General features: G+C 39.5%; 1 long non-coding RNA gene across 1 annotated transcript; it reads left to right on the plus strand.

Moving 5' to 3' along the window:
- Positions 1-29,355: 29,355 nt before the first annotated feature.
- LOC119733743 lies at positions 29,356-33,008 on the plus strand. Its single transcript, XR_005271960.1, has 4 exons — positions 29,356-29,474; positions 30,832-31,022; positions 31,470-31,561; positions 32,594-33,008. It is a non-coding gene; the product is annotated as an uncharacterized LOC119733743 (long non-coding RNA).
- Positions 33,009-72,089: the final 39,081 nt, after the last annotated feature.

Consider the following 72,089-nt stretch of genomic DNA (forward strand, 5'->3'; position numbering starts at 1 on the left):
GACGTAACGAGCTGTGATGAGCTTCTCTGTAGCCTTGGCACCAGGGTGGGATAAACCATGAATGGCATTGAAAACAGGCCGTCTGTGTCCTGCAGGCACGACTGGGCGTGGGTTCCCAGTGGAAACATCGCAAAGTATAGTGCCATTGGCAGTTGGAAGGAAGGTCCTTGAGGACGAGGCTGGAAGTGGAGTTTTGCAAGCCTGCAATCTCTTTATCCTCCTTCTGGTCTGCTGCAATCTGGCTGAAATCGATTGTTGTGTCCTGGAAGATCGCAGCGACATCGGGTCGGGACAGTGCATCAGCGACTACATTATCGGTGCCCTTGATGTGGCGGATGTCTGAGGTGTACTGCGATATGTAGTCCAGATGACGGATCTCACGAGGAGAGTGTCGGTCAGGCCTGGAATGCAGAGCATGAGTGAGTGGTTTGTGGTCAGTGAAGACACAGAACCGACGACCCTCAAGCATGTGTCTGAAGTGTCGTATGGTCAGGTACATTGCGAGGAGCTCTCGACGGAAAGCACTATACCGCGACTCAGTTGCTGTCAGCTTCTGGGAGAAGAAAGCAATGGGTTGGGACTCTCTTGGATTACCTTGCTGAAGGACCCCGCCAACTGCAGTCGGATGCATCGACTGTGACGCTTAACGGCAGGGTGGTGTCGGGGTGAACGAGCAGCGTAGCACTGGATAGGGCTGCCTTTATGTCTTGGAAAGCCTGTTGGTGACGATGATCCCAAGTAAGTGGCTTGCGAGGCTGGTTGTTGTGAGTTGCGAGGAGGTCATTCAGTGGGGCAAGGGTGCGGGCACAGTGGAGGATGAACATCCTGTAGAAGTTGACGAGACCGAGGAAACCTCTCAATTTCTTCAGTGAAGTGGGTTGTGGGAAATCCTGGATCGCTGAGATACTGAGACTGGGCAATGGTGGGGGGGGGGGGTGCAAGGAAATAATTGGGGGGGGGGTCCAAAAAGTCTCAAGCCTTTGTGCTCGCGCATACCACTGTCAATGGTTCGGCAAATAAGCCACTAGAGCAACTTAGAGCTTAGAGGAGTGGTCGTTCATGAATGAGAAATATATCAAACCACAGAATGGTGTGCAAATGTAATATGTTTGCTGCAACTATGCCTTTTCGCGCCGCCACTGAGTGAGACACATGGCTGATGATTCTTGGTCTGATGGTTATACTTATTTCCTTAAGATACGGAGTTTTTTATTACGATACCGTCCAAAAACAAATAGTAACGTTGAACACCAAAGTACATGGTTTACTACATAGTAAATCTTTATCCGTACATTAACCGTGCAATTTAAAGTACCACTTTATTGACACAATGTAAATGTTAACACATACCAAAAAAGGGGGTTTGTCTGATGTTGCTATTTATATAATTTCATCGGATATCGGCTATGGGATGTTCTTCTATACATTTAACAGTTGTTGACTGCTGTGGTGTGGGATATGACGTTTTTGAACACCCGAGAGGCGCATAGCACCCGAGGCGCTATGCACCAGAAACATATACCTATGTCTTGGATTCTTTGCTAGTTTCTGTCTCCTTAGTTTTGCTGTCTGTACACGCTACATATTTCTCCTAGTGCATAAACCTACTCTACTGTACTGTCAATAATAGTACATGACATCATGTACATGTATTAATATTATTAAACCTTTTCCTTTATTCTTTAAATATGTAGTTCACAGTAATATGCCCCATCTTGTTCACGGGGCAAAAAGAACACCGGTTGCTGAGCACGCACGTCAATCGAAAACTTTTGCGCTTCGAAGTCATCATGCATTTATGCGGTCGCGTCTAGCAAGTGTGTTCTTTTTGCCCCGTGAACAAGATGGCGCATATTACCGTGAAACTGCTTATTGTCACATGCACTACAAACTGATGTTTATTTATTAATGTTATTTTTTTACAACTTTTGCATTTACATTCATCATACATTGTGAACGGACTACGGTATTTGTGCCTGAAATGATGGAATTGAACTTGAAGTGGCTAGATCAAATTGGTTTTTCAAGCACTCATTCCCCCGTAAAAAAAATTGCATGACTTACAAATCGGTAACTCGGTGTCTTTAATCTGACAACCACTTACATTGTATATTCATTTGGTAGTTACATTCTTTCTATATTAAGTCAGCATGAATATATAGCACATTTTAATTTCCACGGAGATTCTAGTTGAATTATAATGCCCCTCTGTTGGCTATAGTACAGAAATTGGAAATTACTGGAACCCCCCCCCCCCCCCCGACCAAATAAAAGTCAAAGTGATTGTATTTCGGAAGTCGGTAGTATCTTGTTTTACTCCTTCCTTTGTGTACTTTCAGGTTTTGACAGGTGCCTGCTGATTTCAGGAGTCGTGGTGATATGGTGCCTTCGCATGATGGACAACAGCTTCTGGAGTTCTCCTCGCATGCCCTGAACGATTCTCCCAGTTTGATTGAATTCGGTATGAATGAGTTCCCCACCTTGCTCGTTGAGTAAACCGAAACCAACTTGAAAGCGTTCCAGTTGTTCCACTGCATGGTCTTCCAGTAGGTGTAGTTTAGGAGTGATGCTCTGCGTGGGAAGTAGTCTGCGATATGTGCTCATGAGATCACGGATACTCACATCTGTTAGTCGGAAAACATGGTTGTTATTAGCCATTTGAAATTTTAAAGGAAGTGCTATGGAGGGCTCATTAGATCCAGTCTTAAGTAAAGTGGAGAACAATAATTTCCAAGAAACCCTCAAAACATTTTTAGTATTTTTACATGCCAATGCGATGAATTTGATCTGGTGTTACTGCATAGGTGTGATTTATCTTTGTGCACATCAGCAAACTTCAAGAAAAGCTCCCTGAAGTTCACCCCGATTTGAGCGGCATCACGTCGGAGTCTCTCACCTACTGCTAGGGGGATGTCATCGGTCAGGCTTTTGTCCACCACCTCTGAGGGAGCTGAGGTAAGTGCTTTTATTATAGAGGGCTGTCAAACAAACAGAAAGAAATTGTAAATGCAGATGCAGTTTCATTTCAGTACAATGCATAAAGGTCTCATATTACAAGACAAGTATAACAGACCTAGCACTGTCATGTATGTTACTTTCTTTAATCATAGAATGTACAAAATGTATTTGTTTTTACCTCACAGCACTTGTGGACATGATTGCCAACAAACGCCTTCCCGTGGTATGCCTGTCTCTGTACTTGATGTTGCTGAAGGACTTTGTCCAGACTGCTTGCAACAGGTCCAGTGGCGAATGGAAGCTGAAGTGTTTCAGACTGTCTCTCCTGTTGAAAAGAAGAGAAAGGTGTGTTAAGCCTGCATTTCCTGTTTATTGGGTAAGGGATTTATTAGATGCCCGTTTCTATTTTCAAGTGAAGAAGTACATGTATTACCAGGTTCAGAATTTCATCACGGAGCTTGAAGGCTGTGTTTGCAATTTGAAGAAAATCGGCGTCCATATCTTCTTTGGCATTTCGCAATACATGTAGAGGTAGTTCCTCTTCAACATCATCCAGCTCAGAGCGTTTCTCTTCCAGTGTTGTCATGATTTGCTGTTGTCGTTCGATTTCGCATTGTATACGACCTTCAAAGTTGTTCACCTGCTCTGTGTCATCTGCAGCAACACGAAGCTGGAACAACTCCACATCAATTCCATGGCAAGCAGATTCGAATGCATCGAACAATTTCTTAAAGACACCCAGCGAAATATGTAATGTTTGAAGGACGACCTGGAGACCTGTTTGCATTGGTTGTCAAACGATAAATCTACATGTATTTAGTGCTTCTAGAACTTACGTGATCTATCTCAATAGGCATACGAGGGCGATGTACAACGCTGAATGAAACATCTTTGGATCTCTTCTGCAGTCCTCCATCTTGTTCAAAGCGGCAATAGTTCGCTTCGATAGTCTGTAGTGTGCGAGGTGAACATCGACCCCTGTCTGTGATTGGTTCCGGCATTGCTGTTTTGCTGGCTCTACAATATATACAGCAATAGCGAGCTGCGAAGTGAAAATAAATAAAATACGAATTCAAACCCTTAATATTTTCCGATGGTTTTATTTCCACATGCTATCTGCTATCCAAGCCATTCATGTGCCCAACCAACTCATCACACTGGACTCAAGGTCTTAGAAGTTGAGCGACTGCTACTGATACACCGTCATTCGGTTAGTATAGCATACATGTATCCCTTGTACTTAAACAAAATATTGTATTTGCTTTTTGAGAATACATGTTGCCATAACTTACCATTGCATCCACATATGCCATATATCTTGTTCAGCAACTCATAGTCCTTGAAGCAAAATAGACGGATAGACCTGTGCCTAATAAATAACAAATGGGAAAGGTGGAAATTATAGTTTTTTAATTATCCATTTGTATTGAGTTTATGCATAGGCAGATCTGGGGGGGGGGGGTCCAGGGGGTCTGGACCCACCTTTCGGCTCGCCATTTTTTTTTTTACAAAACAAAATAGAATAAAATAAAAAACAATTAAAAATGTCGGCAGCCATTGTAAAAATGCCAGCCAAAGGGGGGTTCGGGGAGGGGGAAGTACCCCTACCCCCCCCCCTTTAAAAAAATCCTGGATCCGCCCCTGTGTATGTGTCCAAGATACAACTTTATTTCTGTGGTGATGAATAAAGATGCAATGTAAATGTAATAAGCTGATTGCTTATTTCTTTTCAGAATAAAACAGTTAACAGCAACATATAGAACCTGAAAACCCAGCTTACTGCCACTTGATGGATCCCAGCTTTGCAATCTGTTGAAAGGTAGGTGGAAGTGCCCTTTCGATGTTCACTAGGGAATCTTTGGCCTCAAAGCATGCAAAGACAACAGTGTTGGGCAGGGCATTGGGATGCGCAACATTCACAATTTGGAATGCCATCTTGAAAGATGTTCCTCCTTTATCCCCTCCAATCTTTATCCAGACCTCATCGTCGGGTATCACTCCTTGATGCCATGTCAACGTGCCATTCCTTTGAAAGGGGGAGTTGAATGAGGCATTATTTTTTATCATTGTGACAGTGAATTCCATGTTATGGACATGTACATGTTCAGTCATTACATGTATAGACTCTTACCGGTCATGCCGATCCAAGTAATCTATCACCATCTCACCGAGGTTGCTCACATCATATGCAAATGGTACAGCTCGAGTTTCAAGCCCATTCATACCATCAGCTTTCTCACTGTTGAACACAAGTTCAGTCATTTTCCCTTGGAGATAGTCTTTCAGGAGAAGTTTCTGTTGTTTTCTTAGAGTCCTTTCAGAGGGGATGGTGTTTTGAATGTTGTCATTCAGGTACCTGAAAAAAACGTTTAGGAGAATTTAAAAAAAATGAAATTGATGTCATTACGATACTTTCTTTTTATTCAACCCCTATAATACATGAAATGTTTTGAATCACTACAAATAATGCTGCTCATTTAAATAACTAATACCCACCAACCTTCTTCATTTCCTCAGCTGATTCCACGCAAGATGACAGTCTCGCATCATGACAATTGATGTTTCTGTTGTCAAGGGCTTCTGCTTAGCTGCTTCTGGAGATGTGCTAGCCTTCTTGGACATAACTTGTTGATGTATATAGGCAGGCTGTTTAGATACAAAAGGAAACCATAAATAGTATAAATAGATAGTACATGTAGTTGCGCTAAAAAAGAGCGTTTTTTCATAATGTTCATTTTCACAAATTCTTCATCTATCTGAAGTTTGTGCCTAATTGAAAAGAGCTAATATTTGTATGCTTTCTATTTTGTTGTATTTTGAAAATCATCTTTTTTTACTCATTGCCTATTGTTTATGTTATTTAATTTATTTATGACAATATAAAACTATAGTGAGTGTCCGTTTAAATTTTGAAATGAACAATATTTGGTCCAAGTGGATTAAGAAACTCAATCAGTACTGTTGTACTAAGATTATTTGTATATAATTTAAAAAAACTTACCCGACCACCAGTTTTAATGGTTGTTAGGTGCTTGTCTCGTTTCAGCTTAAGCCAAATCCATTTATCCGCGACATCTTCCACAATTGGCGGTACAGGGGAGCCGGGTTTATGGCAGTTGGCTAAATCCTTCAGAATTCTTGCTGCCGAAGTCACTTTGGCTGATGCTGAGTGCTCTTTGGATGGGGTTGGGCATTGTGGGGCTTTTACGACAGTGACTTTGGAAATGGGGCTCGTGATTGGGGTACATGTATGATGATGCAACAGTTGCTCCAATTTTCCAATTTTTTGGCACTGGCTACAAACAACTAGTAGATTGTCCAGCTGAACAGTCAACACTCGAGGACTTTTGTTTTTTGACCATATTTAGTTGGATTATTGCATAGTGGACATTTGACACTATCACTCTTAGAATGTTTATAATATGCACTGAGACATATGGCACAAAAGTTGTGTTCACAAGGAGTTTGGACTGCTGGTCTGCTTAGGATGCACTGACAAAATGCTTCCTTCCCCTCTGTCACTGATTAGGTCCAAACCTATGGGTACTTGAACTTGACTTGATGTATCTAGATGTTCAAAGATGTTGGCATCAGTAAGATTAAATGAACATGGTGCATTATTCTCACTAACAGAAGTTGAACAGATGGTATATACTGAATATTTCTTTTTCTTTTGTGAACAACGCCGGCCCCATTTCCCCTGTCTAGTTACAAGCTCACATACAAAACAATCACCTGTTCTTTTGTGCTTGGGCCAGTCCGATTGGATTGTTTGATTTAGGCGTAGTTTGTTGACATCAATGTCTCTTGTACCAGCAGTAAAATGTCGAAACTGTCTCGAACACTTCTCGCAAAGATGAGGTGGATGCTGATCTATTGTGTCTTTCCACGTACCGACTCGATAAACACTATAAATCTCCTTTTGAATACTACTACACAAGACAGGTTTACAAGCAGGTTTTTTTAATCCAGGATGAAGCCTATCTGTACATATTCTGCAGATTTTTCACAGTGATGCTTGATGAAACTTAAAACTCATGTTGTGACAAACAAACAATGTAGAACTGACCCATATGTAATCCCCGGAAACGAATATCACTTTGTAAACAAAGTTTGTATTCCGCGCGAACAAACCTGTTACCCGTGCATCGATTAACACACAAGAATCGTAGCATGCCGTGGACCAGTGCAGCGGCAGCTCGAATTCTTCGCGTTCCGCGGGAAATAAAGCATACAGTTTAACGTCCGAATTTTAATTATAACCAAGTGTCCTAACGATAAAATACATCGTTTTACCCCTTTCATCAACTGATCTTTCTGATATATATTTTGATTTGTTTGAGAAAACCGGATTTTATTTTTTTTGACGATTGTTTCTATCTCAGCGTCCTGCGTGTAAATTTACCGCGGACTTGAAAAAAGTCGATGAAAATTCACCGTGACAAATAATTAAAGACAAATGATCCTCATTATTGATTCATTTCTTAAAGAAAACACAACGCTTCATCATCCTTCATCATTAATTTATATGTTTTTATTTAAGAAACAGTATAATTTCGACAATTTTGTCGGCGCTTTATACACGTTTTTTTTCCGTGCACGGGGGCCGCCATGTTGTACACCTCATATACATCATCGGAGTTAGAAAACGAGGAAATAACGCACATCGATACTTTATTTGCGTGCGCGCTAAAGTGGAACTACCGTGTGAAATATTGGGGAGGAAGATGATGTGAATATACAAATTAATTTTGAATGGCCTTAGAATGACGTTTTAGTTTCAGAGCTCCCTGATTCGGATCCCACAGACAGATCGCCAAGTACATGTATGCCTAAGTGATTAATAAAGGGACGAGAAGAAGGGGAAAATGGGGGGAGGGAGTAGAGAAAATAGCGACATTAAGGGTACATGTAACTTGTTTGCACTCCAAAATTATGTTGAGAAAAGAGTTGTTCATATATGGAATTCTTTCCATCAACTACGTTAAAGTGTTCATGTATCCTCGATCCTCCTATTTCTGCACACCTAAGGCTTGCCGACTGGGATTCCTTGAAAAGAAGAAAGCCAGTTTTTTTGCGCTGAACCATACTTATGCACAAACTTGAGGTCATCCAGCATAGCGATTTGCAAAGCGAAATGTCTTTATTAGTGACAGCAAGCAGCGTTGTGCCGGGCATGCATTTTTGCGTGTGCTTTTGGAAAAATCCTGCCTAAATCTACAGTATGCAGAGGGCCCTGCGTCTTTGAAAATCAAAGGTCGTCGGGTGCCCGGAAGAAGGTCGTTAGGGTGAAAAATGGGTCGAAAGGTCATATTTGTATTTTTCGGGTAAATAATGGAGCGTGAAAATATCTTTTATCTGATATACATTTTGTAAGGTCGTTATGATTTAACATGTCGCTTTAGCGCATGTTTAAGGCAGCGGGAGTTCCGGGAAAGGTCGTTAGTATAAAAATTGAAATATCTTCAAAAATTAAGTAATATTTTGAAATAAAAATGAACAATGTTATTCTAATTAGGCGAAGTAAATAAAAAACATGTTTCTGGTCCGGGGTTTTTGGAACAAGGGAGGAAGCTGGGCCTTATATTTCCTGCAACCGTTGGTGTTCCACTGTTCAAAGACACTTTTAAAAATGAAAGACAAGTTGGACAAGAGAACTGAACATATTTACAGTGTCATTTAGAGTTGTATTGGTAATGGTATTTTTTTTTCCGATGAATTTGTGGACTTTTTCGGTGTTTTTTCACTACATTTTTCTAAAATAAAAAATAATTAAAAAATCCAGACGGACTCCAAAAAGGAAGCGGGCGGGGACGAGAAACATGTTGGTTTTTTTTACTTCGCCTTATCACAGAGTTTTATGAGTCAAAATTTCAGCCTTATGTGATTTTTAATTAAGAAATAAGAGCACAAAACCTTTTAACTCGATTATCTCCAAAAGTACTTTTTGCGTGCTGGGGCTGCTAACGACCTTTTGGCACACGATGAGGTGTCCTGGTCATGCAACTCAAGGAATACATTCTGCAAAATTTAGTCTTTTGCCTTTGGAAACAACTTTTCTCACACATTTCCATATATTATGTTGTTCAATTCCAACACACTTTTGATCATTGTAAAATGAATTTAAAAAAAACGTTAAGGAGGGAATTGTAAATTGAACCTATTTACCTATTGTAAATAAATTAAACGTAGATATTTACATAATTTTTATATAAGTTCAAAATGATGTAGGCCTATTTACATCAGAATTAATTTATACCATCTTTTAGTAGGTTTCATTAAAAAAAACTATCAGAGCATCTTTTTTTTAATAATTTATCATCCAAGTTGGGAAGTATCGTCAAGATGTCACTGAGCGTAAAAAATATGGCAAAATAATTGTAAACGTGTCATTTTTTCTGCACCGTAACTCTTGAACCACTGTTTAAACTACACACAAAATATTCGGCGGATTTACAACACAAGGGGACCAACAAAAATCAGCATTTGGTCATTTTTTTCGACTTCTGAGGACGTGAGAGCACACATCTTTGTATTTGTAGTTAGTAGTTTTGTTGACAAAAAAAACAAGTGAGGCTTGTTAATAACGACGGTAGGCTCTGCCATGGCATTTGTTTAACAATTAATTATTTTGTGCTAGGCCTACGCCTAGCCTAAGACATCCCTACATGCATGACATGCATGACATGATATAGGACCCATAGCCTACCTTTTAGATATGTGTTTCGGATACTATACTCTGGTCGATCCTTGGAGGACTTGACATACCTCAGAGCTTCCTCTGTCTGCGTCGCTTTTTTTCCTAATAATAGGCCTACGTTTTGGTCTGTCCATTGTGCCCGAAGATTTTGGCCTAAAACTCCTCAGATAAGAAACAGCTGCTGCGATCGCTCCGAACTCCTCAGATGTAGACCCACCGCACGCGCCGCGACGCGCCAAAACCGACCCACAACCTGAGGAGTTTCTTGGAGGGCGCTATTCAACAAGAGCCCATCAGAAAAACACACACTGCGCCCGCGATTACAGGCAATTTGAGATGTATTGTGCTGCCACCAGGAAATTTGAGGTTTTCAACGTAACGAAAAAAAAGATAAACAGCGCCCTCTAGGGTTGTTTTAATGCATATGAAAATTTGAGGGAGCTCCTCAAATTACTGGTCACACAATTATAACTCCTCGAAACGTTGGTGTGTGTGCGGACACAACTCCTCAATTGGTACGTTAAACAAACACCACCCCCCCCCCCCCACACACACACACCCATCTTTGTAAACACCTGCAATCGTGGACCTCCTATTACTCCTTTGTTCTGAAACTTTTTGGCTACAGTTCTCATTGGTTTTGTACACGAATTTCAATCGTGGACTATCGGTTAATTGTGAACATATTGTTTGTGCCCTAACCCTTTTGTCCTTTTTCCACGATTGCTGGTGTTTATATACTCGCAAAAAATGATGTTTCCAAAATATATGGCAATATAATGTGCTGGTTTTTACGAGAGATCATCTACACAGAATACATCCCACGGATGTGCATTAACTGTCGAAATAATGTTTCATTGTTTGGTTATTGGTACAAGATTGCCTATATAACAAGTTGTGCATTTGTTCTGTATATGAATGTATAGTCTGAATTACAAGGAAGTGGCCACAACCTTGAGTGTCGAGCCATGGGAAGATTATTGTCACGCTACAGCATCAACATTCCGAGGTAGGCCTGAAGCAATAATACACTAAGCAAGTACTGACTCGTGAGTTGGTTCTTGTCTGAACATTTCTCAACAAGTTTAAACTTTTATTTGACTGAATCATGCTTACCGTTGCACTCGTGTTTGATGAAGGATGGACTGAAACTTAAGAAGTAATACTCAAAAGCAAATTGTGTTTGTGATTTTGTGGGTGCTTACAGGCATATCATCTTAGAAACGAATGTTAGACCCTCTTGGTGTTGAACTAAGGCAAATACATAGGCTGAGGAGACGATCGTATGTAAATAAAGGCCCAAATTATGCAATTCACGTTGATCAGCACGACAAGTTAAAGGTTTATGGTTTTGCTGTGCATGGAGCTATAGATGGGTAAGATGCAATACCTGAACTAATATTAACGGTAGACAGTATAAACATTTATTTTAATTCTATTTGTATCCTTGTTGTCAAGCCGGCAAAACTTCCTTGATGTGTGTGGCTGACCCACTTTACACCTGCGCTTTTGCGTTTCGTTCAAGACATCTTAAGGCTGATATAATAATTATGCTTTTGGATACAAAAGTACACATAATTTTAAAAAGAGAAAAAAATACAAATACTTCCATCTCGAATTATATTATCTTGGATACAAACTGATTGAATAAGAGTTTATTTATTGAAAAGTTGAACAAAGAAAAATGTCCGGAACGGGGCTTGAATCTGCGAATAACCATTTTGGTGCTTTTATACAAATAGATTATTCCGCCCTTTGTTGCTAGTGCTCAAAATAGTCAACATCTTTTTTCAAGGGGCGCTAGTCATATGCCATAGACCATTATGCCATACGGCCATGAATCACACACAAAGTCACGATGGGGATCAGTTATTAGAAAGGAAAAATTTGATTGTACGTGTTCAGAAAACATTATAAAGGTGTATCATAGAATCACCAATTGTTTTTATTTTATTTAATTCATTCTGCTAATAAAACAAAGGTGCACTCCAAATCTCCTATCACACTGAAAAAAAGAAAGACTGAAGGAAGACAACGAAAACAATATTCAGTTTTAGAGGCGGGAGGAAAACCCATAAATGATATATCAGTGACTGAAAAACAAATCCACACGCCGGCTCTTTTGAGATTCGAACACGGGACAGCAATTAAAAGGCGTGGAATGTACAACTAGGCAAGCCTAACGTGGGGAGTCTCTCCCATTTTTGCATGCCTATGCATGTTTTTTTCCGAAAGATGACATGTTCTCTTTACGTCTTAATCTTGAAAGGAAATGATTATAGCTTCTTATCTTTTTAGTTGCTAAAGTATCCTACTAGAAGAAGTAACTGAACCTTTTTTATTTCAAAGATATTGTTTTTTTGCTGGCAGCTTTTCGAGAAGACTATTATGGCTGAAAGTAGCATACACCAACAATGACCCACGAGTTGTAGCTTCGTACTTTGTAGACTTTCTACGAGAACTAGAAGGTAAGCATAAGATGTCTGTAAGGCGAGGTAAAAAAGGAAAGGATCGTTTTTAGCATACCAGCCCACTGTCTTTTTGAGGGCCCCCTTGGTTTTACCTTAATTTGTACCAGTAGAAAATGAGGTGGAAAAAGCACAAATCGTCAACCGATCCATATAAAAATAAACTATGAGCTAACTAAAATTCATAAAACATTGTAAACATGTTCAATTCGCTTGTCCAACATGTGTCTCATTATTCTTGTGTCTCTGAAAAGTTGAAAATGTACCGTTGTCGGAAATCTAAAATAGAATGGCCCACACCTAAATGAATCAATTAAAATGCCCCTTCTCTTCCCTTCAGAAAAGCCGGACGCTTAACATTGTTTTTTTAATACTTTACCTTATACGAATCGAATCAGAGTTTATCCAATTCCATATTCACCTTGAAGTGATAGTCATGCATTTAAGTTTCCTCTGTGTGAAGACTTATAATACAGAAAACTGCCAAATTTTGCAGGGGTCCCACGCTGCATCCAGATGGACAGGGGAACTGAAAACGTCCTGATTGAAGACATTCAAGTCGCATTTCATTCCGAGTATAATGATGCCAATGACTACTGTGTTATTAAGAGTACGTCCCCACATAACCAGGTAGGCCTGCTTTGGCAACCTTTTTAATTTAATGTTTGTTTTCTTCGAACTCTATCAGGTACGCAGTTACTGTAAATGTTCGTATGATTCATTTTGTTATAAAATCCCAAAGCAAAATACCACGTAAAGGGTATATCCTGGAGTTTGAAAGGTACAGGAGGCCCGTACGCCTTTCTTGAAGGCCAGAACCCCAAAAAGAAGACCCTCCCCCCTTCCCCCTGACCTCACCCAAAAATGAAACGTTATTCCCTATATGTTTAATCTTGTCCATCTTCATTTAAACGTATATACGTGTAAAGGAGACATTTTCATATCTCCCTAATGTCACGGCCCCCTTTAGAGGCACAATTTTTAATGTCGCAATTAGGTTATATTTGTTGCTCGTGGTCGAATTAGTAAACATACCGAAATTCGTGGAAAAGGGACAAGGGAATAGTCGGTTAGGGCATGCACATTGAAGTTTTAAAAAAGTATATGGGGATGTCTCCCAAATGTCCAATCCAGGGTTATGATATGCAAATCATTACATGTGATTATAATGTGTTTGTTTTAACAGCGGATCGAACGCTTCTGGAGAACGTTGTTTGCTATGATGGAGAACTATTGGGTTGATACGTTTCGTTTGTTTTCTGCATGAGGTTACACTGGATTGTACTTCACCGTTACACGTGTGAGACTTATTGGTATTTGTACTATTATAAGGCCGCTATTAAGAAATACAATACAAGCATGGCTCACTTAATATTATGCGTTTTCTTATACGCACGACCCTATGCTGGGGTTGAACATGTAATACGTTTTTGAGTTAATATCCGATTTACAAACTTCAACAAACTGCAGGGAATGTCTGAGGTTTTGCTTCAACCAGATAATTCAGTGCGAGTTGGATGATGTAAGAATAGAATGGAATCAGCACCGGACTAGAGCATCTCCAAACCCGGAAAACCAGACGCCGGATACCAGTGATTGGTGTATAAAAGTCAAAAATGAGGGGTTTTGAAAACCCGCAAGGGGGGACCCTGTCTGCTGCTGTCCAGAATTCCAACAAGTCACTCAGAGAAACGTCCATATATTTCTCAACAAAATTGAAGAACAAAAACAAAGATTTGTCATTGATGAGCATCATTTATACAAATGGCTTCGAAATATCTTCCGCTTTTTTTTTTAATGTTTTGTCGACGTGAAAGCAGTTAACTTGTTAAACTTTTAAAGTTCAGAAATTCAGAGTTGATAACTTTCTGAAAAGGGTCACGTGCTGCCCAGGATGATATCCCTATTGGCCTTTAGAGGTAATGTTGCTACAAGTTGAAGGTAAATAGTCTGGAGTAGGGCCTTTCAATTAGGAGGGGTTTTATGTTAGTGTGGTAGCATTCAGTAAATTTGAAGATACTTATCGTCACTGACACCACGAAGTTACACCCATCTACATACCAGTAAAAACTAGCAATCGGAGAAAACGGCAAGTCAATTTGAGCAGTGACTCAAGTGAGAAAATACAAGCATTTTCTTAAAAAAAATCTCATCATAGGGTTTGTACACAGGGTGTTGAGTGAACTTCGTATATGGAAATCTTTCCGAGCGATTTCGGTGTCATTAAATTTCATCCGACGTGTCCGAAATTCAACAATGGTGGCGTTCGGAAATTGGGCACACAATTGTCCGAGTCACTGAGTGGTCCCTCATTTAACGTGGGGCACTTGAGTCGGAAAGAATTCCATACTGGGCCACCACTCACATTCCTTAATATGACCTGAAAAGAACCGAAAGTTGCAAATCTCATGAAGAAACACTATTTAAGGAGTGCAAGAATCATACTAACTTTTTCTGCCTTGGCCCATCCATAGACTTTGTGCAGGAGGTCTGAGTTGTTTGATGGCCAAGTATATGGAATTCTTTTCGGGCTGACTTTGCACTTCAAAATAAAATCAGAAAATCACACCATAATTGTTTTTGGAGTGAACAGTAGTGAGAAATGTTTCTGTTGAAAATGCACCACCAGTTAAGGGCTTCGTAATATTAGGAAAAATAGAATGTCAAACAACTTGACTCATTGACTGTTGACTTTAGACAATTGGACCGTTTTCTTCCCTCATTTAAAAAAAAAAATTATTCCTGCACAAATCCTAGGTGCCCATCTCGGACGAGATAAAACATACAACAACGTTGCGAAGAGATATTTTTGGCCTGGCATCCAAGCAGATGTGAAGGAGTTCATGAAGTGTTGCGATGCTTGCCAGCGTGCCGTACCCACCCTCACCAAGTCAACATCAGCCCTCCATCCGATACCTGTGTCTAGAGTATGGGATCAGGTAAGTTGTAATGTATAGTGTCATTCATAGCTTTCCAAACAACAAAATAATGTGTGACCAGCAGTTATTGTTTTTAGAATGCACACATGGAGTGTACAGTACTGTCATTTCTTCTTCTTTTTTGCACAGGTTGGATTGGATATGATTGGGCCTCTCACAGAAACCCCAAGAGGAAACAAATATTTAATCACACTTAGTGATTATTTCTCCAAGTGGCCGGTAGCTGAGGCAGTGCCCAACAAATCAAGTCGGACAGTGGCTCTGTTTCTGTACAAGACAATTACAATGTAGGTGAACATTCATCTCATGTCCTACTTTGCAACGTGGGCTGGTTTTCTTTAACCCTACCTCACCTACTACAGAATACTACATGTTTTGTGCACACTTGTGTGGAATGAAAAAAAGGGAAAGTACCATGTACATCATTGGCTTTCACTATGATTTTCAGAAATGAAGTATTTGAAGGGTTAGTTTAATAGATCAAAATATTGTTACACTGACATGTTTCAAATTTTGTGTTCGAAAATGCTGGAAAAAGTAGTCTGGTTCCCTTACTCCACTAAAGATGAAACGGATCAATTTATAGATGCCAGGACAATTGTAAGGTAAAGGAACCTGTTTAGCTGGCCTACACCCATTCAGGAATATGTAACCAATAGCAAACAAAATTTGGACTGAAAAAAATGGTAACTTTGGAGCAGTAGTTGAAAATATAGTTAGGCTTTTCCAACAGTGGTCGGCCGACCACCGTTGGAAATGTATACAAAAATTCCATTTTCTTGAAAATAACTTCACACCAGGTGCCATAATTTTACAAGATGCTTTAGACTGTCATTTCCCAACATCCTAGTAAGGTATTTCGTAAAAACTTTGTATTTACATTTTTCAATGTTTGCAAATGTTGTATATTCCCTTCAAGTAATCAACACTGCAGTATGTAAGAGTAAGTTAACGCTTCACATTAGCCTTGTTAGATTAGTTGCCAGGAAAACCAAACATATAAGCATCTTTTGCATGTACTTTGCAGCTTGAACACTGTATAGTGTATTTTAGTGACGTTTCTTGACTGTTTTACCTGTTGTCAAAAGTTTGTCCTCTTTTTTGTTGTTGAAGGTTTGGGTGCATCAAGATCATCATAACCGACCAGGGGAGGGAATTTGTGAACAAAGTAAATGCGGAGCTATTTCAGCTAACTGGGGCAGAGCATAGAATGACATCTGCATACCATCCCCAGACAAATGGACTGGATGAGAGGTTCAACCAAACGTTACAACGGTGTTTGGCAAAAGTTGTCAATGACAAGTAGGACAACTGGGATGAGAACCAAGATGCCGTCCTATTTGGATATCGAACTTCGGTTCATGCTTCTACCGGGTTTTTAACCCTTTTATATCATGTATGGAAGGTAAATATAAAATTGGTAAAAATCGTACAACACCAAACAAAACCCAGTGATATCACTAAGTCATTCCACTCCAACGCTCAAACCTTTCACACAGGCTAGTCACCAACAATCAGATCACATATCAAGCAAACTATAGCCAAATTCAAACAGACACAGCTGACAATTTGTGGGCACTGGTGGCATCAATCACCCACATTCCAAGCAAAGCCCAAGCTAGTTACATAAACAGTCACAGCCAGTCAATCTTGCTTGTTTCTAGGCTAGGGAATTCTTAAACGTTAAAAACAGTCACCTGATCGATTTTAGCTGAAAGGACAAGTTAGGACATTATGTATGTTTGCAATGTTACATTTTATTGTTTTAGCACACATTCATTATCAGCAGCCTTTAAAAATAGTTACATAATGACAATAATTTTGAAAATATCTGGGCTCCACAGGTCTTCATATTAAATTTGTGTTTTACATATGTGACAAGTGTACATATGTTCCTTTAAATGTAATCGAGTTTAAGATACCCCCTTTAATTCTTTTGTGTTGACATGTTACGCAAAGTAGCTTTTGTGTAGCGCCCTCGGCGGTTCCGCCTTGTTAAATTATTTTCGCGGGCTTCGTCATTACCTTGTCATGCGAAGAACTGACAACATGTACATTTTTGTCTTCGTGCTACAGGTAATGACTGTTTGATTATTTTCATTTCTTATTTAACTGTACTTTATACACAAGTTTAGATATATCCTATATCAAGTCTAAGCTTATCATGTTTGTAAAGATTTCGTCATGTACAATGATAACTTAGAGAGTAGATATTTTGCTCAGAAAACAATGATCTCCGATGAGTCAATTCCAAAACATTAGGTCCGAAGCCGATAAATGTTGTAGTTTCAGATTATACTTTATTCCCATTTTCCTTTTAGCGTCTTAATTAATTAACTGTAAGTTTGATGTTCCTTGATTTGTTACCGTGACATTTCCGTTACTTTGTTTGATTTAATTACTCGGGGCAAATGCAAGATGGCGGTCCCAAGAACAGTTTGGGCGGGATTTTCAAGTCTTCATTTACATTTATATTATTTCGACCTGCTTGTAAATTGTGTAAATAGCCTAATTCGCATTACCAGATTATTAACTTAATGTCAAACGTTAACTTGTCGATTTAAAGTCTAAACATTGTTTCATTTATTGATTTTACCTTGTCATGCGAGGAACTGACAACATGTACATTTTTGTCTTCGTGCTACAGGTATCAAATAAATCACCATTTGAATAAGAAGTCCATCCAGTTGTCGTTCCCTCAATAGTCTCAATAAAACGATCCGTCACACATACAACCACAGTCCACTACAAAGATGATATGGATATTCTGCTATCTTGTGTACAGGGAGCCCATGCTGCCTGTTGACCTTATTGATCCACCTGCTGGCCTTCGTGATTGTGATCAGCCTGATGGCAGTGGTGACAATGTTGGCCAAGCCGATCCTGTCGTGAAGTCTATGATGGCAGTACGACAGGCAGTGGCACCCCAGGTAAAGAAGAACATCCTCAAGGCGCAGGCCAAGCAGAAACAGGACTATGATAAACGTCACCAATCCAAGAAGGTATCTCTAATCAGTCATACAGTTTTACGACCACTGAGTCAGTTACAGATGAGATGCAATGTGTTAGCTATTAATAACTATTTGGTCATACTTGTTTTTGGAAATCTACTTTGTAATTCAATAGCCTAAGACATTTGTGTAACCTACGCACCACATTGTTTTTTTTATCCATCTTTGTTTTATAACTCTCCTGCAATATAATTCAACTCATAAAGTGTAACAATTTTGAAATTAAGGATTGAGTGACAGAAACACAACTAGAAGTGTATGTCTGTTGAAAACAAAACATACAGCTTTTCCGTTATTTTATATTGGACTGTTAAAGGCTTAAGTTAGATAGTTGTTGTGACAGAAAACAAGTCTAAGCAGATTTTGAAGTAATAAAAATAAACGGAAAGTACTTGACATTTTTTTAAATTGTGTGCCTCACCTAACCAACCTAATAGAAAAGAATCTTGAATTTAGCATGTTGCGTTCATCAGGTAAATCTAGCACCAACCTTTGATTGTTATCATTTTAACTTTAAAAAGACTGTTTACTATTCTTGTATCCTACTGCAGAGATTTCCAATTGGGACCTTTGTGCTTCTGAAGAATGCACGAAAGGCTACTCGGAAAGGGGGCAAACTGCAACCAAATTGGACTGGCCCCTATATTGTCACGGAGGTGCACGAAAAAGGATTGCAGCCTGACCAATGCACAGACAAAACAGCCACGGTCAGGTCGTGTCAAAAGCTGCCTCTTAAAGCAGTATTTCAGAAGTCAACCTGATAGTTGTCCTGAGAGAGGTAAGGCTGAATCCTTTTCCGGTTTTTAGGTTTTTTGTGTGTGTGTATTGTTCATTTTTCTGTTTATTTGTTTTTGACATTTCAGTGCAACATGCTGCATGTTCCTGGGTCATGCCGTGTAAAATCACCCCAAAAATGAAGGTTTAAGCCCCATCCATTCAAATTGGATTGTATTTGAAATAATTGGATCTTATATCTTGTTGGATTTTACATGGAGTAATTTCGACTAAAAATGCTGAAATTTTCAGTTTAAGCTCCATGGCAGAAACAAATTTGGCACTACTGCCTGCCATTGTTCGGCAAGTGTGGTCAAAATGGGTGACCACACTCCATTACCTGTAAGCCAAATTTGTTCATATTGATTTCTTTGAAAAGGTTACATCACAAGAAATCAAACTGTATCCTCATTTTTTTCATGTATGAGTAATTGGAAGTATGATGACTTTTTACTTTGACCTTGAATTTGACGTTGCATCCTTTGAAATGGGTTGATGTATATTAAAATCAAACAAGTCACATCATTAAGATGTGCATTAATAAAAAATATCCATCAGAATATTTCTGTGCAATGTTTGTGTTCGTTTACTGCCTAGTATCAACATGTTCATCATCTCAGTAGACAACAATTCAGTTTTTCATCGACAGCAAAATAGGAAAGTTTGTTTTGGAAAATAGGTTTTCATAGAAAAAAAATCCTCTGTTGCCTTTGAATCAGATATCAGGTCCCAGCATTCAAAGGACTCAGTGAGTACACAGGAATACCATATTTGTTCTTGTGTATCCATCGTTAAAGAACAAAACCTGATTTCTGAGGTCTGAGTCTGATCCCTTAAATACAGTTATTTCAATATAGTCTACTAAGTATTAACACGTTCGTTAATTTCTTCAGTTGGCTCTAACATCATGATTGTAAAAGGACCCTGTGAAAACTAGCCTGTCAACCCAAGTATTCCAAATCATTTCTTTTACTTGAGCATCTCATTACATTTTAAAGAAGACGAGCAAACAAGCAAGTTCAACCAACGATGTGCCCCCACAAGATGTCAGAACTACATCCCGTCCAAAGAAGAGGAAGGTAACTATGCTTCTGGATACTGAACACAGTTAACCAAAACCCTAGATTCCCTTTTTGCCATGAACCACCCTCAATCCTCCAAAATCTTCCACTTATGTTCCGAAGAAGGATGTTTTGTATTTTTTGTGTGCTGAGAAGTAATGTTGATTAATTCCTTTCCTTTTAGCGCTTCGTAAAGGAAAATGTTCTAAATATTGCCTGCCAAATGTTGCCTACCAAATATCGCTTTATGATTTGAAAGTTTGTGACTGTGTTTACATTGGCCCATTCACTTTATATGTTTTGTCTCATTGCTACACAGATCACCCCACACAGTGTCAATTCTTGTTATATGAGTTCTGTAGCGAGGGTCATTGCAAACAGTGGAATCATTGCAGCATACTTTTTGAGCGACCATTATATACCTGTATCGGAGGTCCTGAAGGACATTGTCGGACATGACGTCCAAAGTGGTGCAGTGGAGGGAGTTGTAGTTACCATGCTGTTTCCCAAGTTTAACAACAACCTTCAGCAGGATGCTTTTGAATTGATTGAGGCGATTGCGAGTGCAACTTGCACTCGCTGTGTTGGAGAATGCAGTTTGCTCAAGAGGTAATTGAAAACGTAATGATGATGGTCTTATAAAATAACAACTAGTTTATTAATTAAATCTATATCATTTTATATCATTGACAAGATTTTTTTTTTATGTTTTGTGACTTATTTTTCAATTAGTGAGTGTTGTTTAATAGACCACCAGAAGAATAATGATGTGTCCTCTGTTTCCAGAAATGGAAAAGCATCTGTGTTATCACCAGAAATAACAGTGTCGCTATCCACTGAAGATTGTAGGGACTAGCAAAGAGTATGCATGTTGTACCTCCCCTTCACTGGGAAATAGAATGACATTTGACTTTTTCCCCCACAGCTTTTTCACCATTGGGCTAAGGAATGAACTGACATGTACAGAGTGTGAGAATAACTGGAGAAGTGGAGACAGCAAGCTGCCAAGCATTCCTCTTGAAGCACAGTCAGATGTGTCAACTGATGTTGCAGAACTTTTCAATGAATTCTGGAACTGGAGCCCGGTACCCTTCAGAGGAATTTGCGACAAGTGGTCAATTCAGTTTGCATTTGACTATGAACGTTGTGCAAGAGAAAGTTTATTTTTTGACTTTCACCAGTATTCATAAATACCCACAACAGGTTCATTTTAAATTGTCAAATTTCATTTTTGCTTATTTTGAAAAATTGAAGCTAACTAATTGCGGTTTCAACAAAAAATACGTTGCAAAATTGGAATAATAAGCTGTAAAATGTCATTTCCATGAACGCCTCCAAATTATTGCAAACTCGAGCCATCTTTTCATCGTTTCAAATATTTTTTATTGATGCTCCATTTCTCAAAATCGTACAATTGTATATACATTTTCAAACTTTAATGCATAATATGCATATAAATGATCCCATGGATAAATCAACAAATACAACAGTACAAACGGACGCTTCCAATTACAATAGCCTGCCTGGTGGTGTGTTTTTCGGGCGACTTTAAGCAACTTTTTTTTAGCTTTCTTAAAGAAATGACTATATCCATTCTATTAATTCATTTCGTTGCTACAAACTTCAACATCTGAGGCTAAATAGTCATATTTTAAAAGAAAGAGCATCTCTGATAAGATTTAGGTTGCGTTCCGTGCAAAAATCCTATAACAACGCATAACATTATTACCTTCAATGAATTTTCTATAGTTGGTGCTTACTATGGACGTTTTGCTGCTTTCAGTTCCCATTGTCGAATTTCGGAGCACAGATTATAACATTTGCGACGATTTGTTCATATTCCACCATTATTTATTTTTTTTATCCCTATACATCAAACCACCAAACGTCAAGGGATAGATTTATTTACCCCCTTACATCAAACCGCCAAACGTCAAGGGATAGATTATTTTACCCCCTCACATCAAACCGCCATACGTCAAGGGATAGATTTTTGTACCCCCTCACATCAAACCGCCATACGTCAAGGGATAGATTTTTGTATCCCTTCATATCAAACCACCAAACGTCAAGGGATAGATTATTTTACCCCTTCACATCAAACCGCCAAACGTCAAGGGATAGATTTTTTTATCCCTTCGCGTGATCTTGTTTGTGGACACTGCCCTCTCTTGGTCATAGCTTACAACCGTAAAGACCGTTTTAGCCAATTTTTCGGCTAACTTTGACAGATTTTTGTCAAAAAACTGTGTTTGACATAATTTTTGACAGAATGAATTTTTGGGGGCAGCTTTCTGGCAAAATATTCCGCATAGATGTGGTTATTTGAAAGAAAAACATAGCAGATTTGAAGAAAAAAATAACTTACATCTGTTCATGTCTTCAGTCTTTTCAAACAAACCCTTTCAAAATTGGACAAATTGCTATGCCTGGTCTACTGCTGAGCTGAGGTTAATTCACATCATAGGGAAATGGACGTCGTGATGCAGCTGCGTTTTGCCTGAAATTAACTTAAGGCAATGTTACATTTGCATGTGATTTTAAGTGTTTATAGTGCATTTCGAGTAATTCTGGGTCATTTGGCAGATTTTTGATAAATCTGACCATGGAGGATTACTATTCATCCATGATCTGACAGATTTTTGAAGTGCATTTGGCAGAATTTGGCCATGACCTTACGGTCACCCTGCTTATAACGCGCCGGACGCGCCAGGCGAGCGCGCACACCTGCGCCCCTTCCGCCGTTCCACCATGTCCACTGGCCCGAGGAAGGACAAGTGTCCGAAGATTTGGCAAAGACTTACCGGTGAGCACTGCACTATAATGATCTTTCTTTAACTACTTCATTGGTGCTACGCAACACCCCACTTTGTTATTGATTCCCCCGTTCAATATCCATGGTTTTGTGATGCTGTATGGACAGTGCTGAGTGATGTGAGGACAGCCCTTCGCGATTTTAGGATTTGTTCTATCTGCTTTGATCAGCCGCTGGCGCGCATGACGTACGTGATTAATTTCATCTGATGTCCGGGCCGACTGAAATTAATTGTTACCGCGACACTTACTTGTCTTTGGGCACATGATTCATGTCCATGGGTTAATCCAGTATCAAACATGTCAAACGGGTGAAGAACAACTCAACAAGGTAATTAAGTATTGCATAAGTTAAATTTTAAAAGCATGTCATTGTCAAGGGAGACCCTAGCCCCATAAATGTGGCTTATTTACTGGACTGCCTCCGTAAGCAGTACATTAAATAGGCCACATTTATGGGGCTAGGGAGACCCATATACTAGGCCTACATCATACATGATATAATGATAATATGCATGATCTGCAGCTCTGACTGGTGTACAATGTACTTCATTTGTTGTTCTTGTGTGCACAGTACGTGCCATGGCAGGCGGTAGACATGGTCAACATGCGGCTATTTATAATAGAAATATGCATCATTACATGTTTTGGAAAAAATGTCGCAACCTGACGGCACTTTTTTTCTCACATCATCTAATGAAGGTCTGCAGTCATTGCAAAAATTATGATAAGACGTAAATCTGGGACTGACAAATATTTCCAATTTTGTTCGGAAAATTTTCTTGACTCATCTCCATAGACTTTTGTACACAATCGCGGAAGTGGCGTCAGGTTGCAACATTTTTTTCCCATGTACATGTATGTGTATGTAGTATGCTGCTACAGACTTCAACTTGAAAATTATATAAGACTGGCCCATAACTACATGGATATGTCAGCGCCATAATTACATACATGTACGTGGATAGGCAATGCATGACACATACAATACATGCATACATAAATACACACACCCAGACACATAGGCCTATGCACATAAATATACATGTGTGCTATTAATACAAGTTCAAGTTTGATTCTTCTTACATTTATAAGTTTTAAGGAATTACACAGCCTGCATATAGAGCACACTTCCATGGCACTAGTGTTTATTCAGATTCTGATTGTGAGTTGAAATTCAACATGTTCAAGAATCAAGTGGCTGCATGTCGATGCCCAATTTATGTTACTGTAACCATTAGAGGAACTGAACCAAACAAGTAGCTTGAGTAACTCCAGCTCTAACATGTCTAATGCTCATCTTGATCTCAGTTGAACAACTGGAACTACAAACTGTGAATTAGAATGGGTCAAGGTTAAACTCCATGGGTACTACTGATCGGATGTTTCTACATGCCTCATTGAAATGCTAGTGACATCAGTGAACTCAGCAGATTGTTGAAAAAACTAACTAAAAACGGGCTTTCAGACAAGCATATCATCCTCGCCGGAGATTTCAATTGCCCGAACATTGATTGGGACAATTGCACTGTTGACCTAAGAAGCAGGGACACGCACAAAACTGTGCTGTATAACATCGTCCAAGCACTGTCCGCATCTACATGATCTACCAGAAATCACTTGACTCTGGCGACCTACCTACAGACTGGCTGAATGCCGACATATCATGTGTGTTAAAAAAAGGGGATAAACACCTCGCTGAAAACTATCGGCCTATCTCCCTAACGTCTGTGATATGCAAACAGCTTGAGCACATCATCTACAGGCAAATCATGGCACACCTGACCATGGTCCGCAGTGGCTACTCATACAAAACCAAGCTCATTGTTACAGTTGATGATCTACTCAAATCGTTGGACACAAAAAAGCAAGTCGACATAGCCGTACTGGATTTTTCAAAAGCATTCGACACCATACCTCACAGAAACAAACTATACCAAATACCATACAAAGTTCCATCGCCATAAACTCCAAGTGCTTCAAAGTATTCTGGTGCAACACAGATCAACTTAAAAACTCATTCTGTAACACATCAAATATAGACAGGAACCATCTTGAGGAAAACTTTGTTCAAGCCGACTCGGTCAAGAGGTTTAAAACCTTCCTCGGCCACGGACCTCACTCAATGTAACATCCCAGCGTACACCCTCTCTCTCCGTTGCGTTAATGCAGACAGACAGACAGATGTCCTATTTTGCTAGAAAAAAAAACTCAGTCTCCATAGACATGATAGAATTTGTATACAACCAAAGAATTGTCAGGATATTATTTTCAGTCTGCTGTGAATGATGCCTTGCAATAGTTGTTAGATTCAGTGTGAAAGCATAAAATGGATTCAGATACATTTACACAATTTACATGTAGTTAAACAAAAAAAAAGGCACAATCAATAAGCCATTTGTGAGTTAAATTTGAATAAACTCTGGATCGCTTTCTTAATCCGCTGCTGTGCTCAAGTTAATTTTGCATTCACGCGACCAAAGAGACTGTTTACTATATCGCAGGATTCAGGCAGTAGACCATAATCAAGAAATAATGGAGGAATATGCAGGATTGAGGCTATATGCTTTTTTCCATGAGGCCAATACGGGCGATTCACAATAGTGCACCTCCAAGAGTTTGCAACGCGTTGGCCAATCACAATGCGCGAAATCAATCGACCTTTTCCAAACGCGCATTGGGTTGACAGATTTTGCACAGTGTGATTGGCCAACGCGTTGCAAACTCTTGGAGGCGCACTATTGTGAATCGCCCGTATTGGAGGATCTTACAGGAATGAGGCTACATCCTAGCAAAAAGGCCTAGGGAGTTAGGGTTAATGACTGGTTAAAATCTTTTATAAATTATTAAAGCTTTATGGAACTGCAAAAAGCAAACTTTCTTTATGGTAAACATTTTGGTGTTTTTTTTTATTCTTTAGGAAACACGAGTGATGTCAGACGCCTTGTCACATGTGCTGCCTGACTCTCTTCCAGCTCAACTGCAACACAGTTGCGACCTCCCAGCAGACACGCTACAATCCCTGTTCCTAAGGATGGAAAAGTGAAGAAATATGACTTATGTAAGAGTATTTTCATTGACTGACTACTTAATAAACTTTGTATAAGGACACAATATTGGTATTAAAAACCAACGTGAACGCTGCATGAGGTTAATTTTCTGTTAAATTCCCTTTCTGTGGAAAAAAACACTTGAAAACAACACATATATTCACTGCAAAGCAGATCTTTCTAATGGTATTTTTGGATAGTTAACGCAAGTTATATGGTGTCCATTTTGCACTTGTGCATTCTTCTGCAAGTATAAAACAAGGCAATTATGAGCTGCTTGTAGTCTGTCAATGTATCCATTTGTTATTAACATTAAGTTGAGAAAAATGTTTGAAGGGAGAAATAGGTTTGTCACTTATAAAGTGGACACTAGCCCTTCAATTAAATTTTCTACAAAACTGCAGGCAGCTTCATAATATCAATAACATTACTTGAGACACTTGAGATGTTTCTATTAATGAATACTTTTGCTACTCTTTTAAACATCATGGCATACCAGTTTTAGTTGCTGACTAGAAGTTCAATATTAAATTACATTTTCTGCACATCATTTACCTGTTCCACTACAGGCATCAAGGACCCAGCCTTGTTTGGGTGACATGGCGTCCACAATGTCTTGAAGCAGCTGGAGGGGCTTCTGATGTACATTCACTGGAGACCCGTTGTCTGTCTTGGCCAAGGTCCATGGCTCTTTGATATCAAAGAAGTTGGACCGTGGCCTTGTCAGCTGGTCATCAGTTGACACCCGGCCACTTGCTGACCAGAAACCGCAAACCAGTGCTCCAACATCTTGTTGCAGGACGGACTGAGGAGCATTGTCCTCTTGCACACTTCCTGCATAGAGAGAGGTGAGAAAAAATGTGTTTTTTTGTGTCCAATTTCACTCTCTGTCCCTCTCCCTCCCTTCTTGATTGCCATATATGTCTATATTATTATGTCTTAGCAAACTTGTACCCTGGATACCAACAACAGTGTGATATACTGTCTCACACAGTACATATTGCACCCTGCGTATTGCACTATTCCATTTCCAAGATGTGTGTGACATTCCAGCTGCATGTGCTAAACCACTAAAAGGATTGTAAAGCAAGCTAGTTCCAACTTTACTGCTCGTCAAGTTGCTTGAAGATAAATGGTTATCACGCTCGTGCTTGTGGTATGTGGCACAAAAAAACACTACGTATTCCATGTTCGACTCGCAGGATAACCAATAATATAGACACATAATATTACAACCACATGATGATTAAAACCACAAGTATACATGTAACCTTTGGAAGACTCTTTAACGTCATGAGTTATACCTTTGGCCAAAAATACAATAGTTCTTTTTCCGATTACATGGCATTCGAAAATAGGGTTGGTAGGTAGGGAATTTTTTTTCTTCCAATTTTTGTTGTGTACTATCATATGGAGGCATGTGCGTGTAGTCAAGGGTAAAAGGTAGAAATTGATGTTTTTTTGTTTTTTTTTTTCATTTTCTTCAAATAGGGTAGGGGCTGTTAGAATAGGGTAGGTAGGGAAAACAAGCAGAACTATATATGTTTTGGCCTTAGGGAGACATGTGGTATTAGGGAGATATTTCAATGTTTACCCAATGCCTCAGTTCCTATTGAGAGGCAAAATTGTATAGGCTAGAAGGATTGCTCATGGTCCAATTAGTAAAAAGACCAAAAATTGTGAGGTAGAATGAGGTCAAATCATTAGGGTCACAAAATTATTTTTATTATTTGTGCTCAAGTCTATGGGTATGTCTCCCTAATTCACAATTATCAGTAATTGTTATTGTGAATATTCAAGTGTCATGCATGTGTGATATATGTCCTTGCGAAGCAGTAATGGAGGACAATTAGAAACATGCATGCGGCTGTAACATTTATTGAAAACAATTTTCATGTAAATGTAATGTACCTTTTCGGTAAAATGCATGTTCCACCTTGCAGAACGTCTCAGAACTAAGCACACGATGTACTTCTGCTTGCTGGCTCAAAGAGCACAGACAAACGATGTTATAGTGGGTGAGGGTGGACAGCTGTACATTTATGTAGCGCAGCATTATGCAGAACCTCTGAAGGTCAGTCACTGTCCAAGTCTGTAAGAAAAAAGTACTAATCATCACAGTTTGACAAATATTATGGCTTGAGGGTATCACCCATTCAATTAAGCCACATTTAGAGATCTATTTTGTGCATGCAAATTATTTCCTTGTTGATGAAAAGACTTGTTCACTAAAAATTTTCCTTATTCCTGGGGCAGATTAGAGAAGTCCTCTAAATTTCTAATGACTGCTTTGTGGGGTCTATTGTCCCTATTTCTGCACACGAGAAACCATGTAAGCAGAAACAAATTCTGCCCCATAAGGAAAAGCTGTGTATTTCAGAATTTAATACAGAACCACATGTATGCTGTGTACATGCTACATACATTTATGGGCTTATTGAACACAGCACGGATACATGTGATACAATGTACAATGCATACATACATGTCCAGATTTTTGAGTCGGTCGGGTGTAGGCAACACAACAATATTTTGTTTTGGAACATGTACATGTATGAAATAACCTTTACTGATTGTGGACAGGAGTCCATATGAGGAGTCCATGTTTGAAAAATGTGTACAAAACAGATGGGAGCCCTAGCAGAAAAGTGAAGTATGAACTAATAAAAGAGGAACAGTAGGACATTCTTGGTTAACACCGTATAAAACATTGGATGTATGTGTGCATTTTAAGGAATTGGGGAGTTACATTTCTTTACCTCTGGAAAATCAAGAATAGCCAAATGAAAGCCAGAGAAGTTCTGTGTTCTTTGCTGCATGATGTTATCATCTAACTTGAGGTTCACCTCACGGAGGAATGCTTCCTGAACGAGCTGCAGAATGGACATTTGGGTGAGATCATAAATGTATTATTGGTAATAATCATGTTTTGGTGATGTTGATATATTTCAAGTAATATACTTCAGTTAAGAAAAGCACGAGTGTACAAAACCATCAGACATTGTTCTTCTGAACTAAATGTCCCCAAGTTACATTTTCCACAGCAGTTAAACTGTCCACATGCACTCTGTGTAATACGCCATTCTAAGATGTGTGCGCCATTTTGTACAAAACGGAATTGTAATAGGATAACCATCTACGGTACAGCGTGCCTGTTCCATCTTTACTGCATGTCAAGTTTGCTTGAAGATAAACTTGTCCCACTTGTGCTTATGGAATGCGGAAAATGCAGTGCGTCTGTCTCCCACATACCACTTGGCCTTCGGCCTTGTGGCATGTGGGACATGAACAGGCGTGCTTCATTATTCCGTGTTCCACTCGCACGAATAACTAATAGGCCTATTTGACTGTTTTTATCATTGGTGTTGTTAATTTTGTGCTTTGTTGTTTATGTTCATGAGGAAGGAGAAATGTGTTAAAAAAAAATTCATACCTTCAACTTATGCAAAACTTTCGTTTCACATTTGAAGGACGCAACATCCATCTCTCCTTTGTTGAGCTGTTCCAGAATGGGCAGTTGAGTGGACTTCTCCAACAACAGGAAATTCCTGAACACGTTTGGCTTGATGTCTGCTCTGACCTTTCAACTCCCCATTTTCAGCCAGTTTCAGCACTTCATCCATGAGTTTTGCCACTTCAGTATCCAGAGACGAAAGTTGCTGCAATATTGAGACATCCATCTTGGCCTAATAGGAGGAGGTAAGTGCATAGTTAAATAAAGAAGTTTCTCAATGCATTCTCCTGAATACTGATTGTGCAAACAATGATTTTCGTTGATGGCAAACAAAAAGAAAGAGCCTACAGATCAACGTTTCCCTTTCACATTCTTATTTCCAACATCCAGTTTCTATCACATTCCAAAGTCATTTTTTTGGGGGGAGGGCCATGTTGGGGGAAGGGGGGGGGGACATGACTGTATGCGCTAAAGGAAGCTCCATATACCAGCCTCCACTAAATTGGTTTACATAAAAATTGCATGACTCTTGTAATAATAATAAATCAAAGATGTAATAGCATCCGGTTTATTTATTTGTTATTGTAAGAAGAGACATTTTATTTCAGTTATTTAAATTGTAATGTGAGGCTTGGCACACACTCTGATCATAGAATAATTCAACACCTAACAAAACATATTCAGGGAGCAGGATGAAAAAAATTGCTTAGCAGACCATAGCATTAAGAATAAGGTCTAATAATACGTACCTTTTCCTTGAGGATCATGTTGCACATTTTCTTTCGCTCTTCTTTCTTAAAATTCTTGCAGAATGCAACCTTTTTAAATATAAATTTGGAAAGTGTGTGATTAGGCATTCTCAGCAACCAAGGAAAAAGGGGCAGGTAGATGCTGGAGAGGCTGCTGCGCTGGCAACCAATCGGCTAAAAACTCATGAACTTTTGGGTGTGGTATGTTTCCCAGCAGCTAGTGTGCCCCCTCTGTGTTGGGGCCATAAAGCTTTATTAAATAACTAGAGCACTAACTCATGTGCAAAGTGATGCCTGCTGGGCGCATCCATGTTTGTACACGAACCTATGGAGAACTAGAAATTTTGTACGTATTTTGTACGTCTATCTGCGTTTGTATTCCATACCGGTGCGTCATCGAAGCTGATAGGCCCAAAACGCACGATCATTAAATGAGCGTGTCATTTTGCTCTATGCAAACAGAGCAACATGCAGATGCAGATACTTTTTGCCGTGACGTATTTTGACCCTTCATGGCGCATTTAAGTTGTTTGCGTATGTTCTACTTGTGCGTTGCATTTAGAGTACACTTTTAAAATTAAATCCATCTATTTTGATTGTGTTCTACAAACACGCACATAAATTCAAAATGTCTGCGCCCAGAGCGGCTTCAAAGCGTCTCTGTGCGCAAGAATGAGGAGTTAGCGCTCTAGTTATTTGATATAGCTCTATGGTTGGGGCCGATTCAAGGTGCACTAATGAATAATTGTCAGTGAAAAGCAATCTCATAATTGCTTTGTTTTCATTTTGTTTAAAGCAGTGAAGACAATTTCCTGGAACATAATGAGCTTTATAGGCCTACCTTGTCTTTCAGGGTCATCGACTTGTGGAATGCATTGGTCTCGTTGTGTCGGTGGGACAGCCACATTGAGAGATCATGTGTCAGGTCTGCGTAGACTACGCACCAACGGGTCTCAAGAGTTGGATCCTGGCCTCTCATCTGTCTACTGGCTGTTACTAGATGCTGTCCTCCCAAAACCTGGTACTCATAGTCATCCACCTTAGGTACATAATAATAACACAGAATTAACAAGGTTCACTTTCGCATTGTGCTCTGCGTTTACTGAAATTTGCAGTCTGCCCCAATGTTAAACTGTAAGAAAATGCTCATTCTGGAATAACTCTCAGTGCATGGATTTGTTTAAAAAAAGTTTGATCAATCTGCTCCAGAGAAAGCCATGGAAAGTTGGGACTTAAATGTTTTTTTAATCCAAGTGTCATCTTTATGGTCTTCAACTTTTACACGGGATAATTGATAAATTGAATATTCTCAGAATTGGATTATTGAAAGTTCTGATATCGATGGTGCTTATATATGTATATGAAGCACTTTGCTAGCTTTATTCTATTTCGTACCCTCTTTGCATTGAAGTCTCCCTTTGTAATATTCTGAAGAGCAACACAGACTGACTGGTAAGCCTCATCAGTGAATTCTTGCATCTCTTTTTTCAGTGCCATGACATAGTCTTCATCAATGGACCTTACTTGAACACCAATCTTCAGCCGATCTATCTTTATCTGGAAGTGGCCTGTAAAAAATAAAGGTTAGTGATTAAATGTTAATTCTTGATCAAACATGCAGTTGAAATGTTACAGATGTTTTATGTTGTAGCGGCAAATAGCTGACAGTTCATTTTTTTGTAGGGAGTACTTTCCAAATATATGCTAACTTTTTAAGCTGTTGACCATGACAGCTTGCCAAACATCAACTAGCCTAATTGACAGGTAATTGAATAAATAGAAACAAACAATTTTTGATCGTAAAAAATTACATTTATTTACCTAAATAGTGCTGCTTGATTTCCTTCTCGAAGTCTGTTGCTTCAGCTGTTTTCATTTTCTTCCTGGGCTGTCCAGAGCTGTTATTGGGTTGCTCCTGTGAACTGAATATAACAGTTTTGTTAAAAGGCTATTCCTTAGATCTAATGATCTGAAGAGTTGTCTCAACTGTGTTTAAGGAATGGTGTGTTCGTGTCCGAATTTCTGTAACATGCACACATTTTCAAAAGTTGGACATCATAGTGTCTAAATAATGCTCAAATTGTCTCCAAATCAAACTGAAAAACATTAGCTATTGCTAGAACACCAGAGAGATCTCTGTGTTCTTGTAGTTAAAATAAGGGATTAAATGTGTGCTTGGCTAGTTTTAAACAAGCCCTTTTTAGACCATACTGGTTGGGGGAATGAACACTGATAACAGCCTGAGCCGAAATCAAGAGATATTATTAGCAGACACAAGGCCCCCGGCTGGTTTAAATGGACTTGTTTTATACCTGCCAAGCACACATTTATTCTGATTCATAAATACATTTTCGGTCGAAGAGTCAAACAAGTCAAAAACAAATCAACCTCAAAAAATGTGTGACGGTATGTGTCTCTTGCGAGTAGTAATAACCAGATTTTGAAATGAGTCAAAGTTTTGTGTGACACTGAAAAAGTGTTTACGACCAGCCAGGTATTCTTTTATCATAGGAATAGGTAAACTGCCTCATGTATTTATGAATCAGTGGTAAGTGTCAATATGTGTGTCCATGTTTTCATATTTTCATAAAATCTTTGTTACCTTTCTTGGGTAGATGACCTGGAGGAAGCCTCTGGAGATGCCACCAGCTCTTCAGTTACATCCATGTCCTGATCGCTGTCAGAACTCTCATCTGGAAACATTATCTCCTTGAACTTTCCGACAAAGCCAACGGCAGTGGTCTGTGCTTTAAAGATTCTACTGAACTGTGTTTTACTCCATTCAAAACTACTCCTTGATAGTACTTGGGACTTATCTTCTTTCCCACTGAATTTGATCTGAAATTATTACGAAAAAGAAAACGAAAAATCAAAAAAGAAGTTACTTTCTGTTCTGCATCCGGTTACCCTACCTAGGTAGGGTACAGGTAGGGTACCTACCCTATTCTGACATCCCCTACCCTTATTTTTTGTACGGAAAAAAAATGAGGGGGAAAAAAGGACCCAAACCATTAATTTATACCTTTTACCCTTGACTACGCGCAGAATGCCATGTAATCGGAAGCAGAACTCTTTTTTTTTTTGGCCTGAGTTTTGTGTAAAATAACACCTCAGGGCTACAGCCCCCCCCCCAAATGATTCCCATTGTAAAGGATTGCAGTATTACGAAAAGAAGGAATGCCCCCACCTCAGGAGCGATATTGATATCAGAGAAAATTATGTATCTTGTCAGTTTATAAAGAAATTTTTAGAGAACTTCGAATTTAGTTAGTGATTTTCATAGGATGGTCAATGCAAGGTTTTTTGCACTGTATAATCAAACAAATGATGAATTGGCTATGAATGCTAGATTTATTGCAATGTTGGAATGCAAGTTGGATTACTTAGCTCATGTAGATAGGGTGGTACTGTAGGACTTAATTACATGTATATTGGTTGATTGCCTCTTCAATCTTATTTTTGCCCCTAATGTTTCCCAAATTTAATTAAAGCACACATGAATTAGAATGAAAACATGTAAATATTACAAAAGCCTACATGTTAATATTACACAACACTGAAAATACACAACACCACACACTTGTTATGTCCTGTGCAGTATGAGTTGTAAAGTATTTATGTGTGGTATTATTAAAAAAAAAAAAAGAAGATGTGTTGGTCATTATTAGTTTTTTTGTGTGATATTGGCATGCTTCTGTAATAGCTCAGATGTGTTGTTATTGAAGGTGAATAACCATATATGTTTTTTTCACTGGATGTTTTAGTACAGTAGTATTTGGAATGTTCAAATTGATGTTATTTAATTTGAGCTTTTCTTAACCTATGAAATGCCTAGGACATGATTTGTGGGAGGGGTGCATGCACTTCATGCTCAAGGGTGCATACACTACATGCTCAGTGGTGTGATACGCGGTTGGGGGGGGGTGTCATGGCCCCCTTCCCTCTCTCCCCCCCCCCCCCCCCCCCCCCCACTTTTGCCCTTGGGTGCTTTTACTAGCCCCAACCTAATTATGCCACAAAAATTAAAATAGTAGTTTTGCTTCCGGTTACCCTACCCTATTTTGAAACCCCCCCCCCTCTATTTTTTTTTTTGGGGGGGGGGGGGGGCAACCCTTGACACACACAAATGTCTCCATTATTATGATCCACACAAAGAACCCCTCCCCCCAAAATCCTACCCTTTTCAAATACCACGTAACTAATCGGAAGCAGAAACAATTTGTTTTAACTGTAGGCCTATCTCATACAAAAAACTTGATGAGATGAACCTATAGCCAGTGAAAACTAACATGACTAGGAGTCTAGGTCTCAGCGTATGCATGATATGTGAATTTCCTTAAACATAACAATATGTAAATTAAAATGTAGGCTGGTATTAACACAGGCATGAACGTGACGAATAATAAAATCGCTCTTAATGAGAATGTGTGTAAACCTAGCGCTAAATGTCTTCATTTCATCTTAAATAAATAAATAAGTAGCCTAGGCCTACTTCCCCATTCATGGGCGTCGCCAGGATTTTTTCTAGAGGGGGGCAAAACATATTTTTCCAAAGAAATTCTTGTATTTCTCAACATATTCTAGATTTATCAGTTTTAGAGCGGGGGGGGGACATTTCCCCCCCCCCACCCCATTGAATTTACACCATTATGACTTCGCGCCTCTTTTTCATTTTTCTCTTTTTTTTTTTCCTTCCCCCCCCCCCCCCCACCCCATTGAATTTACACCATTATGACTTCGCGCCTCTTTTTCATTTTTCTCTTTTTTTTCTTCCTTTTTTTTTTTGCTTTTTTGCTCAGCAAAAAGTTTCGTCCAATCACAGTGACCGCTTGAAAAGAAAAAAATGGGTAAAGTAGGCGTGTCTTAGCGCAAAGCAAAAAAGAAAAAAAGAGAGTAATTTTTTTCAGTACGACGGACATTTCAGATCGTTGGTCATGTACGACCGATACTTCAGTGGAAATTGAAACGCTGAAGGGGCTTGAATTCGGTAAGTTTTTGGCATATATAGCCTAGACAATTTCTACTACATGTATAATATTGTATTTGGGGTCGTTGAATATTTCTTTTTGTCGGAGTAGGCCTAAATTACGATAGATTTTTTTTTGTTCATTGCAGTTTTCAAGCTGGCATTGGCATCATCATGTACACACTAGCCAGCACTAGCAGTAGGCCTACCTCATCAACTCAAAGCGTTATCATCGGTTTGCAATCTAGCCCGGGCCCCTCGTCATTTTTCAGTGACATTTCCTCGGAAGAAATTTGCCAGGCCACACCGCGAGGGAGATCAAGAAATTTCAGGCTGCCCCCTAAAACATTTCACAGCTTGGTTGGTTTGAGCCTAGAAGTGTACAATACCCTAGAAGCATGTTGCAGCAACAATTGTCTCCTTGAATTCAACCCAAATGAGATCTGGTCACTCCACAGTTCTTTTCTCAATCAAAGTGAAGTCAAACAAAGGCAGTACTTGTTGTCATGTTTCAATGATCAGGCTACCAAAAAAAGACTTCATCCGGATTCGTCAGAAGTCAGAACAAATTTTGTTCTAAAGGGGAGAACGGCCTGCCCCATTGCTTTCTGCCAGCTGCAGGGAGTGTCCAAACATAAATACGAGTCTGCACAGGAAGCATTCATAGAAGGGCACACTTATACCCTCCACGGAAACCAAGGAAAGTTCTGCATGAGGCAAGTGTACAAAACTCAAATTTCTGTTATTGCTAATGTTTTGTCACAAGACACTTTTTGAGAAATTTCATCGCAACTAGCCTAACTAGATTGCAGTAAATACAAAAATCGTACCATAGAATAACTCTAATTTTTCATCTTAATCTGTGAGGCCCAAAGATTTACAAAACAGTTTCTTTAGGGAACAACTCAGAACATTATGATGCAATTTTGGTGTTTTCTGCTAAATTGTTGGCCACAGTAAATTGATCATTCCTGTCAATATCATATCTATGTTTTAGGAATAAAACAACAGAGGCACTAGCATGGATGAAGTTCTTTCTGGAGAGAGTGGGGGACTTTATGCCTCACAACAACAAAATCTATGTGCCTCCAGCATACAACTACACCATTCTATATGAACGAATGAAGAATGACTTCTCTACTAGAGGAATCACAGATGTGATTACATATGGCCACTTCACAAAGACTCTTCACACGCAACTCCCAGATTTCATTCTTGGAAAGGTGAACATGTACTGTAGGCCCTACATTTTCTTTAATATTTTATATTAAAAAATCGTAGATCAATAAATCAATATGTATTGTTTTCAGACTAAAGATATACAAACAGAATTGTGAAAATTCAGCATTTTATCTGAACGAATTAAGCATATATTTCATTTAGGGACACTTTTCCTTCCATATTCCGCATGATCATAAGATTAATTGTTAATGTTATGCTTCATTTACTAATCAGGTAAGCACTTTTACAAAGTGCACCATATGCACAAAGCTCAAGGAGGAGCGGCAGAGAGCATCAAGTAACGAGGAAAGGGAGTCTATCAAAAGAATTCATGACATCCACATCAAGCATGTTGAGTATGTATACTATGTATATAACTTACATATTGACACTAATACATTTGGCATCCATCTTGTATTTCCTTTTAAACATCTTGCAGCTTCATCATTGCCTATCATTTATGTATCAACTGATCGAGCAAGTTTTAGTTTTTCCGAGTTTCTCACAGTTGGCCAGCTGTCGATCATGTCGACGTTAAATCGCAAGACCCGACCCGTAGTGGCATACTCATTGCTCACCATCGGATGCTAGTGGTATCGGTAAGGGTAAGATACACTGAACATGTGGAAGTCTGGACGGATGTAGCCTCTCCATAAAATTCAGTGAAGGATGTTCTTAAGTCAGTTAAGATGAATTGATTGAACTTTGAAGGACACTGGTAAACACCCCATGGCAACGTCGATTCTGTTCGGCATTTGTCATTTTTCATGGCGAGTTAGGACCTACAGATGGTGGGTGAATCGTCCAGTTGTTCAGTTGTTGTTGATGATGATGATGATGATGATGATGATGATGATAATGACATGGATGGGGATGATTAGGGGCGGATGATGATGATGGGAATCAACCGGCCAGGCGGGGGATGAGGAGTCATGGGTAGGCCTAGGCCTTTTTGTAGCGAACTGGTTCACTTCACTGGTCGGTGCAATAATTGTGACCCCACAATGTTGTTCAGGCGCAGATTTTTTGCGGTTGTCCGGTGAAAATCCGTTATAGTTCAAGAGGCATAAAATAGGAAGTTTTGTGTGCACTGTTCTGTTAACACTTAGATCGAGATGGGATGATGACAGTCAGCAGAATCAGAAGCCATGCTCATCGCTAGTGCTGACGCCGGCCGGCTATGCTGTGCTCCCGGTATCCCACCTTCGCCGCGTACATGTACATATGTACATGTATACATCGGACTGCTGCTCAGATCACCAGCCAGCTCGGTGGTAGAAGAATTGTAGAAATCCTCTGGCAAAATCGGCCAATATCATCAACATCCAGTTATCAGATACCGCAATCATGGGCGTAATCTAAGAATCAGATCTTAGTTGAACTCTTGTTGGTAGCATAATGATATCCACTGACCCAAAGGAGGACCAAAAAAGAATGATTTTCAGAGATGACAAACATCGACAACGCGTGACGTGAGCTGAGAACATACATACGCGTAATTTTATAAATTGAAACTAAACAACATGCAGTACAGGGAGCTAATGAATAAAAAATTAGCATAATATTGAATGCGCGTAGGAAGCCTTTAGAGTACCCCCCCCCCCCCCACATTTCATTCCCTTTTAAAGCTCAGCTATTGTTAATCTATGTTGTTTCTGTCATAAAGTATTGGATGTTTTATTTAATGAATATTTCGTTAACTAAACCCAACTTTTATATAAAAAAAGAAAGATATCCCAACGTTAATGAGAATGGAGTAGATAAAAGTCTAAAGTAATGCTTATATTCTTTAACCCCAGACTGTCTAGAAAACACTATCATCAGTGCAGGGAGAGAGCTAGGGATGATCTCTCAACAGAAAATACCATCATCATTGATGGTATGGATCAGTCGAAGACCAATCTCCCTAGTCTGTTGATAGAGGACAAGTCTACCAAGTCTGTACCGCGACTGAGGACACATATAACTGGTAAGATTATTGTGCATATTGAAAAAGTAAGGTACATTTTTAAAACTGTTTCAAGTTATTTCTCTTTTGTTCTTTTCCGATTTTGACTTTTACCGCAATTGCACCACGTTCATTTGTGTAATTTAAATTTATATGCGTGCACAAATCCTGAAGGAATCTCAACTTAAACATAATGTAACCTTTTCTTGTATACGTATGCATTTCCCTTCAGGCGTACTATTCCATACAAATGTAGCGGGCGGCATCAAATCGTATGCCTTCACTGACATCCTCACGATCCCGCACGACAGTAACCTCACCATGCATATCATTCTGCAAGTGCTTGTAGACAATCTTCCCAAGAAAGGGAAGAAGCTCAATGTGCAGGTAATTCTTAGACAAATTACTGAATGTAGGCCTGCTTGTCTTCAGTATTCAAAACGAAAATAAGTCATATAATTATATAAATATTCTGGACAAGGATATTAAGAATAATTCTTATCACTTTGATGTTTGAAAAGCTAGTTGCGGACAACCTTTTTCACACTGTACCGTGATTTTTAAACCACTATTGAACACTTGGTTGTGCTTTACTATGACTTTTAACTGACACTTTATTGGGAAATTGTGTCTTTTGCATATTTTTTTAAGGCTTTGCTTACACCTCTTCATCTTGTTCCTTGGCTTATGCTTGAAAAACGGATGATGCCTGGTTAAATTTAAGTACTATATTTACTGTGATTAAGAAATAAGCTACAAAAACCTATCGGGTGTATTTTTCAGATGGACAACTGTTTTAGAGAAAACAAGAACCGCTACCTGCTGGGACTTGGTTTCCTCATGGTGGAGATGGATTTGTACGAGCAGGTGAGTTTCACATGAATTAGTTAATTGCTGTGTCGTCCAGCCACTTCTTTTTCTGATTCGGCAGAATCATCCTTGAAAACCCACCTTTCATTTTCTTTATAAAATTAAGCAATTACTTTTACTTTTGCGGTACTCTGTTCTTTGCACGCCAATGTTATAGGTTGATTTCAACTTTCTTCCGGTCGGCCACACCCACGAGGACGTGGACAAGTTCTTCAGCCGAATTGCGGAAAAGTTGCGGTTCCATAATGCGTACACCTTAGATGGTAAGAAAATATATAATTGGTTTGTCTTCATTCACTCTTCTGATTGCAAATAAGTCGTTGGAACTCACCAGTTTGCACAAAATAGTGAAAATAAGAAGCGGTATTGAAATATTAGTCATTTTTTAACACAAGAGAAAAAGATTCACAGTATTATGGATTCACCAAGCGATAATATAGTGTGATAATTTGCAAACAAATTGACAAGTACGAAAAGTGCTTGGTTCAAAATCTTTCATTTTGTGTAAACATCCTCACACATTTTTGTAAATTTGTAAATGCTGACAGATCTCCACCACCTAATTCGAGAGTCCTACACACCAAGAGTTGACGTAAGGCACATCCGAGGGCCAGAGATTTTCAATGTCAAAGGATGGATTTCTCCACACCTTGAAGAAATTGGCAATCACAGCAAGCCTCATCACTTCTGCTTCCGTAAAGTAAACGGCAAGACGCAAATGAGCTACAGAATGTGGTGCTGTGATCCCTGGCGGCCTAATGATGTAGAGGTCAATGGCCCAGACGTGCCTTCCACATCCTCCCCGTCGGATGGCCTAATCATTTTGAAGGTAACTTTGAACACAAAAATGTTTTCTATTTCGGACATTTCATTGACCATGTCTGCCATTAACTTTCCTTCATTAACGTATTTCCAACTCACTTTCCAAAAGCATATTAAAATAGTTCGTTAAACTAGAGAAATTCAACATAATGTGGTATATAAAATAATATCTCATAAGACACTGTTCGTTTCATTTATTTTCATAGAATAATCCACCAGCGGGTTCTGTCCCTGCAAAGGTTGATTCAAGCTTGGAAAAGATTGACCCCGGCCTTAACAGCATCCTGCCAGTGTTCGGAAGGAGACTTCCAGACACAGCACAGGCATGGTGGACTGATTTCCTCGAAGACTTGCACGAATATACGGAGGTAAGTATTAGCACATTTTTATTTTATTTCATTTCCATTTCTTTCATCAATGTCGACTTTTTTTTTATCTGAACCTTTGTATTTTTAACCTTCATTGTCTTGAAGACGGTATAGAATGATAAACATCTCATACATGCATGTTGACAGTTTTTATAATTTCTGTTCATTCCGTGACGGCCCCTGCTTACATTTTGTTTCTGGCTATCCTTGAACTGAATCTACAAATAAAAACGACTTAATTATGAAATCAACTGCCAACATAATTTAGGTAATGTGTCGATAAATATATTGATATGTAGGCAGTGGAGGATGACAACCATCCTTGGCCCCTGGAGTTGCTGCAGACTCAGCCAAGGAGAGACACCCCGACGGTCATGTCCCATCTTCAACAGATGGAAGAGTGTTTGACCCAAGATTGCCCACAGGTAATCAGTAAAATAAGTGATATAATAAATTTTAAACGTCGAATAAAAAACGTGAATGATGTGCTGTCCATGCTAATCTTTAATACAAATCACAATTTTCTGGGGGATTTTAATCTTGCATTTTCTAAACTAGCAATGCATTTTGCCACTTTACGAGAAAAGAGCTACCCAACAAGCTATTCTTCGACTTTTGTTTTGACAAATTTCATTTTTTTGTTGACCAAGAATAATCATTTCTTACTGAGTAGACTGAACCTACATCAGAACCAACAATGTACATAACTTGTGCAGACAAGGGACTATTCTAGTTTACTGTGGACAAATATTAGTCTCTAATAATTACAGGTCTGTGTGCAAGTTATTCACAGACGGCTTGCTCAAATAAAGTAATACCACAGGCGAGTTTCACAAACAAATGCACATTTTTTACTGTTTCCTTTTCGTCACATTTAGCTTGTGGTTGGCACAAAAAAACAGCAAATCACTCATGTCGATGACTACTCATTCATGAAGGAGGGCATGATGGTGGCCGTGTTCGTCAAAGAGATAACAAGAAGACCGCAGATTGGTCGCATAGTCTCCATCGAAGACAAGTGGATGCAAATTCACTGGCACACAGGTCAGTGGAGCGGGCCACAAAAAGCGAGCTACACCGGTGCTGGAAAGCATCGGAAACCAGCAACAGAATGGCTCGATGAAAAGACGGCCCTTCTATGGGACTTCAAGCTCACAGAAAAAACAGGAGCTCTGCCGAAAGCAACACAACAAAGCATCAAAGGGAGGTACGAAGAGATCGACTCGCTCTTGGCGCAAGAAGCATGACTCTCTTCCATGAAATGTCCAGTATCTCACCTCTTGTATTACTTACATGATCCTTGACTCCAGCTTTATTGTAAATAGCCCTAATGGCGGATGGTGGTGGCAGTGTAATATATTTCCGTGATTTCAACTTTATTGTAAATAGCCCTAATGGCGGATGGTGGTGGCAGTGTAATATATTTCCGTGATTTCAACTTTATTGTAAATAGCCCTAATGGCGGATGGTGGTGGCAGTGTAATATATTTCCGTGATTTCAACTTTATTTTTTGTAAATAGCCCTAATGGCGGATGGTGGTGGCAGTGTAATATATTTCAGTGATCCCAACTTTATTGTGAATAGCCCTAATGGCGGATGGTGGTGGCAGTGTAATATATTTCCGTGATTTCAACTTTATTGTAAATAGCCCTAATGGCGGATGGTGGTGGCAGTGTAATATATTTCCGTGATTCCAACTTTATTGTGAATAGCCCTAATGGCGGATGGTGGTGGCAGTGTAATATATTTCCGTGATTTCAACTTTATTGTGAATAGCCCTAATGGCGGATGGTGGTGGCAGTGTAATATATTTCCGTGATTTCAACTTTATTTTTTGTAAATAGCCCTAATGGCGGATGGTGGTGGCAGTGTAATATATTTCCGTGATTTCAACTTTATTTTTTGTAAATAGCCCTAATGGCGGATGGTGGTGGCAGTGTAATATATTTCCGTGATTCCAACTTTATTGTAAATAGCCCTAATGGCGGATGGTGGTAGCAGTGTAATATATTTCTGTGATTCCAACTTTATTGTAAATAGCCCTCATGGCGGATGGTGGTGGCAGTGTAATATATTTCAGTGATCCCAACTTTTTGTGAATAGCCCTCATGGCGGATGGTGGTGGCAGTGTAACATATTTCCGTGATAACAACTTTATTGTAAATAGCCCTCATGGCGGATGGTGGTGGCAGTGTAATATATTTCCGTGATTTCAACTTTACTGTGCATAGCCCTCATGGCGGATGGTGGTGGCAGTGTAACATATTTCCGTGATAACAACTTTATTGTAAATAGCCCTCATGGCGGATGGTGGTGGCAGTGTAATATATTTCAGTGATCCCAACGTTATTGTAAATAGCCCTCATGGCGGATGGTGGTGGCAGTGTAATATATTTCAGTGATCCCAGCTTTATTGTAAATAGCCCTAATGGTGGATGGTGGTGGCAGTGTAACATATTTCCGTGATTTCAACTTTATTGTAAATAGCCCTAATGGCGGATGATGGTGGTGGCAGTGTAATATATTTCCGTGATTTCAACTTTATTGTGAATAGCCCTCATGCCGGATGGTGGTGGCAGTGTAATATATTTCCGTGATTTCAACTTTATTGTGAATAGCCCTAATGGTGGATGGTGGTGGCAGTGTAATATATATTCTGTGATTTCAACTTTATTGTAAATAGCCCTAATGGCGGATGGTGGTGGCAGTTTAACATATTTCTGTGATGGTGGTGGCAGTGTATTATGTAATATATATATATCAGTATAGCAAGGTTTCTATCCCTCATCAATACGGTTGTTGAGAAAGTTGAGGGTTACATTTTCTATCTCTCAGTTGTTGAGAAATTTGAGGGATAAAATGTTCTATACCTCAGTAATTGTCGAGAAAGTTGAGGGATAAAATTTTCTATCCCTCAGTAATACGGTTGTTGATAAAGTTGAGGGATAAAATTTTCTATCCCTCGGTAATGCAGTTGTCGAGAAGTTGAGGGATAAAATTTTCTATCCCTTAGTTATACAGTTGTCGAGAAAGTTGAGGGTAACATTTTCTATCCCTCAGTAATACGGTTGTCGAGAAAGTTGAGGGATGAAATTTTCTATCCCTCGGTAATACAGTTGTCGAGAAAGTTGGGGGATAAAATCTTCTATCCCTCAGTAATACACGGTTGTCGAGAAAGTTGAGGGATAAGATTTGTTTCCCTCAGTAATACGGTTGTTGAGAAAATTGAGGGATAAAATTTTCTATCCCTTAGTAATACAGTTGTCGAGAAAATTGAGGGATAAAATTTTCTATCCCTCAGTAATGCGGATGTCGAGAAAGTTGAGGATAACATTTTCTATCCCTCAATAAAAAGACTCTGATGTGAGAAATCTACATTTACTTTTTTTATGCAAATACTTGTTTAATCATGTAGTACAGATTGTGAGTATTGTAGTTTCGGCTTGAATGAAATAAAGCACAGTTTCCTTGCAAATTGACAACGTTTTTATACACTTTTGATTGGTGTTCTGTGTAATCGAATTTAATATTCTAAATTTATGCAACCGTTACAAGGAAATTATTTTTTGTCAAAACTTTTCCGAATTGTATGCTTCATTTTGAATAAAAAACCTAACACTGAAGAATCAACAGTCTCTAATCCACGACATTATGCATCTTTTTGTATTTTCTGGTTGCAAGGACTCGAAATTGCATTTCGATGCAACAAAATTCATTGTTTTTCTTCAAGCTTGAGGTGACTTTATCAGATAACTGCAAAAACATGCTATAATTTACAACAATAATCGACATCTTTCAAAGAGATGCTTTAATATTTTATTTTTTCAATGAATATTAATTTTTTTAGAAAGTATAGCTTAAAAAAATAAAAGTTCGTCAAAATGACAAATATGAGCATAATTTTCCACTTTGAGGTGATTTATGAAAAATGACAGTTAAAAATGAACCTGTTCCACAAAAGTTGACCCATTACTATTGGTCAAGAGCATGTCTGTGGCCAGTTTTAAACGGTTGATAAAGACCGGTTGGCTGGTCTTAAACAGTTTTTCAGTGTCACTTAAAATTTGGACTCTTATGAAACCCTGATATTAGCATCCAGACTCCAACCAGTCTTAGATATAGTGTTTAAAACCGGCATTATCACTCATTTCTTCCCTTATTTAAGAACCATGAGCAAGGTTTCCCGTTGGTACTCTGTACAAGAAGCTGCCCTGACATGACCTTCACATAGTAGTTCTGGATGAATTGATAATTAAGGAGTTGTACTTGCATCTCATGTTTACGCACCAACATTTACGACTGTGTGCTGTTTGTTAAAATTGGGTTGCCATCCTTTATGCAAAAGCCACCATAACAAACTAAAGCTAACTTCAATACCATTTGTCTGTTAACTGGATGAAATTGCAATGTGGTTTCTGTGCACCATATAGTGGGTATGATCTTCATCAGGTTATGATGGCTCCTGTTGTACATGATGAGCACGACACGCCAACTGTTCTGTGTCTCAATCTGATGAGGTGGGATGTATCTCAAGTGGCTTCTGTGAACCGGGCGGATGACAACAGTGTGTCTGTGCTCCGCAAGAGCCAAGTACCTATATCTGCTTCACCAAAAATCTTTCTGGACATTGGAGATCATCTGCGTCTGCAGTATAGACTTTTTGCCGTATTGGTAAGATAATGTTTTAGACTTAATCTGAAGTATCGCATCTGTGCCATTTTATCATTTGAATTATAAGTGTGGCCCCTGATTAAAACTCACTTTATACCTGAACAGTTCATTCCAGTGCCACATCAGAAATGTGTTGGTCCTTTTATATTTTATGTTATGGGTCAGCAAGTCTTTCGAGTTTTTAAAATAAAGGTTGCCTGTAAAAAGTACTTACTTGTGTGCACAACCTTTTTTCCATTCTACACAAATAGTGTCACAAGGGTGAATTTCTGGCAAATGGTCACTATGTCTCTGTGGTACAGACTGACGGGGACAAGTGGTGGTTATTTGACAAGAACAATGCCTCGGAGAACCAGGACAAATCATGGGACAAGGAGATTTGTGGATGTTTCTATCGTAAAGGTAAGAATTAAGACTTGTTGCAATTAAGATTTGCAATGTTTGCGGAATTTACTCCAAGCATAAGGTGAAGCAGATGACAACTTTTATGGAACCCAACAACAAAATACCACTATTACTCTAGAACTACAGTCGACTCTCGTTTGTACAGACTCCGTTAATACAAAATCCTGGTTATAACAAGCATAAAGCCTTGGTCCCGACTGTTCATTTATGTGCACAATGAATGGGACTGATGTTCCTCTTCCCAGCAGGCATTTTTGGTCGGTTTAACGTCTATCTGACGTCAGATTCCGACCAACTCCGACGTTGTTTTTTGGTTGCCGTCGTGGTTGTAAGTGTAAGTTTTTTAGACGTTGAAAACCTGACCAAATTCTAACGTCGGTATGTAGTCAAAATTATGACGTCAGTCTGACCATGATTAACTGCTAATCCTGACCGAAATCTAACGTCTGTATATAGTCAAATTATGACGTCAGTGTGACCATGATTAACTGGTTACATGGACGTCGACAGGACGTCAGATTGTTGGTTGAATTTAGGTCAGAATATGGTTGAAAGTGAAAGTTATTTAGACGTCGAAAACCTGACCGAAATCTAACGTCCGAATATAGTCAAATTATGACGTCAGTCTGACCGTGATTTGACTGGTTATATAGACGTCGACAGGACGTCGCGGTTGAAGTTATTTAGACGTCAAAAAATGACCACATTATAACGTCTGAGTGAGGTCAAAATTGACGTCTATCTGACCGTCGTAATAACGTCCTTTCAACGTTCGGATTTCATGGTTGAAGTTAGGGTCAGTACATGGTTGCAAATGTAATTTTTGTAGACGTTGAACACTGTTATTTAGGTTGTGTAAAAATCAAACGGTTATGTACTATATGAACCTAGCAACCTGTTGTGTAAACTGTTGTTTACACAACAGTGTAAAAATATTTCACAACTTGTTCAGTTTTTTACATAACTGGTGGATAGGTTCACATAGTACACAACCGAAATAACAGTGTTAAGTTTTCTAACTTTAGTTAATAGTCAAAATAGTGGCGTCAGTCTGACAGGTTTAAACAATGGCAATTAGACGCTTCAAATGTTCAATGTTGATGGGCCGATCAATTTTGACATCAGATTTCATTACCACAGTTCAACTTAATTTGGACATGAAATAAAAAAAGTAGACGTCGGTCTGAGCCTTTAAATCAAACACTAAATCACAACCATCACAGACATGATCTCTAATCTTTTTTGTGAATATTTGTGCAGGTATGGAATTAAGACATCAGGCGGTCGATGTTGATCCTGATGGTGCATGGTGCCACGTAAAGTAGGGCTTAGGTAGTGTATTCGTCTCCATCAACTGACCAAAGCAGAGAGCTGGAAAAGGGGGGAAAAATGAACAACATTTTCAATTTTCTTGAATACCAACACATTTTTAAAATAATGATAACTCGTAAATAATTAAAACAAAAGTTTAATTTTCAGAAATCCGAAATAAGTATTAAAAATAGTTCTTATGAAGAAGACAAGTCGAAGCATAGGCCTATTTTAAGTCTAATGGGCAATTTCATGCGATTCTAAGAAACGAATATTACTGAAATTAATTAATGGAAATTTTATAATTGCAAGCAACGTAAATTTCTTAATAATTATAAAAAAATAATTAACATTTATTTAGCACTTCATACGCCGTGGTATTAACAAAACATGACATAGGCCTAGAGTACACAACAAAAGAAAAGTGGCATAATGTATCGTCATACGTGAACTCTGAACACTTATAAAACTAGACTGAAAACATATCTGTATCAAAATATCTGTAAAAAATAAAAGAGACATTCCGATCGTTTGAGTTTGGCCGGATGCGGAATATGTTGCGGTGCAGTTAAATTCACAATAAATTGATCATTCTAAATCTTCAATCAACACAGTACGTGCTGGAAACTCGTCTCATGTTGAGATATACTTTAAAATGACCTCATTTTTCCTAGGCCTTAATACAGATTGGACATGATGATGGAAAGCGGGCAGAACATGCATGACTGCTGATTAGTTAGGATTTTCTACTTCTTCAATGTTTAAATAAAGGGCACCGTTAGTGAAACTTTGTTTTTAAAATAAGAAATGACAATAGCATCCAACATGTCTAGTCTTACATTAACAACTTTCTACAGTGAAGTTAAGGTACTTTCCATGGAATTTTAATGTTTCAACTGACATGACTGCATGATAGGGAACATAATATAGATATAATAGAGATACAATTTCCAAACTATTGACCTTCAAAGAATTGCAAATCTCTAACTCGGAAACATTCGCGTTTGAAACTTACCATTTTCAGACATTGCAAAATCAGATCATCTTGATTGAGGTTCAATCGAAATCTTGACTTGTGCTTGTCCTATACATCTTGATGTCGTATCTTGACTTGAAGTTAAGATCAGGGGTGGGAACATCTGCAATGTTAACAGTACTCCATCGCAGAACCAAATCTTGACAATATTGTTGAAAGGTACACAAAACTTGTTCATTTTGGGCCAATATGTCTCTTCCCAAAGCTGCTTCAGTTGTGACTGTTGTTTTAACGGATATTCAAACTGGCCAGACTCGTACAGCAGTGGAGGTCGTTGGAATGCAAGAGGTCACACACAGGGCATACATATGCTTACGTGTAATACGTTTGGGCTATACGGTTTTCGCGCGCGCGGCACTTGGCTCTGGGCCAAGACAATTATAATTGGCGCGCGCCGCAGCTAAGTGAAAAAGTCGTCAAAACGGGCGATATATTTTGGTTGAAACAATGATGATAACGACAGGACATCAATTTTATAACCATCAGCTAGCTGACCACAACTTAGCCTTTTTTTTTAGTCGTTCAAATTAATAAGGCGTCCGATAATTTCGTTTAGGAATTACGACGTTGCACATGAATTCGTTAATGACTTTTTTTTATTTTATTAAGTGAAAAACGGACGTTATATTTTGGTCGAAACCATAACACACTATCGACGTAATGTAAATAACCAACAGCCGACCACAATTCAACGTCATTTTTGAGTTGCTGAAAAGACCGTCAGAAAACGGACGTTATATTTTGGGTAAAACCATGACATAACGATATTGTAACCATCCACTGACCAGAAATCAACGTCGTTAATTGATTCGTTGAAATGACGTTAGAAAACAGACGTTATATCATGGTTGAAAACATGACCTAATAACGACGTCAAATATTATAACCAGCAGCCGACCACAATTCAACGTCGCTTTTTAAGATGTTCAAATGACGTCAGATAATGGACGTTGTGTTTTGGATGAAAGCATGACATAAGTACGACGTCAGTTATTATAACCAACTGCCAACCACAATACAACGTCGATTTTGAGTCATTTGAACGACGTTAGAAAACGAACGTAATATCATGGTTGAAAACATGACTTAATAACGACGTCAAATATTATAACCAGCGGCCGACCATAATCCAACGTCACTTTTTGAGTCGTTGAAAAAAAAGTAAAAAACGGACGTTATATTTTGGGTAAAAGCATGACATAATAACGACGTCATGTAAAATAACCAGCAGCCGACCACAATACAACGTCATTTTTGAGTCGCTGAAAAGACGTCAGAGAACGGACGTTATATTTTAGGTAAAGCCGTGACTTAATAATGACGTTAAATATTTTAACCATCAAACGACCAGAAGTCAACGTCGTTATTTGATTCGTTGACACGACGTTAGAAAACGGACGTAAAATCATGGTTAAAAACATGACCAAATAACGACGTCATATATTATAACCAGCAGCCGACCATAATTCAACGTCACATTTTGAGTCGTTGAAAAAACGTCAAAAACGGACGTTGTATTTTAGTTAAAAGCATGACATAAGTACGACGTCGGATATTATAACCAACTGCCAACCACAATTCAACGTCGTTTTTTGAGTTGTTGAAACGACGTTAGAAAGCAAACGTCATATCTTGGTTGAAAATATGACAGAATTGCGACGTCGCGAAAGGAAACACAAAAATAACAATAATACAACGTTGTTTTTCAGGCCGTTGTAAAGACGTTGACAAAACAACGTCATACCATGGTTGAAATTACGTTTGGTAATATTCCCGACCAAATTCCAACTTACATTTCGACGTTGTTGTTATGTAAAATTCTGACGTTAAATTGTCGACACTAAAGCAACGTCCGGCAGACGTTATAATGACAACGTCGTCTTTTGGTCGACTAAAACAACGTTAATTTTCGGTTATGTATGGTTGATCCGACGTTGCGACCATAATACAACCATAATACAACGTCAGTCTGACGGTCGGTGCCTGCTGGGTTAATACCAAATTCTAATATAACAAACAATTTGGCTATGTCCGAACGAGTTTGTTATAACGAGACTCGACTGTACTGTACGGGGTAAGGGGGGGAGGAGAGGAATCGCCATGTTCTCTTGACATTTTCATCACTTATGTCTTTATGTCAGGAACAATGATGCAACTTTGCAATAGCATCTGGCTACCACAGCAGCAGCATCAGCTAGACACAAACCTCTGCCAAACGACATGGAATTGACAGTGACAGAAGAGGTCCTCGAAAACCATGTAAGATTGTGTTATCAAATTAGAAGGTGGTAACGGCTTAATGATACTGCGCAAAGAATTTAGTGGGAATCTGTGAACATATGAGAGACTTCATATTGAAATTACGCTTATTCTTTTTTTTGGGGGGGGGTGTTTAATTTTTTATTATTATGCCAGCAGCATGTATTCTCTAGCTTTTTGAGCTATTAACATGAAAGTGACTTTACCAAATGTAAGTGAAAAAATATTCCATGCACATAGATACCAAACTCCCACCATGCGTGGTCAATTCAGTCGATAGTTCCACATTATTGAGCTCAGTAATGGCGACCATGTATTATGGGTCTCTGAAGGAAAAATAATTTAAGTTGGTTTAAATGACTAATGTAAAGGAGGAACTGTTTAAAAAGCTGTCGACTGAATTACATTCTATGACTGAATTCCTCTAAAGTTACAAAGTTGAATCCTCTAATACATGTTGTATACTTAATTTCAGTTTGATTCTGCAATCTCCCACTTACACTCCATTATGGATGGTGAGATAAGGTATGCATTTGCATTTTTTTTATTTGAGGTTATCTGTGCATTGGTGTTATACCCAAGTAAGTCTCTTAATTCAAGGTAGAAAAATAAATTGAGCACCAGTGACTTATGTATAATACTGTAATTTCATTTCAACAGCAATAGCTATTGTGGCGAAACCGACCCCTGACACTATTTGTGGCGGAACCGGTGATTGGTAGAACCCAAGGGGGACTGATCTTATTTATCCCAGGACTCTAGCCAACTCCTATTATCCCACAAAAATATTTATTAGCCTAACGAACGGGTGAGCGGCTACCCATACGCAAGGGGGGACAATTAACGAACGGCGGACTAAGCCTAGGGGCTGTTCGTTTGGTGGAAATATACCACCGTTTTGTGATTGAGTAATCAATTGAATGTAATTAGAGCAATACAAGGAGCGACAATAGGCCTCAAGGTGAATTCAGGTAACCCTCACGGCAGACCTAGGTAACCCTCAGTGAACATGGTAACCCTCACAGTGAACCTGAGTAAACCTCACAGAGACTAGTGATTCCAAAGACGATTATCGATAGGGTTTATTCAAGAATACAATGGATTTGGTCAATAATTACAGCAATTAACGAGGCGATGAATATCTCACATATAGACAGTAACCCTCACTGCTTGTAACAAGGGTCGACTGCACCCTTTGTAGTAAACGTAGCCTTAGGTAGCCCTCACGTGGTCAACTGCACCACATGTTACTGAACTTATACAATTATAATCCCTGTCACAGTTCCAACAACCCTCACACAGATTGAGCTGTCGCAATAACCCTCACAGAGGAAAGGTAACCCTCAACCCAATTCAGCGTCAAAACAGGTTGTACTGTGTAATCCAATAACCCTCACATGAACTGAGCGGTCACAATAACCCTCACGGGAAACCAATCACCCTCAGAGTGAGTTATACAATATAAACCTTACGTGCAATAATCCTCACACAAAACAGGTAACCCTCACAATTGCTCAGAACGCGGCAAAGAGTAAACTCGTCAGGCAAGCTAGTTCAATGATTACGGCAATGATCGCCTCTGTCATTAAACCCCACCGAATGGTGTCCAACCCACGACAAGCAATCTACCACCGAATCACAGTCCCACCAGCCTATCAAACCAAGTTCTATAACTCCTAGCCCTTTTGTTCTAGCACTAATCAAGACACAACAATCAGTTTTAATTCCACAACTAGTATTCCATCTTTATCTTTGTCCCCAGTTATCTTAGACAATCGACACTGAATAACAGACCTTGAGCTACAACTTCACTCAATATATATTAGACAACACTTAGCTCACTGCTAGCTAAACCCAGAGCATCAACTCCCGACCCAGCCGCACCAGAGCGTCCACCGTCAGAGATGAGCTCCTACTCCCGACCTGGGAGTACGCAACAGCAACGAAGACCCCAGCAACGGCACCGCGACTCGACTCGTCCCTGAACCCCGAAGCTTGGCTTCTTGCGACTTGGCAACAGCACCAGAACGCATTCCTACTGCATTGACGCCATCTTGCGAACTAAAGAGATGATCCCAGGACCCCACACCACAGCATGCTAATTTGCGCACAGCCTGCATAATACGCGGTGCTGATTGGTTAATCTCCTGATCACGCAGCACAATTTATTGCTGATTGGTCCACGCGCACTTCGGCATTATAAGCACGCACCGGATGTCCTAGATCACGCGCATAAATAATTCCTATGACCTAGACTCCTACACAAGTCTGCATAAACCTGTACCCCTGTTTCGTCACACAATTGTTGCACTTTTCTGTACTACCAGGTCACAGTTGAGCCAAGATTTCCTGAATGGACAAGCAAGGCGAGGCATCAGGATTGCTCAATATGGCATGAGTGTCATTTCCCCAGAGGTACATATTATGGTGAATATTAGTAGGCTTTGCAGAGATTTGTTGCCCAGTGAAATGTGGCCATGGCAAGCCATACTATGAGATGGAGGAGCCCCCCCCCCCCTCTTTTGTGTTGGTCATAGTGTTACCAGAATCTCAGGAACTCTTTTGAGATACTTGGGGGGATTTGATAGGTAACAAGAGTCTTGGGTTTTCTTGGGGTATACGTAGATTAAGGGGTACCCCTTCATCTCATATCGTGCTGGGTATAAGTATAACTTTCCTTGATTGAACTCTCAGTAAAAAGCCCAACTTTCTAGTTGGTTTAGTTTGCATTGGTGAAATATATACATGTATCTCCACATCAAACAATAGTCAAAAGCTTCAGTTTTTTCCAGAAATTTCAAGAGTCCGATTGACTCCACTTTAGGAAGCCCTAGAAAATGTTGACATGCATGTAGTGGTTACTTAAATTATTTGAGATAAGCTCACTGTAAATCAATATATTCTGTCAACTTGAATCTTTAATTGCATTCAGAACAAGCAAGGCCTAACTGAGAGGTTGATTACCCACTACAATGCCCCAGACAAGCAAGGCAGTGCAAGGTATGCCATCTCCATGAACATTTTGTTTGCACAAATTGATGTTTAACCTTGTGAATATTTCACAGGAACTTATTTTGTGCCACTTCATAATCCTCTGAAGTGTATGAAAAGTTATTAACATCCCTTTTTGTAAATTTGACTGAAAAGTGCAGTTCTTAAACATTTAAAATTTGGCTTGCTTTTCCAGAAAACTTCAGTTAGACCGTATATATTTGAGGATTTTTTTCTGCTTTTCTGCTCAGAGGAAAAAAAGTTGCTTGTTGGCTTACTGACATTAACTGACACAACCAATCACTAAAGAAGAGAAAGTTTGACATTGAAATATTACAAATTCTGGCAACTTTTTGTTCACAAACCAAATGCAATATTGATGTTTCTGCTCATGAATATGAAATTTGCATTAGCATAAAAAAACCCAAAAAATACACCAAAATATGCTTAACAAAGCAAGTTGCAAACTGACACTAAGGCTAAATGGGACTCAAATGTGTTTTTTCAAGAATTGCGTAAAAAAAATGCATTTCTTGGGCCTTTAGGAAGTTCCCACCATATACAGACAAAAAAATCAATTTTGAACTAAGATGACAGATGCATGGGTATTGAGCAGATTTTTTCAAAGAGATTATTGCTGTAAAGTACATTGATCAATATTTGTTGCAGGCAGATATGGATTTCAATGCGATGATAGCACAATGTCTTCACTGTTCCAGACAAAGCATTTCGCTTTTCCAAAGTTCTCAGAGAAGCACTCAAGAGGCTTTTCAAGACTGATTATTAAGCACTCTAGCGGACAATATATGCCGCTTGTCAATGGGCACTGTGTACAATTTTTTAAAAAAGCAGCTCCTAATGGCCACGGGCACAAAAAGGGCACAACTTCTTTTTAAAGGCACTTGTTCAGGGAGGGGAGGGCTTAATAACCGTTATCCCCTCAGCTACATGTACGTCTACCCCCCCCCCCCCCCCAAGTTTGTTTGTGTATTCATTTCTTGACATGAGATAAAGTGTTGTTCTGTTGAACTCAAAGGCAGATACACACTTTGCTATAATGAATATATTCAATTTTTTTGCAGCTTGGCCCAACTGCAGAGATATTTATCTATGGCCTGGCGATTTGATATAAATCTGCTTTTTTCTAGTATGATTATTAATTTGCAGAACAAAACACCTGATAGATGTTCTGGTGCCAGAGGTGGTATCATACATGTACCACCTATCGTCGGGCTGCAGCCTTGAGACTGCACGGAAGGAAGTTCTGAAGAATTGCAGGACACAGGATTGTTAGGACACAGACTTTATGAACACCGCCAGCGTGCCAGGGGCATTACACAAGTCTCACTTACAGTATTTATTTTTATATTGTGCCCCTTTTTGGTGTTAGGCCTCCCAGTTTGAAAAGTGTTCTGCCGCCCCGACTGATATGAGCAATATGAAATGGCGTCAGGATGACATCATTTGATTTTGATAATTTAAAAGATATTTTGTCTTTTCTTCCATTTACAAAATTATCAGTACATGTATAAAAATCAACTTCTGGACTGGATTTGCTCTCTCCCAAAGATTAATTCTGTCAATGAAATATAAAAGTGTGAAAAAAATGTCTTTTATAGTAAATAAAAGATCTACTTGTATTGTTGCCCATCAGCTTGGAGAGTAGACACAGGGGCATAACACGGTCATTTTGATTTGGAGTGGGGGTGGTTGGGGTTAACAATGCTGTGAAAAGGGCACTCGCACATGATAACTGAAGCCCGAAATATGGACTTTTTATTTCCCCCTCATTTTTTTCTTGGGTGGTGGGTGGTAGATGGTAGCATCTACTGATGGAGGTACTGTTTATAATCAACGATTTTGCATACTAGTGGACTTGTTAAAAAAAATACATTTTTTCCCACTCTGTTTTCCATAGGATAACATGTGTTTTTCGTTTTACACAGCACTTTGGTATGCAAGTAATCCGGGACGTGTTATAGACGAAAATTGCAGTGACGTCATGATGACGTCATCGTGTGATTTTATATAAATTATTCAATTTTTGGACCTTTTACTCATATGTCATAAACGGAAGGTGGTAAATTCGAAATTCTTTTTCAGGTTTGATAGGTCATAGATAGATGCACACAATTTTGTAAAATGTGTGACGTCATCATGATGTCATCAAAAACGTGATTTTTTTATTCAAATATGAGGGTATGTCTGATCGTTATGAAAATTGGTGGGTAGGTAGGTAGCTATAGATAACAGCATTCAAAATCTGAAGTGAAATAATCATGAATTTTTCAAATTTTAATATTTTCTTCAAATTTTGCAAAAATTATATAAAATACGGTCCGATCGACTTCAAACCCGGCACACACTTAGACCACCATCTGAAGATTCATGTCGAATCATGACGGCATCATGACGTCATCACGTGTCACTTGACATTATCCTAAACTGCATAGTTTAAGTCACTATATCTAGAGAACCTGAGGTCCGATTGGGTTCAATCTCTGTATACAGATATTCCAGGAAGTGTTATAGACAAAAATTGCAGTGACGTCACGATGACGTCATCATGTAAGTTTATATGAATTATTCAATTTTTGAACCTTTTACTTATATCTTATCAATGGAACGTGGTTAATTCAAAATTCTTTTTTTGCAAAAGGTTTGTTAGGTCGAAGATAGATACAAAAAAATTCAAAAAATGTGTGCCGTCATCATGATGTCATGACTTTTTTTTTGTTTTTTTTTTACATAGCATGGACACTTTTTGTATAGAATTCGCATGCACATGTTCATTCGACCTGGATGAAACTCCTTTACGGCAGTCATTAATAAAGCAGTCGTAACTGCTCAGTGTTTGTCCACAAACACATTTCTAGTTTTGTTTTGAACTCTTATGTTTTTAACTGGTTGATTTTTTAAGCAACTTTCAATTTCGTAATAGTATGTTTAAACTTGTTTTTCTTTTGTTAAATAATTAAGGTGCTGTTTTTCCCTAGTGTTTATATGTGTATCTTAATGTATGTACTTATTTTGGTATTCACACTCCTATATTTTACTAATGTTCTTAGTGATTTACATAATGGTTTTCTTTTTATTTCATTTTACTGTTATCATTTTATACAAAGCCCTCAGTAATAGCAGTTTTTAAATGATGAGACTACCCTGTCTAAAATAAAACTATAAATAAATAACTAAATACATGTCTTTACTCTTTATAAGTTGGATTTTTTGCGTCGGGTTGACAGGGTCATATAAATCAAATTAGGTTTTGCCCTTCACCGACGTTTTTAAACACTGTATACTCGGTGTGTTACCTCCCGAGTGAAAGTTGGAAAATCACTCGGGTTTGACTCGAATCCACGATGGTCGAGTAGTTAGACATTTGCACTAGAAAGCAGGAGGCCGTGGGTTCGAGTCCCACCCGAGTGATTTTTTCAACTTTCACTCGGGCGGTAACACACTGAGTATACAGTGTTTAAAAACGTCGGTGAAGGGCAAAACCTAATTTAGTCTTTATTCTATCGTTCCTTTATTTTTGGGGGGATGGGGCCACCCCCCCCCCCCCCGATCCACTTAACTTTGCCCTTGTTCTATGATATGTCGATACAGTTTTCTCGTGGGAATGAAACCAGAGGTAGAATAAAAGGATAAAAAAAGAAGTTTGAAACTAAAGCAGGGGTGGCAATGACATTATACATGTCCATGGAAACAAGTAAGTACTGAACATATGTAGCTGCACTCAGTACCTTGCTCATTGGAATTCACTGCCGTTCCGCACACAAATTTGGGGATAAGATTTTTTCAAGGACATAGCAGATAGTACTTGTTTTATGTTTGGGAATTGGTACTACGTGGTACTATAAACTGCAGCAAAATTAGTACAAGTAGGTGGCAGAAGCAGCATACATTGATATACCATGGAGGAATAAGAGTGTATGTAAAAAGTGTCATGCTTTTTTCTTCCCTAGTCGCATAGGTCGTTTAAATTATGGACTTAAATAACAATTAACTTAGCCGTTGGGCACGCTCCTGATATTGACTAAGAATTGGCAAAATTATACGCGACACGGGTCACCGCGCCGCACTAGGCCTGCTGTTGCACTGTTGACCCGTCCCTACACTCCCTGGCCGCGGCCCTGGAGCCCTCCGTAGGTGCGGTACACTCGCGCGCACGCCCACCATGCAAATCACTCGCTCCCGAAGTCCCCATCAAAACGGGAGTTGTGCTTTGACGTAAATCACCATTCCCGAATTTAGCAAGGCGCCGCGCAAAAACAATTAATAACTTTACTAATATACAGTCTGGGTGCTAGACTTGTGACGTTGCACGGGGACACATTTACCAGGGGGGACACATTTAACGTCGTGCAGGGGGACAGATTTACCTAGAGGGGGACAGGTTTACCTAGGTAAAAGTGTCCCCCCGGACAGATTTACCGGGTCACGACCCGGTAAATGTGTCCGAGGGGACACATTTACCAGGGGGGACAGAATTACCTGCCACACCGGTAACAGAATGCTGCGGACGCGTACGGTTGATTTCTTATGCATTTTTAAATATTAAAAGTGTCACAATTTAATTGCCTATAAATACACACCAGATGACGTCATCATGACGTCATCATTACACAATGTTGTTTGAATTAGGGTCTTTGCTTGGACAAAGATTGGTGCAAATAAATTACTGGCAAAGAGTCAAAAATGCCCTTTGAAAATCGACAATTTTTTTCGATTTCTGGGTACAAAGTCTATGGGAAAAATTAAATATTCAAAATTCTATAATAAATTAGTCGATGACGTCACGATGACGTCAATGTTCGGCATACAACTTCAGATGCTGGTCTAAGTGTGTGCTAAGTATAAAGTGCCGAAACAGCCAAAAACTAGAGGTCTATGTCTGTTTGCAACAGAACATGGGCTTTTCCGCATTATGATTTTTTTAATCAATAATATGCCCTGAATATTCATTAACATAAAATCTGTCAAAGTTAGCCGAAAATCGGCTAAAACGGTCACGGTGCCCAGGTGAAAATTCCAGTTGAAACCAGTTACAATTTAAACTAGTTTTAACTGGTTTCTACTGGGATTAACTGGTGTCCAACTGGTACCTGTTCGATTCAACTGGTTTCAACTGGTAGCTCAACTGGATTCAACAGAAACCAGTTGAAACCAGTTGAACTTACCAGTTACCAACTGGCAATTCTTGTTGTGCCAACAGGAACCAGTTGAAACCAGTTGACAAAAAAAAGTTACCAACTGGCAATTCTTGCAACAGGAACCAGTTGAAACCAGTTGAAAAAAGGGTTATCAACTGGCAATTCTTGTTGTGCCAACAGCCAGTTGAAACATGTTGAAGAAACCATGGCAATTCTTGTTGTGCCATTTCAATTAACGGGAATTAACCAGTTGAAACCAGTGTTTAGAAACCAGTTATCAACTGGCAGTTCTTTTGGTGTCAATTAGCAACCAGTTGAAACCAGTTGAATTAGCAACCAAACTGGTAGTGGTATCCACGTGTCAACATGTTCTGGACCAGTTGAAACCAGTTGAACTTAGAAACGTACCAGTTGCAGAAACCAGTTATCAATGGCAATGTCCAACAGGAAATTTAAAACCAACAGCTATAGGGACCGGACCATGCACAATTGAAACCAGTTGATGGAACCATATAAATGGAAAAGTTATTACCAGCTGTTAATTATTTCTTTTGTGGTCAACAGGAAGCACTATTTGCCAATTGCTCATGTTATATATATTTTTTTGCTTTGTAGATGGTCGATCATTAATTGTTTTTAAGTTTTTGCATGGAGCTTATAATTGAGAACTGAAGAGAAGAATTTTAATGGGAAATTGACTTAGGAATTTAAGTAGAAAACCAGCCAACATGATTCAAGACTGCACATCATGTTTGTCGCGGTTGCGGTTCAATAATATAATAGACTCTCCCCCTCCCCCCACCCGTGCAGCGACGGATATACTGTATAGGAATGCATTGTACATGTACATTCCACACAATATATACTCTACATGTATATGACTTACACTGTCTAGTCTTGCGCAAGGTCACTTCTTGCCCTTTGACACACGTACTGAGCTCAGCACACAGCATATACTGTACATGTAAATATGACCTTGCCTCAACCAGAAAAACCGTTAGGCCACATTGCGCTAGCCTGCATGTAGTTCAGTTCTACTACTCATTCAAAATTGTTAAAGACGGAGCAGGCACAAATGTACATCGTCTTCTCAAAAAAAACACTGATTAGCTGTATTGTATTAAAGGGAATATACATCATTTGCTTTTGCCGTAATTTTCAGAAATGGATGGAATTAGGGGGTTGGAAATATATAGCAAATATAGTTACACTGACTTTTTTGAGGTTTTGGGTTCGAAAATGCTATAAAAACCAAGAAAAACGATCATTTTCCTGTAGTCTGGTTCCCTGACTCCATATAAGAAGAAACAGAGCAGTTTACATACATTGGGGAATTGTAAGGTCAGAGAACCAGTCTAGCTGGCTCGTACCCGTTCATAGGTTTGTAATCGATTGCAAACAAGTGCGATGGTCAATTGGGGCCAGTATTTGAAAAAAAGCCAGTTGTTTCCAACGCTGATCGGCCGATCAGCGTTGGAAATTGATACAAAAATACCACTTTTCTTGAAAATGACAGTATACCAGGTGCCATGATTTTACAGGATGCTTTACACTGTCATTCACTAACAGTCCAGCAAGGTATTTCAAAATGATTTGGTAGTTTTATTTTTTGATGTTTGCAAATGTTGTATTTTCCCTTTAAGTTCCAAATCCGCGTCCAAAAGCATCACACATGTCTGTAAACATACCGCTTATTAGTCAGAGTTATTCCTGCAGCACAATGGTCTTTGCCAAATGGGAGATAGTTTGGACAGAACCTTTCGTTTCTGGAGCCCTGATCTTTCAAACCTACAGTTTGTTGTAGGCCTTACTGGTAAGTTTGTACTGAATGTTTCAAATACCCAGCTTTTTTTATTCGTATCTTGTACAGCATAGATTCTGTCAAATTTGTACTACATTTTATGTTTGATATCATTATTTGCTTAACATGCTTAAGCTTTGTTTGTGATCATCAGCTGGCCATGCTGGTGAGAAAAATAAGCTCATAGTCATATCCAAGTATTATACATTTTGTACATTTACTAGCACGACTAGTCCTACATAATACTCGAAGCAGTCACAATGAGGACTATATGAGTTTGGACTCCTGGTTCATTCTGTCGTATTCCCATAAAATGCAAGAAACAGCACACCTTTAATAATTTCAGGGATCAGGAAAGTATTGCATAAAGCAAAGTGAATGAAATATTGGTGGTATTAGGACACAAATTAATTGCGGATTACAATTTCTTCGGCATTGCAGAAGTTAATCAGGTTACTTTTAATAATGTTAAGACTGAACATATTAAAAGCAAAATCCTGACAAAGTGGTGGTTTCTGAAAGTATACAACTAGAGCTGTCTTATTCAGCCCAGACCATCTTTGTTCTTGAGTTTTTTTTGGAGGGTTTGCTTTTCTTACTTTTTAATTTGTTTGTTCTCAATGTCAGAGAGCCATGGACACAATGGAACAGTCAATCGATACGTGAGGAGAGGTGTTTTGCAACAGAGACGGGCGCGACAGCGACGGGAAAAGGCTCAGGAGACACTGGAGAAGCACGTTTATATAGGAACAATATGCAGTAAATTAAGTGACTCGGAGTGTAATTGTTATAACCATTTGAAGCACGCGAACTGGATATCAAAACAGTGACGTTATTTCTGCAAGGCTTCAATGTTACAGCTTTGATGATTTTCATCTTTGATTCGATAAAATTTGACCAGTACCAGGCGCGGTTCTACGGGGGGGGGGGGGGGGCTGTACCCAAATTATGTCTAGTCCTACAAAAATAAATTCCGTAAAAAAAAATTGCATTAGCAAAAAGAAGGATTGTGATGTACATGCGAACGGTCTCCCCCTAACGAAAAATAGCCGTGACTAGGGTGCATTAGTTAATATATTGTGAATGATTTTAGGATTTTATTGGCGCTCCCCATTGAAAATATGGCATGAGCCCCCCCCCCCCCCCCCTCCCCTATTGATTTTCGGAGGCCTAAGTGTCTGGAAAAAATAACCGGTCAACATTTCAGCACGCCTTCCTGAAAAAAATCTGGATCCACCGTGCTAGCCCCCCCCCCCTAAAAAAAAAAAAAAATAGTGGCTCTAGAACAGCGCCTGACCAGTACATGAAAGTTCTGTGCTTCCAGGACCTGTTTCCCCAGGTCTGTACATTTCTCCATTTTTGTCAACATGATAATGATCTGACACTGAGTGTTAATTGCCCTGTATTTATCAAGCCATTGAAGTTTCCTGTAAATTTTATCACCGAGATATAGAGACGAGTTTCATAATTTAAACAAATAGCCTAGCTTTACTGTTTTAGCGTGGATTGTGGCCTAATTATGAAACGAGAGGCATTAAACTCAAACCAAAACCTTCCCTCTTTTATCCTCAACATTCAAATTTACATGTAAGTTGGATTTTGGAAAATCATCTAGCCATCAAAAAAATCTTGTAAAAATTAAGTGTAAAATAACTTCCACCACCATCTTGATAGTTTTCCCTGGTTCAAGACTTCTGCATCTATTTATTTGAAAAGCCAATTATAATATTTCATTGATTTTTTCTTTATGATTATACATGCATTTTGTAAATAGTGTAAAATAGATACAACGTACAGTATTTGCCAAAACATTTGCTCCCCTTTGTCTCATTTGTAATACCTGTTTCCGGATAATCACTCTTTATTATCAATTACAAAATATGTATCTGGATATAATCAACAAACTACATGTATTCGCCCTTGAAGCAACCCACAGATCTCAGCCCGCCTGTTCAAGTCCATTTCAACCCGCTAACGACAGTTTGATGCCAACTACAGAACAATTCAAAACGACTTCACAGTTCCAAACCAGTTGGCAACAGCTCATGTCATTTGTGAACCAGTTGGAAACCAGTTGGAAACCATGTTCACCAGTTAAACCAGTTGGAAACCAGTTGAACCAGTTGGACCTGCATACCAGTTAAACCAGTTCATACCAGTTAACCAGTTGAAAACCAGTTACACCAGTTGCCCAGTTCATACCAGTTAAACTGATTTGGCACCAGTTGAAACCAGTTAGAAACCAGTTCAACCAGTGGCCCAGTTAGAAACCAGTTACACCAGTTGCCCAGTTCATACCAGTTAGAAACCAGTTAAACCAGTTGCCAGTTCATACCAGTTAAAACCAGTTACCAATTCCCAGTTCAACTTGGACCAGTTGAAACCAGTTCAACTGGTTTCAACTGGAATTTTCACCTGGGTGGACAGGATTTGACCTCGGCAATACGATGTATGTGCGTGTGTACAAGGTCTTTGCTTGGACAAAGAGTGATCTAAATAAATTACTGGCAAAGAGTCGAAAACGCACTTGGAAAATCAACAAATACTTTTAAAATTTTTGATGACGTCATCGTGACGTCACTTCGAACTTTGCATACTAGTATGATTAACTACCTACCCACCAAGTTTCATGACAATTGTACCTTTCCTTATATGAATTTTGAAAAATCGCATTTTGATGACGTCATGATGACGTCACACATTTTTCAAGTTTTGTGCGAATAGCTATTACATAACAGACCAAATGCAAAAAAGAATTTTGCATTTTGCATGTTGCGTTTGGGAGATATGGCTAAAAGGTCCAAACAAATAAATATTCATATAAAATCTCAGGATGACGTCATCATGACGTCACCTCATTTTTAATAAATAACACATCCTGGTATAGCCACATACCAAGTTTCAACCCAATTGGACTTACATTTCTGTAGATATGACTTCACAATATGTACGTAAATTTTCGAAAATCAATAAAAAAAATTAGGTGATGACGTCATCGTGACGTCATAGTCTTGGCAGAATTTTTGTATGAGGGTCTTCCTTGGCTGTAATTTTGATGACGATTCCAGATGGCCAAGTTATAAAAATGGTGGCTTGAAAACGTGTACTAAGTCAATGAGTTAAAAATCCAACAGCAAAAAAACTGCACCTTAAAATACGTGATTTGCCTTTAAACTGAAACATTTTTATAAAATATTACTTGATATTCTGACTCTTGGATATATTTTCAAATAAATGACAGGCGTAAAAAAATACGATTTTTTTTCCTTCTCATAGTTATTCTCGGCCGAAGTTCAGAACTACTTAGTAAGATATATCAGTGTTGTATAGGAAAAGACTTGTGGAGAAAGCTGTGTACAAAGTCTATGAGAAAAATTAATTATTCTTGAATCCATAATATATCACTTGATGATGACGTCATCATGATATCATAGTCTTGGCATAATTTTTGTATGAGGGTCTTTCTTGGCTGTAACTTTGATGACGATGCCAGATCGCCAAGTTATGAAAATGGTGGCTTGAAAACGTGTACAAAGTCAATAGGTTAAAAATCCCACAGCAGAAAAACTGCACCTTTAAATGCGTGATTTTCCTTTAAACTGAAACATTTTTATAAAATATTACTTGCTATTCGAACTCTTTGGAATATTTTCAATCAAATGACTGGCGTAAAAAATACGATTTCTTTTTCCTTCTCATAGTAATTCTCAGCCGAAGTTCAGAACTACTCAGTAAGATATATCAGTGTTGTATACGGAAAGACTTGTAGAAAAAGCTGTGTACAAAGTATATGAGAAAAATTAATTATTCATAAATCCATAATAAATCATTTGATGACGTAACCATCACGTCACTCTTCGGGACACATCTTGGCTATAGGGACTATGCTTATGCCAACTTTCAATGATGTCTGACAAAGATTAATGCCAAAAGTGCTATAATACGTCCCTGTCTATGCGCATGCATGAACATAAAATCTGTCAAAGTTAGCCGAAAATCGGCTAAAACGGTCACTGTGGACAGGATTTGTCCTCAGCAACACGTGCGCTGCAGGCTGACTGACGAACGATGTATGTGCCTATGTAAAACGTACGTGCATGTACATGTACATGTACATTGTGGACGTCCTGTCCTGTGCATGTTTTGAAGCAGAGGTATTGTCAACGTGAAGTTTTAAGCGTGCGCAGGGTATGTTCGAGTTTGCTTATCGCCTCGAAACTTTGAAATGTTTTAGACCTACCCTTCAATCGACAATTAAAGTAAAAACAAATATAAAAACTGCCATGGTTGATTTTTGAGGAATTTTCAAATGAAAAAGAGTCTTTTTATTATAACTTCCGGTCTGATGACGTCATTCGCCTAAAACTTCGCACACGTCTAGCTCCTAGCTCTTGCAAGCATTATTAAGGAGGTGATCCAGGGGAACTGAAGGCAGTCTCCCGACCATAAGAGTGTACGGGGCATAGCCGGTGATGCTATGAGGAGTTGCGTTATAGATGAAAACTAGATGTGGCAGGAGTTGGGGCCAGCCGCGTAGTACGGGTCTTACGGATGTTGTAGAGTTTGCACAGCTCATGAACCAGGCGACTCTCAAAATTTCGTCCCTGATCTGTGTGGATCTGGGTTTGTACTCCGTAGCAAGCAAACCACCTGTCTCTGAGAGCAGCCGCTACTGTTGTAGCAGTCTGGTCCTTGCATGGTATTGCCACTGAGAATTTTGTGAACGAATCGGTAATCACGAGGACATCCTTATAATTACCACGACCCTTATCAAGTTTCAAGAAGTCCAGCGCGACTTGTTCACGGGGCTTGAAGGCCAAAAGGTGCCGCATAGGTGAGCGGACTGTAGGAATTGGGGCTTTCGCAGTGGTGCAGCGAAAACAATTCTGCACATGCTCACGAACTTTACCACCCATTTCCGGCCAGAAACAGCGACGCTTTATAAATGCAAGAGTCCGACCACAGCCCTGGTGTCCCCACTGATCGTGACCAGCTTCAATCACAGCACTAAGCATCCGGCTTGGCACCAAAAGTTGGAATACCTGCCCAAGGCCCGGTTCATCTACTACCCGGTAAAGTGTCCCATTTCGTTCTGTAAGGCGAGACCATTCCCTCAGCCAGCCTTTCATCTCGACATGCGAGTCCTGGAAACATGACTCATCCTATCCAGGCTCCAAACGGCGCTCCCACCTGTTCCAGACTTCTTTCAGGTTTAGGTCCTCCTTCTGCATAGTCGAAAGCTCCGCATGTGAGTATGATGGAAGCACTGAGGAGGTCACTTGTTCTGAAGCGCCAACTTCAAGAATTCCACAACGAAGGGCTTGTAGTGACTGCCCCTTTAACCATTACGCGGCTAAATGTAAATAACAACATTGGCGTCACATGTTAAGAACTCGCCAATCAACGCCAGCGAACATCTTTGACTGGTACCCTGTATTGTACATACATGTATATATTCGCTGGTGCGTCCACATGTGCTCTGTGTTGTTTTTTTCCATGTGTTCTGACGTTGGTGAAAAGTTAGGAGTTATTGCGTTATGACATTTTTGAGCACCAATCTTCAGCATCATTTTATCAGCGTTTATCATCGTCTTCGTGTGTTTTTCGTCAAGTCAGTAATCGTCTGTTTGTGTCCTGAACAATCCTCGTGGATAAAAACTCTATACGAACTGTGGTTCGTACATCCGCGCCAGGAGAAATATCGCGATCGACAGAGTCAGTATTCGTCCCGCGGCGAGAAGACCGAGCGAGTGGACTCCTGCCCAATTCACTGACAAACATCTTGGTGAGTTGACAACAGCTTACGTACTGAGTATAACTAAAAATACCCTACAGGCTACTGAGCCATGGTTGTCTTCAGCAGTTTGAACTTCTGCTGGTAGCAGGGTGCAACAGGTAAGGGCTTGGACTACATCGGCAGTCGTGACTTCCTCTGGGGGGTTGCGACTAAGCGCATCAGCACACTTGTTTGTGCGGCCACTTCTACACTGTAAAAAATTGCGTCACTGCACAGTTGTTTTTCTGTTAAAAATGTCAAAAAAAGACAGTAGATATTACTGTTTTGGGATTTTTTTTGTAAATAAACAAGTCTGTTCCACTCATCGTACATTTGTTCAGCAATTCTCTGTTTGGTTACAGAAGGTTCGCCGTTAAATTAAAGTTTTGTCATGGAACAAACAATGACGTTCTCGTACAAGCCTTCTCTGTTAAGACACACTAACATCATTGTTTCCTGACAGAGAATCCTCTTTTGTTGTGCAAGAATCCATTCAGGCTGGCTAGCCAATGAGAACTGAGGACGTTAATAAATGGAAAAAATGAAATTGATATTGCTGCACGTAAAATTAAGATTTTCCATTAATATGAAAAAACTTTAGATATTTTTATGATAAAATTACGCCCTCAACTGACAAACAATATTGCAATAACAAAGTGTCTGTAATAACTTAAAAAGAATCGTCTGCTTTTTGACTGGTACGCGGCAGTCACATGACTGTTCCGCGTTTACACGAGTACCAGTATACGGCCGCCTGGCACAGTACAGTCCGGCCGCGCGTGTATATTGGGCGCAAAAAGTAATGAATAATCTGTCATGTAAAGTCTGTGTCTGAGGCTGCACGTCGTCAAAAGTAAGGTTTTTTTTTTAGTTTTTGGTAGTAGATATGCCTAGACATGATTAGGCCTAGGCCTAGTAAGTATCGTCAGTCATATCAGTCCACCTCAAACGACATGATGAACGACGAAGATCTATTCCGACGCACTTGCATTCAAATTGCGTTGCAGGCGTTACCTGCGCCGATTTTGGTGACTCGAGGATACTAAGCTTGTGATTAGGGCTAGGCCTAGCCCAGGCTGGATGAAGTCTTCATTGCATTTGCATTACGACTGACGTCCAGGATGAGAATTCTCTACGTAGGCCTACTAATAGTATACCACCCAAAATTTTGACCAAATTTTGTTACGTTTTACTTTTAGTACCTCATTACAATCTGTTGGGCCGGGGGGGGGGGTTCAGGAATTCCATATTTGATGCTAGTCCGAGTAACTTTGACCCAACTTATCGTATTTGGACATGGTCTGGCGATAGTAAGGTCCAAGCTAATACCACGAGCTGGACAACACCGTTTTCACCCTCAAAACGGCCTCCAAATTACTAGATATGCCACCTGAAGTACAAGTAGACATCGATGATTAAGATAGTTGTACTGAAGTTTACTTACGATCCGGAAGAAAAGTGAAATTTCCCGTTCAATTCTGAGAGCTTCCCTGGCGATCTTGAACACGTTAAATTTCCGACTCGTGTTAATGTTTGAACGACGCGATTTCTTCTTCATGTCCAGCGTACATTCGATGGTCCCCGTATCCCGAGTGCGATTCCTTTACAGAGCGCGCGCGATGCATCGATTATGATAATGAGTAGACTGGATCACGTTTGTAAACACATGTGCATTTCGAACGATAATAGGGAGTCGGGAACTAGCGCAGCTTTTATATGGCGGAAACTAGTTCAAGCTGGTTCCCGATTCCCTTTTACAGTTCGAAATGCACTTGTGTTTACAAACGTGACTCATTATCATAATCGATGCATCGCACGCGCTCGGTAACGGAATCGCACTCGGGATACGGGGACCATCGAATGTACGCTGGGCATGAAGAAGAAATCGCGTCGTTCAAACATTAACACGCGTCGGAAATTTAACGTGTTCAAGATCGTGAGGGGAGCTCTCAGAATTTAACGGGAAATTAGAGGGGGCAGGGACATCATTTTGACCCCCTCCCAACTAATTAAATTTACACCACTATGACTTTGCGCCTCTTTTTTTTTCATTTTCATTTTCAGATGTCTATTTTTTGTGAAATTTCCAGTTAAAATTTTGACACGCAAACATGTGCAAATGAATCTGGAAATTTCACAAAAAATAGACATCTGAAAAAGGCAGCACTTTCTGATTAGCCTATTAAGAGGGTGAGTATGCTTCTAAAGCAAAAAAAAACTACAAACTAAGCCTAAATGTGAAAACCAAAATTCGATAAAGTTCGACCCGTTTTTGTACATGTGGACGTGTGGCCTATGTTTACGGAGGTAGTACAGTAAATTGGCCACATTTATGGGGCTAATCAACACACAGCACATGGGCATAGCACATGTTGCAATACCAAAACTTATCGATCCCGAACCTGCTTCGGTAATGTCACGTGACTTTGTAAGACGTTCATGTTGGCGGAAATTCAGCACCCTGTGCGTAAGTTCAGCAATGCATGCATTTCACATGCTTCTGCCATGGGTGGCACCATGTTTCAGCGCGTGGGGGAAAAGTTGCGTTACACACACATTTTCGTAGCTTTATATTGTTACACCCTTTAAAGTTGTATTTTTGCCCTTGTATATTAGTTATGTCCCCAACAAAATTCAATATGGTTATCAAGCTAATACTGATTTTGTGAGTTGATTATCACGTGCTGAAATTAGGGTCACTTTCTGATCCCTGCTCGTAAGTTCGGCATCCCCCACAAGACTACACAGGTGCACTTTGTAAAGACGATCTTCCACTCTCAGCGGCACAAACCATCACGAACGCCGTCACAAAAAACTTCCATTTTAACCACTTTGACATGAAAAAATGGCTGCAATCATCATTTTCATCTTTAACGCCATCTTGTTTAATACAAGGACTCATCAAAACTTGAAAAAATAGTTCGCCTTTTACGGAGAGATTTTTAATCCCAGTTTTCTGGCATGAATGCATCTCAAGTTTCCATTATTTTTTGTTGAAAACCCAAGGGAGGGAGTTTGTCTTGTCACCAAAAAGCAAAATGGGCGGTCACGTGACCACATTGGCAGGCCAGTTCACTATTTATATACAGGTGCTGAATTTCGGGACGTGCTGAAATTCAGAAATTCAGGCCAAAAAAAAAAAGTCTCCGGTTTCTGGTATGCGCGCGTGTCGCCGTAACCATGCGCTTCGGCAAAATGAAAAAGTTTTTTTTTTCAATAAAAGATGATGTCTCAAAACCGCCAAACTCACTTGTTTGACTGGAATCCTGCTGCTGCACAATTTCAACGTGATTTTAGATGGGGTTATGATCGAGAATAAGCTTTATGTGGCCACTCTGGTCTCCCATAATATTGGCACTAAGTTTAGTCGGGCACCATTTGCAGTCATCAGCCTACATTTGAAGCAAAAACAACAGGTAAAAAAAAAAAAAAGCCGCGTCGCCGCACCACTTTTGGGCAAGCTCCATACCAGAAACCGGAGCCTTTTTTTTTTTGGTCTAAGCCATGTAAGCCCTGCTGGTCTTTTTAAACTCAAATTGAAATATCCTCGAGTCACCATAATTGAAGCAGATAACGCTTGCAACGCGCGTGTGTTGTCCAACGCAAATTGAATGCGAGTGCGTCAAAACATATTGTAGCGGACTTTACCAGGCGGCGTCTGCCACTGACTAAATAATGGGCTTCGGCCTCCACGACGAGCGGTAACCGCAGAGGCCTGAGGGGCGGACTCGTTTGGGGGAAGTCTACCTCCAGGCGCCTAGGTCTCCACACCACGCACACACGCTCACCACACAAGGGTAGACACGACAACGATTATGCACCACACCAGGCTTATATACTTGAACTGGTTGATTTATTCAAAGTAATACACAGGTTCCTATATAGGCGCTAATTACAGGGTTGATTCGTACACCAATGATGATTATCTCTTGGGGACTTTATAATTAAGAATCACAAACAATCACCAATCGGATAATTACAATAGACATCGGGACCGATAAGCCTAAGATGCAGCTACTCACCCCGCAACTAGGGTTCACGGGGTACAGCCTAATCCCACCAATCCAACAGCCAGCGAGCAACGGCAGAGCGTACTTGCTTTCGTCCGCACGGAGCAGGAGCAAGCAGCGGAAAGACGCCCGCGACGCACGTGCAGCGCGCTTATATACACTGCACGCAGAGCACCAGCGACGCGCACTGCCGCACGGAACGCAGCCTGCGCACCAGCGCTCAGCAGCTACGGAAGCCCAGTGCGCGAAGCAATATTTCGTTACAATATCCTCCTCGTTTTTATAGGTGGAATGACGATATCAGAATTTTTTAATCATTAGGGCCTTATTCAATCATGTTATCTAGCCTACTGACTTGCCAAAATTATACTAGGCCAATCAGGCCTATGGGCCTAGGCCATGTAGGCTAGTTTCATGATGGGCTATACTTTATCATGTAACATGTGTAAGGCTAGGCCTAGTCCAAGTAACTAGGACTCTACGGATCACTTTTTTAACATTTGGTCATGGTCGGGCGATAGGCCTAATACTAGTCTGTGATTGATGGCCCTATGGCAATGTATGGCGGCTACTAGGCCTACTAATTTTTTTTTATACCATTTTCACTCGTAGTGAGTCGTAGGCCTACCCCAATCAAAACCTTCAGATTTTAGGCCCTACCCCAAAAACGGTCTTGAACTGCCTTATGCGCCCCTGCAGGCTTCAGTGGGAATTGGAAATACAAATGGTGGTGGTTTATAGGTTCACATACCTTGGGGAAGAAAAGAGAAATTTCACCTTCAATTCGAAAACCGACCCTCGCAGAGCTGTCATGCAATGTTGTTGTTGTGTACGATTCATTCAAATTGTGAGGTCAAACTGATGACTTACGACGCGCACGCCCGCATTCACAGTCGGGCATATCGTGTGTGCATGCGTACTCCGGCGACTGTTTCCTGAATGGCACAGCCTGCACATGTATGTGATATGTGCAGCCTGCGTGCCGTTCAGGAAATAGTCGCCGGTGTGCGCGTGCGTGCACACATGATATGCTTGACTGTGAATGCGGGCGTGCGCTTGGACCGGCGTGTGGTACGTCATCAGTTTGACCTCAAAATTTGAATGAATCTTACACAACAACAACATTCAAGATGGCTTTTAATGGCACGACAGCTCGGCAAGGGTCGGTTTCTGAATCGAAAGTGAAATTTCTCTTTTCTTCTCTAAGGCATGTGAACCTAAACCACCACCATTTGTATTTTCACTTCCCACTGAAGCCTACATGGGCACATAAAGCAGTTTGAAGACTGTTTTTGTGGTGAAATCTGACAATTTTGATTGGGGTTACGAGTGAAAATGGTAAAAAAAAATTAGTGGTAACCGCAATAGGGCCATCAATCTCGGACTCTTCTATCGCCCGACTATGTCCAAATGTTAAAAAAAGCGATCCGTAGAGTCCTAGTTACTCGGACTAGGCTAGGCCAAGGCCAAGCATGTCATGTGCAAGGCATGTTTTATTGAAAAGCAAAAGAAGACACAACTCAAACTAATATTTGGCATTTCAATCTTTTTGCACTCCCTTTTCAGTGCAAAATGGTCACACTTTAGGTCTACTCTTCATTAGGCCCAGGCTAAGCGTAAACATTTCGAGTCACAAGAAATCCCTGGACAGGTGTAATGTGTAAATCAAGTTTCTTTTGACTTTCGAAATTACAAATTTCAACGGAATACCAATACGCAGTACTATAGGCCTAGACTGGCCTAGTCGGCCGAGTATCTAGGTCAAGTCTATGGCCCGCACTGAGTAGACTCTACATGCTAGGCCTTTGATTCCCAAAACTTAAGAGAGGATTTGAAAATAAAGAAACCAAACAAATTAATTTCAATCTTTCTTATTAGCTGTTTCGGTGACTCACCGAAACAGCTATTGTTTTCGTTAAGATTTTTTTTTTTTTTTTTTTTTTTTTTTTTTTCTCCTTTTTCAGACTTTTTCTCCATAGGTTTAACACACGTTTCTTCCACCAGTCCACTTTGCCACTTTTTCAAATCCGATTGATTTCAGACTTGATACATACTCAGACCACCACCCACAGATGGTCCTAGAAGAAATTCGTGACCGTGACGTCATCAGGTGTCGGGTTACGTCACATTAAAGATGCATTTTTCCCCATATGTTTTGTACACGTTTTAAAACACTCCACTTTGGCCTCTTCGTAAATCCGATCGACCTCAGACTTGATACATACTTAGACCACTACCCACAGATGGTCCTAGAAGAAATTTGTGATCGTGACGTCATCAGGTGTTGGATTACGTCACATTAAAGATGTATTTTTCCCCATAGGGTTTGTACACGTTTTAAAACATTCTACTTTGGCACTTTCGTAAATCTGATCGACGTTAGACTTGGTACACACTTAGACTACCACCTACAGATGGTCCTAGAAGAAATTCGTGATCGTGACATCATCAGGTGTAAGGCTACTTCACATTTAAGTTTCATTTTTCCCCATAGGGTTT

The sequence above is a fragment of the Patiria miniata genome, unplaced genomic scaffold (assembly GCF_015706575.1).
Source record: "Patiria miniata isolate m_02_andy unplaced genomic scaffold, ASM1570657v1 HiC_scaffold_26, whole genome shotgun sequence".
Lineage (NCBI taxonomy): Eukaryota > Metazoa > Echinodermata > Asteroidea > Valvatida > Asterinidae > Patiria > Patiria miniata.